The 72,089-nt window shown below is 42.9% G+C and overlaps 2 protein-coding genes across 2 annotated transcripts; both read right to left on the bottom strand.

Moving 5' to 3' along the window:
* Window positions 1-20,584: 20,584 nt before the first annotated feature.
* Window positions 20,585-49,097, bottom strand: LOC111978566 (ubiquitin carboxyl-terminal hydrolase 31). Its single transcript, XM_024008680.2, has 16 exons — window positions 47,598-49,097; window positions 36,546-36,683; window positions 36,034-36,122; window positions 35,683-35,775; window positions 35,297-35,432; window positions 31,769-31,916; window positions 31,144-31,327; window positions 30,848-30,959; window positions 30,664-30,758; window positions 30,332-30,409; window positions 29,902-30,031; window positions 29,696-29,815; window positions 29,172-29,397; window positions 28,349-28,507; window positions 25,805-25,957; window positions 20,585-25,503 (listed from the first exon to the last, which is right to left on the bottom strand). Exons 1-16 carry the CDS (start codon window positions 48,147-48,149, stop codon window positions 23,915-23,917), a joined length of 4,002 nt encoding a protein of 1,333 aa, XP_023864448.1. The 5' UTR covers window positions 48,150-49,097; the 3' UTR covers window positions 20,585-23,914.
* An 884-nt stretch (window positions 49,098-49,981) lies between these two features.
* On the bottom strand, window positions 49,982-69,688 carry LOC111978235 (conserved oligomeric Golgi complex subunit 7). Its single transcript, XM_024008181.2, has 19 exons — window positions 69,409-69,688; window positions 69,098-69,320; window positions 67,782-67,930; window positions 66,155-66,271; window positions 65,405-65,573; window positions 65,198-65,280; window positions 64,964-65,086; window positions 60,664-60,862; window positions 60,026-60,153; window positions 59,540-59,694; window positions 58,925-59,041; window positions 56,256-56,321; window positions 55,872-56,058; window positions 55,459-55,599; window positions 55,291-55,374; window positions 54,936-55,050; window positions 54,404-54,547; window positions 50,426-50,613; window positions 49,982-50,073 (listed from the first exon to the last, which is right to left on the bottom strand). Exons 2-18 carry the CDS (start codon window positions 69,258-69,260, stop codon window positions 50,447-50,449), a joined length of 2,307 nt encoding a protein of 768 aa, XP_023863949.1. The 5' UTR covers window positions 69,261-69,320; window positions 69,409-69,688; the 3' UTR covers window positions 49,982-50,073; window positions 50,426-50,446.
* Between the last annotated feature and the right edge of the window lie 2,401 nt (window positions 69,689-72,089).

The following is a 72,089-nucleotide window of genomic DNA, read 5'->3' as shown; positions in this document are numbered from 1 at the left end:
CATCAACTGTTCAGAGGAAACTGCATGAATCAGCCCTTCGTGGTCGAATTGCTGCAAAGAAACCACTACTAAAGGACYCCAATAAGAAGAAAAGARTTGGACATTAGACCGGTGGAAATCTGTCCTTTGGTCCAAATMTGAGATTTTTGGTTCCAACCTCTGTGTCTTTGTGAGACGCAGAGTAGGTGAACGGATGATCTCTGCATGTGTAGTTCCCACTGTGAATCATGGAGGAGGAGATTTGAMGGTGTGGGGGTGCTTTGTTGGTGACACTGTCTGTGATTTATTTAGAATTCAAGGCACACTTAACCAGCATGACAACCACAGCATTCTGCAGCGATACACCAACCCATCTGGTTTGTGCTTAGTGGGACTATCATTTSTTTTTCAACAGAACAATGACCCAACACACCTCCAGGCTGTGTAAGGGCTATTTGACCAAGAAGYAGAMTGATGGAGTGCTGCATCAGATGACCTGGCCTCCACAATCACTCGACCTCAACCCAATTGAGATGGTTTGYGATGAGTTGGACAGTAGAGTGAAGGAAAAGCAGCCAACAAGTGCTCAGCATACGTGGGAACTCCTTCAAAGCATTTCAGGTGAAGCTGGTTGAGAGAATGCCAAGAGTGTGCAAAGCTGTCATCAAGGCAAAGGGTGGCTACTTTGAAGAATCTGAAATATATTTTGATTTGTTTAACACTTTATTGGTGACTACATGAATCCATATGTGTTATTTCATAGTTTTGATGTCTTCACTATTATTCTACAATGTAGAAAATAGTAGAAATAAAGAAAAACCCTTGAATGAGTAGGTGTGTCCATACGTTTGACTAGTACTGTATAGTATATAAGTCCAAAAATGGATGTAGCAACTACAGATTGCCCATTTAAGTCTATCAAAAGTGTGCGAGTCTGAGCACGTGTCCATTTGGCCTATGGATATATTTTTTTAGCAGCATAAATTTGATTCAGCAATAAAAGCTGCACTTTTATTTCATAGGCTGGGATCCGCACTATGCAGCTGTTGCAAGAGCACATTTTTCACTGGCTGTCCACTGGTTTCAAAAAGTTATTGAATTCAACCATTATTGGGTTCAAAACAAATACACATTTAGATTTGTGAACAGCCATCCACAACAAACACAGTTCGTAAGGCGCAAATAGCTAAATGAGAGAGCAGCAGTGTGATTCACATCAATGCGCTATGTAGATATCAATAATAAGTGATATCCGTATCTCCATAGACTACACCACTGCTGTCATCCTTACCTCCAAGCGTTTATTCAAGTTGGATAATCTTTGGATGCCAACAGTAGTCGCAGCATTGGAAGACATAGCTTGGACTGTAGCCTACAAAAACCTATTCCTGTTCTTTTTCCGCGATCGATCAAACCCATTTGGTGTGTCACTATAGTGGTCTCTGACTTGTGGTCAGACTCGCTCAGGTGGAACAAACTTAAACMTGCACCTTTTTCAATGCTGATTTGAATGTCATTGAGAAAACAGAGAAGTGTKAAAMATWTTTTMAATTTAAAAGTAATCCTTGAAGTAATCATCTAGTTTTTCAAAAGTATCTGTAATCTGATTACAATATTTTTGTTGGTAACATAACGGATTAAAGTTACAGTTTTTTGTAATCCCTTACATAGGAGATGTAATCCCTTACATACCCTGATTGTGTACAGTACGTGTGCTATTTAGAGGGTGAATTGTCAAGACAAAAGATTTAAGTGCCTTTGTATGGGGTATGGTAGTAGGGGCCAGGCGCACCGGTTTGAGTGTCAAGAACTGCAACGCCGCTGGGTTTTTAACGCTCAACAGTTTCCCGTGTGTATAAAGAATGGTCCACCACCCAAAGGACATCCAGCCAACTTGACACAACTGTGGGAAGTATTGGAGTCAACATGGGCCAGCATCCCTGTGGAACGCTTTCGACACCTTGTAGTCCATGCCCGACAAATTGAGGCTGTTCTGAGGGCAAAAGGCGGTGCAACTCAATATTAGGAAGGTGTTCCTAATGTTTTGTACACTCAGTGTAGAAAGGGGTGAGACAAAAATAATGAGYAAATACTGGAACAAAAAATACACATTTTTGGAAGGCAGTGGAGGATTAACAAGCAACAACAATGAACTTTGATTGACAGCTCCAGATCTCTTTAATATTCCTGTGATGTTTGTCAAGACACGCCAGTGCCAGAAACTGACGGCCTTACACGTTGGCTGATGCAGCAATCTGGTGCGCTGCGCTTCTTTGCTTGCCAGCCACCTGGCTCGAAGACGCATAATCAACATCTCTGTCAATCACTTCTCAAACAGCCTATAGACTAGAAGTGTCAGTGGGAGTAGGATAGACACGTGTCGGCTGTATCTTGGACTGAAAACGCTTCACTGCCTTCTCACACCACACAGACTTGCTTATTGACAAGGGGATGTCAGACTTTCAGTGAGTGGGTTGGGATTCGTTGGACACTGCACAACGTAGCCGAGGTCTTATGCAGTGTGTAGGTTTAGTGTGGCTACTCGTCTTGTGTATTTAGTAGTTGCCCATGGCTTTCAACATGCTCCACCTTTTGTGGTGGATTCTGGGGGTACTGTTGTAGTAGAATAAGAAAAAAGACATAATTAGAGTAATTCATATGATAGTGTCCGAACAAGCTGATGACACAGTACACAACATCAATGAACTCAAGCTCTAGAAAGATGAACARGTGGTGTACAGTAAATGGCCAATGAAGACTGGACCTGGCTAGTTCTCGAAAGACCTCAATTACATGGCACAGGTAACAATCCAAGATGGCTCCAGATATGTATAAGCAACATAAGGAACAATTCGAAATGTACTGGGGTTGGGGGGCTGATCCAAAATAGGGGAGGGTTGTCTTAAATTTTTTGGTATTTTGAGGAGGGTTGTGTGCTTTTTRCATTGAGAACAGGGGAGGATAGTGTGTTTTCCCCTGACTTACATTCACCATTTTGCAGGTTTTACTATATAATGTCCTCATCTGCTTGCTTGTACCTCCCCTATCAAGGTGTTCTTCACTTAAGGAGTCCCCATGCTTCCCCAACAGTTTTGAACAYCTATTGCATATATTATGAAGACATTTTGTGACGATTTTGTTTGTTTTGATCTTTGGCTGTTCGTGCACACAACATTTTTTCCTGATGTTTCAAGTTCTTAATGTCACYTGCAGGCCTATAAGGTGACTCTTTCAGTTAGAAGAGGATCAAATATGAATGTTCGGTTGGAAGCATTCGATTTTGCAATGGCATAGACCAACATTATTTTGGATGTGTGCGACCATGAGAACTGTTTTCARGGCGAAACATAATGACATGTTAAGTAGGGATAGTTACACTTGCAGTGCATTTTCCTGAGATTTCCAAGATCCATGATTCGTACAGGGTTTAAGTTCAATGTTCTAATTCAATTGTTAAATGCTTAATAATTACAAATAACACTGTCATAAATGTCATTAATGTAAGGAACGAATGGTAGTGTTTTATTTCACGGAATCTGTGAAGACTGCAAGCATTAACGCATAAATTATGGACAATTCATGAACTAGGGTGTAAAACATGTTTTGATTCAACTCATGTACTATATTGAACGTAGGCTACCTGTTCTGCGTGTGTGTTCATGTGTGCAAAATTGCATCGACTGAGAGGGTAAGCTACCGGCAATGGTGTAGGCCTAGTCGAGGGTAAACACAAGTAAACGCCGTTTATCCACCATTTTCAGAAAAATGCATTGAAGGTATAGGGAGCGTGACTTTTTGTTGTTGCTGTTTACCGCAACGGCTATCAGAGTTTACCCACCTCTTTTTTTTTACCACTACATTACTGGCTACCGGTAAGGCTTATTAGAAGTTCATGGTAATACACATTGTATCCTATTCTAGTAAATTGACCATGTGTGTTAGGGTGACCATCCCCCTTTTCCTGGGACAGTTTTAACCCCATTTCAGGTGTCCCAACTTTTCAGGCTACAAAAAAAGGTTGATTTGTCAGCAAGACGCGTCAATTAATGTAGACCTAATCAATGGCAATCGCTGAATGTCAATAGGTACACTTTTTAGTGTTTTGTAACAGATGTCTATTTCCATTCATCAAATGGCGTGAGTATACGTGCAGTTTCGATGCTGGAATTATTTTGGAGTGGACGAACATGCACAGGTATCCTACTTTTGACAATCAGATCAGAATATCATGCCTGGTTGTGTTCATGCCACATTAAAAGGTCATATATTTTGATGATGTCTTTACTATTAGGCCAATACATTTTTTTAAATATAGATAGACTGCCTATAACCTAACACTTCAATATAGCCTAAATATTTGTAATTTAACTTTAAAATGCATTACCTTTTACGTGTGGCATGAACACAACTAGTCACAATGTTTGAATCTGATTTCTATTAACTATCGTCTATTGTCCTTTGAGAACTATGATAAAATCATTGTGTTGGGCGATTTTAATACTCATGTTGACAAAGAGACTGACTCTGGACCTGATTTTACCAAGGGGCTCTCTATTGACATACCCTCTATTGTTGATGTTGCTTTACCTGATCACCACTGTATATGTTTTACTACCTTGTTACCCATAGCACAGGTTATTACTGAATGCATTATTAAGAAACGCTAACTTACCTCTGAAGTTGCTACAGATTTTATTGAGTGTATGAACAATACCCCATCAACCTTTCTGCCTTCCTCTTGTGATGATTTACTTGATCACTTTTACAGCAAATCAAGGGCAACCATTGATGCCACAGCTCCAGTAAAGTTGAAAAAGGACACATCCAAACAGAAAGCCCCTTGGATGAGTGAGGAAACAAATACATGAAAGAGAAATTGCAGAAAGGTAGAGCGGAAGTGGAGGAAGTCAAAGTTGCAGGTCCATTATGATATTCTGAGAGAGCAACTTGGCAATTATAAAAATGAGCCCGTCTGGCATTTCTAACTTGATCACTATTAATCAGAATAATTCGAGAGTGCTCTTCTCGACCACTGACGGCCTAATAAATCCTACACCCGCAAACCTATGTGAACTTTCCTCCACATCTAAATGTGATCAGTTTGCATCATATTTCAGAGATATGATAACCAACATCAGGCTGGATATCAGTCAAGCAAGACCTGATGAGAAGTTTGATGATATGTYCCRTAGCCTACCACGCAAATGCACTATGGATTTATTTTCCCTGGTTGACACAGACATGCTCAGGAAAGTGATATAACAATTTAAGCCTTCTACCTGCCTTCTCGATCCTATCTCCACCACCTTTTCAAATCAGTTTTGAATTGCATATCTGAAGAAMTGCAAGCTATTGTTAATCTCTCCCTGTTCACAGGCACCTTCCCCACTGCACTGAAAACTGCTATGGTGAAACCTCTTCTGAAGAAAAGTCATCTAGATTCTTCAGCTCTTAGCAATTTTCAGCCAATCTCCAACCTTCCATTCTTAAGCAAAATTCTGGAGAAATTGGTTTTCAAACAGCTAAATTATTTTTTAAGTGCCAACTGTATTTTTGAAAAATTCCAATCTGGTTTTCCGGCCCACCACAGCACAGACACAGCCTTAGTTGAAGTGGTAAATGATCTTAGAGCCAACATAGATGCCGAACAGCTCTCTGTCCTTGTACTCTTGGATTTAAGTGCTGTYTTCYACACTMTTGACCATGATGTCCTTCTGGACAGACTGGAGAGGTGGGTTGGCCTCTCTGGTTCAGTTCTAAATTGGTTTAGGATCTATTTAACGAGTGGTGAAAATAACTCAGAGAAAATACATATCACAAGGTTCAATTTTGGTCTGGTACTGTTCAGTTTATATGTTATATATGTTACTTGGCAGCGTTATCAGAAAGCACATTCATTTTCACTGCTACGCAGACGATACACGACTTTACGTTTCTGTGTCACCAGAGGATTTTAGCTCCACGGATAAATGATTAGACTYTAATAGTGATTTAAATACTWGGATGGCTCAAAACTTCCTCCAGCTAAATCAAGACAAGACCGAGGTACTTATTGTTGGTGCCGCACATTTTAATTCGCGGGAAATAAAGATAAAACAATAGGTAAAAAACCTAGGTGTTATTTTAGATTCTGAACTCAATTTCAAATCACACATTAGGAATGTGACCAAAATACTGTAGCTTTTTACCACCTGAAGAACATTGCCAAGGTMTGTCCGTTTCTCTCTTAGGCTGATACAGAGAGACTCATCCATTGACTACTGTAATYCTCTCCTGTCTGGTCTACCCAAGAAAGCCATTGGTCCACTGCAAAACATACTGAATGCTGCAGCATGGGTAATGACCAAGCCAGACAGAGGGCTCACATTACACCGGTTTTAAGGTCTCTGCACTGGCTGCCTGTGAATTTTTGAATTATTGTTTTTTAAATCAATCTACAATTGTGCACCCAAATACATGACAGACATGCCTTTAAGTTATGTACCCAGTAGGTCCTTCAGGTCCTCTAGCACTGGCCTTTTAACTATCCCAAAGTCTAGGAGCAAGAGGCATGGAGAGGCATCCTTTAGTTACTATGCCCTCAGCCTCTGGAATAGCTTGCCCCTGGGGGGGGGGGGGGCTGAAACTGTGGACATTTTAAAAAGAGATCTTAAAACACACATGTTTAGCTTTGCTTTTCCTTAGGATGCTTTTTTGTCATTCCGTTTTTATTGATATTATTTTGTTTTTGTAGTAAATATTTCCGTTTTATTTTCCTTGCTTTAAGTTTTTTTCCTTCCTGTGAAGCACATTGTGTTGCATTCAATGTCTGAAATMCGCTGTATAAATAAAGCTTGGTTTGGTTTGATATGTTCATCCACTCCACGTTCATCCACTCCACTCTAATACAATTCCAGCATCCAAACTGCGCAAAGGCCATTCGATTAATGGAAAGAGTCATCTGTTACAAAACACCAAAACGTTTAATGACATTTGGAGATTGTCAAACCAAGCCTTTGATMCTGAGTAGGGATGGATGTATTTTCTTTTTTATTGAGATTAACATACTRTACTTGACTGTGGTGTTGAAAATGCAAACCATGATGATAAGCGCACAAAGTCAGGTAATCAGTATGAAGTTATGTGATGCATTGGCACAGAAACCTGATGGTGGAAAWTTTGTTGCATATATTTTATAGAATTATACAGTACCAGTCAAAAGATTGGACACACCTACTCATTCAAGGGTTGTTCTTTATTTTTTACTATTTTCTTATTTGTAGTAACAGACACATTTCAACATCAACTGTTCAGAGGAGACTGTGTGAATCAGGCCTTCATGGTCAAATTGATGCAAAGAAACCGCTACTAAAGGACACCAATAAGAAGAAGAGACTTGCTTGGGCCAAGAAACASGAGCAATGGACATTAGACTGGTGGAAATCTGATCTTTCGTCTGATGAGTCCTAATTTGAGATTTTTGGTTCCAACCGCCGTGTCTTTGTGAGACGCAGAGTGGGTGAATGGATAATCTCTGCATATGTGGTTTCCACCGTGAAGCATGGAGGAGGAGGTGTGATGGTGCTTTGTTGGTGACACGGTCTGTGATTTATTTACAATTAAAGGCACACTTAACCAGCATGTCTACCACAGCATTCTGCAGCGATACACCATCCCATCTGGTTTGCGCTTAGTGAGACTATCATTTGTTTTTCAACAGGACAATGACCCAACACACCTCCAGGCTGTGTAAGGGCTATTTGACCAAGAAGGAGAGTGATGGAGTGCTGCATCAGATGACCTGGCCTCCACAATCACCCGACCTCAACTCAATTGAGATGGTTTGGGATGAGTTGGACCGCAGAGTGAAGGAAAAGCAGCCAACAAGTGCTCAGCATATGTGAGAACTCCTTCAAGACTGTTGGAAAAGCATTTCAGGTGAAGCTGGTTGAGAGAATGCCAAGAGTGTAAAAAGCTGTCKTCAAGGCAAAGGGTGGCTACTTTGAAGAATCAAAAATATAACATATATTTTGATTTGTTTAACACTTTTTTGGTTACTACATGATTCCATATGTGTTATTTCATAGTTTTGATGTCTTCACTATTATTCTACAATGTAGAAAATAGTAGAAATAAAGAAAAACCTTTGAATAGGTGTGTCCATACTTTTGACTGGTACTGTAAATATACCATCAAATTGTTGAAAATCTGATTTCCCCCCTAGCTGATCATTGTCTGCAGCCGGCTCTGAACGTAGTGTAATGAAACAGTCAGGGAGAGTGAGCTCGTCTTTGGTGGTCGGCGAACCCTCAACCATCTAGCCCGTTAGTCCTGTGTGGCATCGACTGTGCCACAAAACCATGCTGAAGTGGTAAAGTCGATATCCATGGACACAGGGTTGCTACAGTTATTGTTATTTATGGTGGTAATCATCATTTTTTTGTACATTTGATGAGGGGGGAGGATGTCAAATGTCTTTACAGTACATGTGAAAACTATAATTAAAAAAWATATATATATGACACAAGTTGGACCAGCCCACCCCCTTATTTGTCCCTAATYAGATGACTCTAAGAAATTGTAGTAACTTCCACATTCCACTGGTCAGTCCGAAATGTGAATAGATGGACAATGCCAGGCCAGTTGTCACTTAGGCCTAAATGGTTAAAAGAACACAGAGACATTGCGGAGGAGCTATCCGTGGTCCTTATCCTGATACACCACTGCTGCTTCTTCAAGTGCTGAAGTTGTTTTCTGAGCATTGCCCACGGCCTCAGGTTATATAATTCAGCTGTGGTTATCCCATTTGGCATCACATCATTCATATTGCATTAGCTAAAAAGCCACTCTAGCAYGGCTACACTCAGACCTGCTAGATTTTTTATCTCCAATTAAAAAGGAATTAAAGTAGTGCATCTTTGGACTCAAGAGAAGAGGAATAATTGACGTACTCTCTCTTTCATCTAAGTGAATTATTGACTGTGTTTTTTCATTCGCTGCAAAAATGCACTCACAACGGAATTCATCTGATCTCTGGAGAAGCTGCAGATGAGTATGTTGGTAAAATCATGAGCACCAACAAAGGAGGGAAGAGGATGAAGGGAAGAGGGATAAAGAAAAGATAAATATATAATTTTGCGATAGCATTCCAACCATATATCCCAAAGTACCATATTTCAGACCGCAGATTTCAGCTTGCACAAACCATGTGATAAGTGTTAGCCAATTTAAAACGGACCACCTCATTGACACAATTCTGCAATAAAGGGCTCTGGAATCTGATGTCCAGGCCCAATGACAAAAACGAATTCACAAACGGTTCACTTTTTTTTTTAAATACTTTCAATTATTAAATCAATTAACGGTGAACTTGACAATGGGTTAATTACTTTAACCATCAATTCATTTTTTTTTGACACATTTATAAACAGTTATGGTGAAAATTGTGAGATAGTCATTCGTGCTAAGCCTATCAAGCTTGGTTGAATAATGGTTTATAAATGCACTTAAAACACTTATTTCATCATGCAAACTTGCAAGGGTTTAACTGTTGAGGAAAATTCTCACTTTTGAATGGGATGCATTGGTGCAATTATTTCTTTATCCCAGGAATTAAGGCATCGTGTCAACATCTACCAATCTGCGCAACATGCTCGAAATAACGACGACCTTGAACGGCTCAAATTTGTTGACCCTGATGTCATGTGGCCGTGCACAAAGAACGGGTCGAGAAAAAGGTCAGTGTGCAAAATCCAGAATGAGAGAATGCAGAGAAAGAAACAAAGGTTACGTACAGTATGTAACAACGGTTATGTGAGCTATATGGATCACTCCAATATATTGGTATCACTCCGCGGCAGAGGGATACATCCGAGGTGAGGATTTACAGATTTACTCCCGTGTACACCTGTGTCACGGCTGGGGTCCGCCCCTATATATAGACCCCATGGCTGCGACACGCGTTCTCTACATCATTTTTGAGGCGCCTCTAGCACCGTAGAGGATTGGAGTGATCCATATAGCTCACATAACGGTGGTTACATACATAACCTTCGTTATGTTTCACTATATTGGATCACTCCAATATATTGGTATACCCGTACCAGATTTAGTCGGTGCTAGAGGGACCTGGCCAGCCAGCGGCGAAGTCCCAGCGCGAGACCGAGACGCAGGAGCCGTCAATATGGAAGGGGGGTCCCGGCACAGTCCCCAGAAGAGGAGGCGATGCCCAGGACTGCTGAACCAACCACAGATGGAGGTGCCACATTTACCCGATAGTACCTGGCGAAGGTGCAAGAGGAAGCCCAACTGGCCGCAGCACAGATATCAGCGAGGGGCACTCCTCTCAGTAGAGCCCAGGACGCAGCCACACCTCGTGTTGAATGTGCCACCACAGATCCCAGCACTGGCCTGCCAGCCAGGCGGTATGCTGTCGTAATTGTCTCCACGAGCCAGTGAGAGAGCCTCTGCTTTGATAGCCRAGCCCCCAGGACTCTCTCACCATAGCAGACAAAGAGCTTGTCTGTTGTTCTCACTGARGTGTCCGCTCCACATAGGCAGGCAGTGCCCTCACAGGGCACAGCATGCCGGAGGGAGGCCCAGACTCGTAAGCAGACAGGATAAAAGGGATGTTCACATGCTTGTCTGACAGAACCTTTGGGAGGAATGAAGGGTTGGGGCGGAGAGATATAAACCTCCCCCTGGGGTCCATCCGGTCGCACTCAAAACTTACTGAAAGAGCATGGAGGTCACCCACCCTCTTCATGGAAGCAATCGCTACRAAGAAAGCCACCTTCATAGAGAGGTGTTTCAGGGAGGCAGACTCCAACGGTTCGAAAGGCGGCTTTGCCAAAGCTGCAAAGACCACATCCAGATCCCAGCTCGCCATTGAGCGGGTCCTAGCTGGACGCAGGCGACGAACCCCCTTCATAAACCTGGAGACCAAGGGATGGCGCCCCACTGGSCTGTCCATCCACCCTACATGGCAGGCAGATACAGCAGCCAAATACCCTCTCAGTGTAGAGGCTGCTAAGCCCTCATCCAAGCGAGACTGCAGGTATTGGAGGACATACTGCANAAGCCCTCATCCAAGCGAGACTGCAGGTATTGGAGGACATACTGCAACCCGCATGACTCGGGCACATCCTCAATACCAGTGCACCAAGAGCAGGACAACCGCCAGCGCAACTGGTATGCCGCGATTGTAGCCGGTCACCTTGCGCTCTGCATGGTGTTCCTTACGCCCTCCTGTAGTCCTAACATGGACCATTGATGCCGTTCAGCAGCCAAGCCCACAGACTGAGGTGGTGCGGTCTCGGATGCCACAMWGTTCCCCKGGCCTGAYACAGCAGGTCGGGTCTCAGGGGCAGTTGCCAAGGTGTCCCAGACAACAGGGACAGGAGAAGGCTGAACCAGGGTCGTCTGGGCCAGTATGGGGCCACCAGCAGCAGAAGATGCTCTGCCATCCTGGTCCTGTCCAGCACAGCTTGGATCAGGGGAAAAGGGGGGGGATGCGTAAGCTCCAGCCCTGGCCAATCGTGAGCCAGAGCATCCAAGCCCAGAGGCCCTGGTGGCTCCGACATGGAGAACCACATGGGGCAGTGTGRATTGCCCAGGGAGGCAAACAGGTCCATCTGCGCCCTCCCGAACTTGGCCCACAGGTGCTGCACCACCTAGGGATGTAGGCTCCAGTCCCAAGATGGTGGGCCCTCCCTCGAGAGCATATCCGCTGCCACATTCAAGATGTCAGGTATGTGCYCTGCGCGTAGTGACGCTAGACGTCCCTGAGCCCAGAGTGACACCAATATATTGGAGTGATCCAATATAGTGAAACATAACAAAATGTTGTAGACAAGACAAAAACGTCAACACAACACACGTTTTCCATGCAATTATTTTTTATTTTTTTTGTATACATGATTTCTGCTGGATGATTTAGCATAGGTTATTTAGTCAGTTAGCTAGTTAACTGTAGCTAGCTAACGTTAGCTTGTCTTGCGGTTTTGTTAGGCATACTAACTAGTTAATTACCATCTGCAGAATAGACTTTCCATGCAATCTGTAGATTTTTGGGGAATTAGCTAGCATGCTAGCAAGCTAGTTTTTGACCTTGATTAGCTAGCTACCTAAAGCTGGCAAATAGCGATGCAATGGTTGCTACATGCTAGTTAACTAGCTAGCTAACATTAGGTGGACTCAATGGTCTTATCTTTCCAGAACCTTGTTCTCAGGGTATCCGTATCCCAAGGATATTACGTAAGACACACCCAGCATGCTAGCCACTTGTGTCAACACGCTGTGAGTAACGTTAGTTCCTTTTCAATGTAGCTAAACACTGGTAAACGTATCAGTGTTAGCAAGCACTATTAATGCTAGCTGGATAACACGACAACTAACTAGGTAGAAGGCCAAGACATGATGATGATAACTAGTATAGGGTAAATGTAAATTGTCATAGGTACATTATTTTTCTTTACCCCAYATTCCAACAAGGTCTCAGACTCCAGGATGGGAAATTGCTTACAACAAAGAAACCGATGAAGACAGAAACAGAGATGTCGATTTCCATTTTTACTTGTAATGTTAAAAAGGAAGAAAAAGACAATCCCATTTTTCTAAATTAGCTATCTACACTACTACTCACCACCACTAGAATAGTTATTTTTATGTTATTGAGTAGGCCTATATATTTGTTTAATCTAATTAATCAAATTATTAWTCTAACAATACAAATCCTTTTTACATGTTGCTTTTTAAAGTTGACGAAAGGAGAAGCTCTTTTGTTTGTAGGTATTTTCACTAGGTAATGAGTAGTAGTTATATAGAAATTGCTCATATGTAACTTTAAAGTTACACTTAAACTTACACTCCGAGACAGGATTGTGTCGAGGCACAGATCTGGGGAAGGGTACCAAAAAATGTCAGCATTGAAGGTCCCCAAGAACACAGTGGTCTCCATCATTCTTAAATGGAAGAAGTTTGGAACCACCAAGACTCTTCCCAGAGCTGGCTGCCCGGGCTAAACTGAGCAATCAGGGGAGAAGGGCCTTAATCAGGGAGTTGACCAAGAACCCAATGGTCACTCTAACAGAGGTCCAGAGTTCCTCTGTGGAGATGGGAGAACCTTCCAGAAGGACAACCATCTCTGCAGCACTCCACCACTCCTCAGTAAAGGGTACATGACAGGACTGTTAGACAATGGAGAAACAAGATTTTCTGGTCTGARGAAATCAAGATTGAACTCTTTGGCCTCTTTGGCCAAGCATCACGTCTGGAGGAAACCTGGCACCATCCCTACYGTGAATCATGGTGGTGGCAGCATCATGCTGTGGGTATGTTTTTCAGGGGCAGGGACTGGGAGACTAGTCAGGATRGAGGYAAAGATGAACGGAGCAAAGTAKAGAYAGATCCTTGATGAAAACCTGTTCCAGAGCYCTCAGGAACTCAGACTGGGGCAAKGGTTCACCTTCCAACAGGACAACGACCCTAAGCACACAGCCAAGACAACGCAGGAGTGGTTTTGGGACAAGTCTCTGAATGTCCTTGAGTGGCCCAGCCAGAGCCCGGCATGAACCCGATCAAACATCTCTGAAGAGACCTAAAAATAGCTGTGCAGCGACGCTTCCCATCCAACCTACAGAGCTTGAGAGGATCTGCAGAGAAGAATTGGAGAAACTCCCAAATACAGGTGTGCCAATTGTAGCGTCATACCCAAGAAGACGCAAGGCTGTAATTGCTGCCAAAGGCCTTCAACAAAGTACTGAGTAACGGGTTTGAATACTTATGCAAATGTGATATTTCAGTTGTTAAAAAATTATATATATCTTAAATTATTACAATGAACTACAGTGCTTGTTACAGTATAATTACACTGTAATAAGGACCCCTTAAAATGAAGTGTTACCAAAAAACTTTTTCAGAACACAAATGTATTTATGATGGCACAAATTACATTGATCTTAGAGTTTCCCTCTCTCAAATCAAATTTTTTTGTCACATGCGCCGAATACAACAGGTGTAGACCAGGGCGAAAATCTGAGATCAACCTTGGAGGGACAATTACATTAATTTTCTCAAGAGCAATTCCTGAGGGGGACACCAAAAGTAGTGCTGTAACACATAGCATACGTTGTTAAATGTATATTGAGGACCATAATTCTACAACTGGATAATTGATAGGTACAGTAGTTAACTGAAGGTTTTCCCACTTGTTCAAATGTTTAAATCATTATAATTCTACTACTAATAATAGTTATAGCAGTGCTCCTTACAAGTCCAGTATGTATGCCAGGTATTCGTACTTACAACCAGCAATATCAAGAAAGGTCAGTAGGACAATGGTACTGTACACTGTATGGGTGTAGTTTCATAAATACAATGAACATGGTGTGATCACATCTAAAAGAATCTCCATTGAGAACCATCACAAAGTTGGTCTCCGTATTGAATTGACCTTTTAATTTGACTTTTTCTGATACATTTATATAGTCATTAAATATGTGCACCTGGCCTGAGTTTTACAATATCTTTGCAAGACACAAAAGCTTAAAATAAGTACAGTTCTAAAAGCAAAATAACTACTTCAAGAAAAACCCAAATAAATCAAACAAAATATCCTTCAGTCAGTGTCTCAACTCTTCAAACAGCAGCTATGGACAAGTATGTCGCCACAAGTAGCAATTTTAAATAAATAACATGAAATAAATCATTTGTAAGTGTACTGAAAACTACTAAACAAAAGAACAACTATCAATTCACCATGGGTTCTCAAACAGGGGTCCATGGACTAATTGCAAGGGGTCCGTGAAATAAAAAAGTGGAATGAATGTAGTCAGTACCACAAGGTTTCCAGTAAGTTTAACATATATATAGAGGGGGTGGAGGTCCCTGAGGACCGCTCAAAACCTTGCCTGCCTTGCCTCAAAATATGCAGGGGTTCCAGTACCCCAAAAAGGTTGAGAAACTGCTATACACACTACTGACACAAAGACCCGAGCATATGTTTGCGGGTTTCCTCAAAACACATCAGTTGGCACTTTCGCAATGCCCTCGCCCTGTTGTCTCCGCACCCTGTATAGCCCAATAAACTCCTTGTGAGGACATGGTCATGGTCAACATAACGCAGACAGACATTCTCCTGTTCAGCACCAGAGACATCTTGAGTACCATCAACATTAATGAAAATTGTACAATCGGAAGAGACCTAATCTCAGCTGCAATGCCTCGAATGACTATTGCCATGATGTTTCAGATTTCATTCTGTGCTTGGGGCCTGTGTACATTGTGGTACGCTCTGTTAACCACTTCATAAAAGGGATATCCTCTTCTGCCTAAGTTTCAAAATCTGGTATAAATTTCCCACTGTCATCCGTGTGGCCTCTAAAGGCTTTGTCCCTGTCTTACTACATGCCGCACCGAACTAACAATTTTCATCAAGCAATGCCTTGCGTCATCCTGCTGTTTACCCCACGCGCTGACATAACTGGACACTGATTGGATTTAAGCTGGTGTGCTGTTACAATGTACAAAGTGGGGTGGGTTTGGCAATTTTGATGTGCTGTGAATTTTTCAATGGCTTTCTCCAGTTCCTAAATCCTGCACTAATGAAGGCAGCACAGCTCTTTGGCCAAAAGATGGCTGGCTTGAAAACCCTTGGCTACAGTGAAAACACAACACTCCTTTTATTGATGGATTATAATGTAGCCAGGGGAATCGCGAAACCATCTCTCTTGAAAACGTCAACACTCTGTGAAGAGTTTGCGGTTCTATAAATTGTGGGTGTGGCTGATATGGTTTTGTGGCCATCACTGTGGTAACTGGACAATGCTGTGCCACTGTCCCCTATACTGTGCTGCTGGCAACAAGGGACGCTTGGTCCTGCCGTGGCTGTGACACTGTCCTGAAGTCTCTCTCCTGGCTCTTTTTCCCTTTCACACCCTAACTGACTCAGTCTGTCTCCTAGAAAATAAATAAGGTGTTGCCGTACTCCTAACTACCGGTACCCAAAACTACACAATTAATCACAACAGCAATACCATTGCCGTAAACAAATCTTAGTTTAGTCACCAGTTTAAGTTGAGAGTGGGGGTATCCATGGCATTTTCCAATTATGTCCCTATTTTACAAGTCAAAAAAATTGAGAACCTTTCATAATGTTGCCAAACAAAGACTCAACAAACTTCCCTGAGACTCCCTGTCTGCCAGTCTGTCCCTGCATATCTGTCCCCAGCTCTGACTGTCTGTGTGCCATCTGTTGCCTGCTCTGCCTAATGGCATCATTGTGAAACATTTCCATTAGCATTTCACTTTCTTCTTATGAACATTTTATCAACTAGTCTTTGAGATATTAGGATACTAGAGTCTTACTATGCGTTTTGGTGTAGCTGACAAAATCTCTTGATGTCCGTCCTTTCTTCTAAATGTTCGCCATTTTTTCTACCTGGCTGGCTGGCTGGCTAGCTGCACACACGCACATTTACACAACACATGCTGCAACCTTTTGTATTTTTAAATAGTTTGTTTCATATTGGGCTGGCTTCCAACCAATAGCTGAATTTTAGAGCTAGCGAGCACCAATTCCATTTCTGTGTGTTTGCTATAACTTTGCTACCTGGTTAAATAAAGGTTAAATAAATAAAATAAAAAAAGGTTCACTAGCGACAATTTATCTTTTGCAACGAGACCATTATATATATTTAAGACAATGGTAGAAGAGAGTGTAGTTCTGTTTCTGTTTAGTTTGGACTTCAGTTTATCGCTAACCTTATCACAGGGACGTCGAAGCACTACAGCTGCATGCTGATCTTGGAATAAACTGATGATAGCAAAGATCCATCTTTTGACGACGCACATAAATGGAATAGGTACTGCTAGCTTGATAGTTAATGTTTGCTTTAGTTTGCGCGCTAGTCTCTGCAAATTCAGCTAGTGTGTGAACCCTGCCAACATAAAAATAATAATAACATTGCTATGGACCTGCTATGGATTGACTGGATTAACCTCACGTCAGTTACTACATGTCCTTTTGGACAGTAGTTACGAACCTCTATTACCTTGCCAGCTAAAGAACTGGCAGTGGATCAACATGTTGTGAGGCAAAGGGCGGGGGGGGTCGCCTCTTTTGAAACTTAACGCGCTATTAAGTGTCTAATACGCACAAGTGCTTTTCATTGCGTATTATTAATATATTGAAATTAACATAGTTATGTTTACAGCGATATATTGGGGGGACAAATCATATTTTTCCCAAGATGGGGGGGTCGTGTCCCCCCCGTCCCCCCGGGATTTCCGCCTATGGTGTAGACCTTACAGTGAAATGCTTACTTACAAGCCCTTAACCAAAATGCAGTTAAGATAATACCTAAAAAAATATAAAAATATAAAAGTAACGAATACTAAAGAGCATCAGTAAAATAACAATAGCGAGGCTATATACAGGGCGTACCGGTACAGAGTCAATGTGCGGGGGCACCGCTTAGTCTAGGTAATCGAAGCTAATATGTACATGTAGGTAACGTTATTAAAGTGACTATGCATAGATAATAACAGAGAGTAGCAGCAGCGTAGAAGACGGGGGTGGCAATCATAATAGTCTGGGTAGCCATTTGATTAGAAGTTCAGGAGTCTTATGGCTTGGGGGTAGAAGCTTTTTAGAAGCCTCTTGGACCTAGATCTTGGCGCTCCGGTACGGCTTGCCGTGCGGTAGCAGAGAGAACAGTCTATGACTAGGGTGGCTGGAGTCTTGACAATCTTTAGGGGCTTCCTCTGACACCGTCTGGTATAGAGGTCCTGGATGGTAGGATGCTTGGCCCCGGTGATGTACTGGGCCTTACGCACCTACCCTCTGTAGTGCCTCGCGGTCGGAGGCCGAGCAGTTGCCATACCATGGCAGTGATGCAACCGTCAGGATGCTATCGATTGTGCATCTGTAGAACCTTTTGAGGATCCATGCCAAAATCTTTTCAGTCTCCTGAGGGGGAATAGGTATTGTTGTGCGCTTCTTCACAACTGAATTGGTGTGCTTGGACCATGTTAGTTTGTTGGTGATGTGGACGCCAAGGAACTTGAAGTTCCAACCTGCTCCTCTACAGCCCCATCGATGAGAATGGGGGCGTGCTCGGTCCTTTTCCTTAGTCCACAATCATGCTCCTTTGTCTTGAATCACTGTTGAGGGAGAGGTTGTTGTCCTTGACACCACACGGTCAGGTCTCTGATCTCCTCCCTATAGGCTGTCTCGTCGTTGTCGGTGATCAGGCCTACCGCTMTTGTGTCACAGTTGATAATATAGTATGTGTGTGTGCTGTGTTATATAGGCTAGGGATGGGCAACTTTGATGGGCGTGGGGGCCACAAAAAAACAGAACTCATCATGAGGGGCCACCGTAAAAGAAAAATGGACCTCACAATGGGCCTCAGGATCTCGTCACGATATTTTTGTGCATTCAAATTGCCATCGATAAAATGCAATTGTGTTCGTTGTCCGTAGKAAATGCCTGCCCATACCATAACCCACCGCCACRATGGGGAACTCTGTTCACAACATTGACGTCAGAAAACCGCTTGCCTCCATGACGCCATACACGTGGTCTGCGGAATTGAGGCCAGTTGGACGTACTACCAAATTCTCTAAAATGACATTAGAGGCGGCTTATGGTAGAGAAATGAACATAAAATMTTATGGCAACAGCTCTAGTGGACATTCCTGCAGTCAGAATGCCAATTGCATGCTCCCTCAACTTGAGACATCTGTGGCATTGTGTTGTGTGACAAAACTTCACATTTTAGAGTGGCCTTTTATTGTCCCTAGCACAACGATCATGCTGTTTAATCAGCTTCTTGATATGCCACACCTATCAGGTGGATGCATTATCTTGGCAAAGGAGAAATGCTCACTCGGAATGTAAACAAATATGTGCACAAAATTACAGAGAAATAAGCRTTTTGTGCATCTGGAAAATGTCTATGGTCTTTTATTTCTGCTCATGAAACATGGATCCAACACTTTACATGTTGCGGTTATATTTTTGTTCTGTGTACAAGTTTAGATAGCTGGCCCCTAGACMAATTGACCAATCTAAAACAAATTAGCTGACATGGACTAATTGAGTGACAGCTGATGCACAATCAAATTTCGAAATTGCACCTTGTGTATTCTATTATTCTAACTCTCAACAGTAAATTGAGAACCCGAGTTGAACATCCCTGACATAGGCCTACTGTTACAACGGTATGCACAATATCCTGTTGCCAGTAGATGTACGCTTGATCAATGACCTAGAGAGAGAGGCATAAGGATAAATGTAAAGAGGAAAGGCTTCCTGCATACTTACATACATACATACATACATACATACATACATACATACATACATACATACATACATACATACATACATACATACATACATACATACATACATACATACATACATACATACATACATACATGTAGGACCAAATAAACCTTATTTTACAAATTCACCAGCATCCAGGCAGCCTCCTTACAAACTCATGCCTTTCTCACAAGAGAGTGAAATGCATCTTGGTACAAGTGCGTAGGCGCTAATCAAGAGCCTGTTCCACCTCTAGCCGTCTTTATTCCCCACCCTAATAACGTTCCAGGAGTTATATCCATCGAGAGTGTCTTAAAATGGAGTCTCTCAACAGCAGTATCAAGGATTAAAGTCGGCCCCAGGGGACACCCGGAGAAGACTGATCAATAAAATGAGATTGCCTGTCTAGAATTTGCGGGCCAATAACCCAGGGAAAGCATTCCTAGACRTCAATCAACACACTAAACGCATTATGTTCAGAAGACAAGCGAGATATTGTCATTGTTCAGGTGTTACATCAAGATAAAAAGTCGACAACTCTTCTCCTTAGGTATCGCTAATAGGGTTCCCTTAGATCTCACACAATTGGCAACAGATTACTGATTCGGCATTAGAAGAACTTGGCTGCTGTGGCTCATATTTCTGATTTCAGAGYAAACATCTGGTTTGCTTTTTAAGCTTGCTGGTTTTACTGTCACCGCCCCACCAAAGAATATTATCTGTGTAGAGAGATAACAGAGACGTGGTTATATGTATACTACTCATTATTTATTTGTTTATTCATCTTATTTATTTGCATATTTTTCCCATATATATTTATCTATTTTTTTTTTCTTTCTTATTTAGTTATTTGTTTCGCTATTCCAATTTGGTAGATCAGCAATGATATTGATAGAGTATAATGATATTTGATGTTTCCTAGGCAGCGAGACTGTGGTGGAAAAATAGACCTAGTTGTAGCCCCGATAAGCAATTTKATCTGAAGGTTGGATTTCATCACCTTTCTCCCTCCGAGAGAGGAATAAGTGGAAACAGAGAGCACAAAAAASATTCCTGAAATAGATGAAAATTACAGGGGAAAAGAGACAAAGAGGGTGTATTAACTCCTAATAACCCCCCAGCCTTGGGCAAAACTAATATATCCATAATTCAATCAGCTATAAATAAATGATGCCTCTGTAGTTTAATACACCAACTGTCATCCCCCTCAGTGACAACATTAGATTGGACAGAATGATATGTCATGATAAAGGGAGATTCACTCAAAGTTAGATTTTAAGGGCAAATTCGGTTTTGTGGTTACTTTATTTCCAAGTCATCAACTGGCATGCAGTAGAATTTGGAGTAATGGAAAATGTTTGCTCCACCAAGTGGATGAAACCAGAACTGTAATGATAAACAAACAAACAAAACTAAATCCATTCAAAGCAATATAAAATGAACAATTATTTTTATTATATGACATCTTTTTGTTGTTGCATTGCTAAACCAATGGCATATACAAACATTGCTTTCTCCCTTTGAAGTAATGAATCCTTAAAAAATATGAAGAATTGAGTCATTAAAAGTGCATACTTAAAAAAATGTTAGTAAAAAAAAAAATGTGACACTCATGCGCTTGCCGAAAATAAATAATGACTTACATTTGACCTTTTACTCTATTGAAGTCCCATTCCACTTGAACATAATCATGATATGATTTGAAGCTTTTCTGTTGTTTTCTGTTGTACTGTATGTAGACCACCAAGGCTAGTGCTCCAGAGCAAAACAGCCTCCCTACTTAAAATCACCATTACCATTGTACTCAAGGATGGGAAGGGGAAGATATCAGAATTTCAACAGCTAATCGCGAGGTTGAAAAAAAAGATACGTCTTACAATAGTTGAAATCTGCAGATATTKAATTTAATATAATCTATCAAATATATCAAAACATTAGGAGCACCTGCTCTTTCAGTGATATAGACTGATCAGGTGAAKGCTATGATCCCTTATTGATGTCACCTGTTAAATCCACTTAAATCAGTGTCGATGAAGGGGAGGCGACAGGTTAAAGAAGGATTTTTAAGTGTTGAGACAATTGAGACATGGATTGTGTATGTGTGCCATTCAGAGGGTGAARGGGTAAGACAAAAGATTGAAGTGCCTTTGAACGGAGTATGGTAGTAGGTGCCAGGCACAACAGTTTGAGTGTGTCAAGAACCGCAACTCTGCTAGGGTTTTCACTCTCAACAGTTTCCTGTGTGTATCAAGAATGGTCCACCCCCCAATGGACATTCCACCAACTTGACACAACTGTTGGAAGCATTGGAGTCAACATGGGCCAGCATCCCTGTGGGACACTTTCGAAACCTTGTAGAGTCCATGCCCCGACGAATTGAGGCTGTTCTGAAGGCAAAGGGAGGTGCAACTCAATATTAGGAAGGTGTTCCTAATGTTCTGTACACTCAGTGTATATGTGATATTTTAAGGGTATTCCTTGGGATGGGCGATTTTGAACAAGGCAACAGAAGGCAGTGTGGTTGCAGAGGTAATGCTGATAAAGGTCACCCCTGTATCGCCCTTTACTGTATCATCTCACTTTGAAAAACATCTGGGAGATTATAGTTACAGCCAGAATTTAGACAGCAGGTTCATAAAGTATTCCACTGAAAATAATCTTGTGTATTGTCTTTGGCTATTTGAATGAATGAATTATATAAACTAGTTGGGGATTCAGTCACTAAAACCATCTGAAAAGTACCTACTTTCAAACCATGACAAAGTGGCATTTCACAATCATACTAGTTGTRTCCAAATGTATTTCTTATATTTAGTTATTAGATGTTTGGTTGCAGAGGTCTATGGGGTAGCGTGTCCCTTAAATTGTTTGGAATCAAACATGAGTCAAATGAATACAATACAGAAATCATTAATTCGCAAGTGAGTTGGTTTACTTTAAGGTGAAGGAGCAATACCTACAATTCATAAAAATAAAATAAAAAGTATTATACTCTGAAGAAAATGTGCAAATAAAGCATTGAATGATGCCTAAACATGCTCTCTGATGCAGGCATTTGGAAAAATATACAGTTAGAAATATATACACATCCAAAAGTAGCAGTATTACTTGTGTGGACATTAGCAAGTGTTGCTTGCATAGTTTAATGCATGCATAAGCAATTTCATGCAAAGATTGCTGTCATACATTTCATCATGACGATCACTTTTCTGAATCTAAGTCAGTGCATTCTACGCGGGAAATCTGCTTGGTAGCGCATAAGCCAAAATGTGCACAGGCACAAGCTGTGATGACACGGAGAAAAACAGAAAAAGGATAGAGCGGATCCAAACGCACCATATATGGTGATCTTATAAAGACGTCCCCATGTATTGTCTTTAGCAATGTCTTTGATGGCCTTGAGTGTGTCTTTTTTTCTCTCACATCGACCCTGTGTTCGTCTTAAGGAATGTTTCGAGATGTCTGGCAGTCTGAATGTGGTCCCCTGTAAGGCCTTGACCACCCGCAGTGACACTGGTCACCAGTCGGGGGCAGAGGTGAGTGGAGTTGTTCGGGCACTCTGGGGGGCTATTATGTCACACTATGATGTCACTACTATTCCAAATCAGGAACGCCAAAGGGAGAGTGAAGAACCACAGTCCCAACCTTCCAAAATCATTGAGCGATGTCACCTTCCTTGTATATTTCTAATGGGTCCCTTTAATGCTATTGGCAGGTATACACACACCTCTAGTCCTGGATACATGTAATGTCCTACATAGGCTGGCAAAATGTTGTTGCACAATCACTAATGTTAAATTGGGATTATGTTATCATACTGGGAGTTTAAGTAAAATGAAAACCAAGAGTTGTTAGACTGGGATTATTCATTATGTATATCTGGAATTAGAGTTGCTCAAACTGGGATTATCAGTACTGGACAACTAATACCAGTGAATTTGGGATTACAAATGTACCTGCATTGATAGCTCTTAATATGAGATTTGACATACATTACCACTGACCTATACTGTATCTAATTAGCTATTAACTGGGATTATGATAGGTATTGGCGTTTGTTTCATAACTCCATATATTTAGATGCTCTGCCTGGTGTGGAATGTTTTGAACTATTTGAAAGTGGACCCAGAAGTTTTAAAAGTACAAAGAAGTCAGAGATGTAAAACACTGCTCGTTAACTACATCTGGTGACTGAGTAGTATTCCATGTGTGATCTATTGTGTGATTTACAGGGTTTCTCATCCTTACACTGCTTAGCAAATGTACTTGCTCGCTACACAAGTTCCTTTCGACGTCTGCCCAAGACGAACCTTGTCAAAGTATGCTAAAGAACCAGGTAAAAATGTCATTACATGTGCAGTTCATATAATAATCCATTTGATTAAAATCATTTTTCAAAAAAAGAATTAACAACGCAATCCATACAAAGTGCTTTGTTTCAATCCATTACTATATAATAAAGTGGACAGGGACAGATTGTCATGTATGGCAGCTTGCAATCATCTGGGGCCAATGAAAAGCCAGAGGTGCTTTTCTGAAAGTCGCTCCCAAAGAGGAGATGTAGTTCAATCTTTGAGACACCTTGGAGCTTCACTTCAACGATTATTCTGGGTCCCCAAAGATATTTCACTTGGACTTCTGGGTGGTTCGTGAAGAATTGATGGGGATCTTTCGGGATGGCGGCAACCTCTTTTCAGGAGGTTTTTTCCCGTTGGCAGAGGCTTTCTCCACTCCACCTGTCTCTGCTCCGGAGGACTTGGACTTGGCGGAGGACAGTATAGAGTGCTTGGCTGGGTTGGACGTCTTGGAGGATTCCTTGTCTTTGACCGAGGGTGTGTTCATCTGGGCCTCTGGGTTCCCCTGCTGGGCCCTCTTGGCTGCTCCATTCCCCGCCACTTCTCCAGTCTCCTCCCCAGCCCCTTCTTCTGAGTTGCCTTTAGCCTCGCCTGTCCCTGCTTTGGCCGTCGTGGTTGGCTTTCCCCCGTCCGTGGACCTGCGTGTCTCTTTCTGCCTCAGGGCACTCTTGAAGAAGTTGAGTCCCTTTTCCTCTGTCTTGCTGTTCCTACGAGGTCCCCTGGGCGGCGCTGCTGAGGCCGCTGCCGGTGCCACGCTCACACTGGACGATCGCAGGCTGGTCATGGAGGAGCTGCTGCTGGTGCTCCTCCCCCCAGCCCTGCTCTCCGCCCCTCGCCCCGCCCTACCTTCGCCCCGGCCAGTGGCACACACTTCTCCTCCCCGGGACACACCACTGGCCCTGGAGGAGGGACCACCGTGGTTCACCCCCCTCTCTGACACTGAGGTGGTCCGCGACGTCTCCCGACTGGCGCTCCTCTCAGCTGCTCTGGTTCTCGCTGATGCGGAGCTCCTCTCCACCGTTCCTCTGGGCGACGTCTTCCTCGGTGGGTGTGCCGAGGAACTCTGGGACCTGGGGGAGCCTCCCTTCCTTTGCTTTGCTGTTTCAGGGTGAAGTGTTTCTGGAGTCTGCAACGGCTCCTTTTTCGTGGGGGTGGCTGTTTTGGCTAAGGAGGTCTTGCTGGTTTTTTTGACAGCACCCTCGCTTTTTTCTTTGGGGTTGGACACTGTGGCCGCCACGCTCTTGGCTTGGGTTCGAGAAGGTGAAAATCCGTGGGTCACAGAGGAGGTGTGGGAAGGGGACGGTGAGGGGGTGGTTGGGTGCTTCTTGGGGCTCTTCTCGGACTCAACAGTCTTTGCAGAGTTTCTCCTCGCCCCAGCGCCCTCCTCTCCCCCTGCTCCTCGTTGTTTAGGCTCCTTAGCGATTGCTCCTTGACCCGGGCTGCCTGGCTCCACGACTGTAGCCACGTTACTTTTACCCCCTGCCGGGCTGGAGCTCCTCAGCTCAGCCTGGGGAATGGCCTTGGAGTGCACCTGCTCCAAGAGCCTTTTAGCACCTGCATTACCCTCCACCACCAGGGGCGTCTTACCTCCAGCCCTTACCTCGGGTTTCGCCGAGCCGCTAAAGCAGGAGGTGGAGACCTTGTCATCAACCGCCTCGCCTATCCTCTCAAGGGTGGGCGAGGAGGAGTGGGACTCCAGGGAGAAGCGCGAGGGAGAGTTGGAGCGCAGATGGAGCTTGGTGGAGAGGGACCAGGAGGGCTTTGAGCCGTTCTCGCTGAGGGCCAGAGGGCTGGCCATGTTGGAGCGCGAGGAGAAGGTCTGCCTCTGGATACTCCGCACCGCCGGGCGGGTAGAGAAGCCTTCTCAACAGAAGGGGACAGAGATGTACAACTAAAGCGTTGGTGTGGAGTGAAATAGACTGAGTGCATGTTCATCACCTCTTTTATCAGTGGGTTTCAAGCTAGTAAAGTCTGATATTATATCATTATATTACAGAATGATACAGATTGTTCAGCTTTGCAAAACCAACTGAAAGTAGGCTAATATATATACAGTATAAGGCAATTTTAGGTTAGTTCCAAGTACTATCATCGTGCAAACATATTTGATATAGCGGAAATACAACATCTTGACAAATATGCATGAGAGGCTGTTTCTCACCATCGTCTTCGCTGCGTTCCCCAGTGAACTCGGCCGACTCCGAGAGGGAGGCCAGCGAAGTGCGTCTGGAGGAGCCAGATGAGGCCTGGCTGGGAGGACGACTCCCTATCAACCTGCTGATCCAGTGTTCACACAGAGACGAGCTGGTCGAACCTGGGACGGGTAAACAAAGGACATATACTGTATGTATACAGTTGAAGTCGCAAGTTTACATACACCTTAGCCAAATACATTTAAACTTAGTTTTTCACAATTCCTGACATTTAATCTTAGTAAAAATTCCCTGTCTTAGGTCAGTTAGAATCACCACTTTATTTTAAGAATGTGAAATGTCAGAATAATAGTGGAGAGAATGATTTATTTCAGCTTTTATTTATTTCATCACATTCCCAGTGGGTCAGAAGTTTACATACACTCAATTAGTATTTGGTAGAATTGCCTTTAAATTGTTAAACTTGGGTCAAACGTTTCGGGTAGCATTCCACAAGCTTCCCACAATAAGTTGGGTGAATTTTGGCCCATTTCTCCTGACAGAGCTGGTGTAACTGAGTCAGGTTTGTAGGCCTCCTTGCTCGCACATGATTTTTCAGTTCTGCCCACAAATGTTCTATAGGATTGAGGTCAGGGCTTTGTGCTAGCCACTCTAACAGCTTGACTTTGTTGTCCTTAAGCCATTTTGCCACAACTTTGGAAGTATGCTTGGAGTCATTGTCCATTTGGAAGACCCATTTGCGACCAAGCTTTAACTTCCTGACTGATGTCTTGAGATGTTGCTTCAATATATCCACATAATTCTCCTGCCTCATGATGCCATCTGTTTTGTGAAGTGCACCGTGTCTCCTGCAGCAAAGCACTCCCACAACATGATGCTGCCACCCCCATGCTTCACGGATGGGATGGTGTTCTTCGGCTTGCAAGCGTTCCAATTTTTCCTCCGAACATAACGATGGTCATTATGGCCAAACAGTTCTACTTTTGTTTCATCAGACCAGAGGACATTTCTCCAAAAAGTACGATCTTTGTCCCCATGTGCAGTTGCAAACCGTAGTCTGGCTTTTTATGGCGGTTTTGTAGCAGTGGCTTCTTCCTTGCTGAGCGGACTTTCAGGTTATGTCGATATAGGACTCGTTTTACTGTGGATATAGATACTTTGTACCTGTTTCCTCCAGCATCTTCACAAGGTCCTTTGCTGTTGTTCTGGGATTGATTTGCACTTTTCGCACCAAGGTATGTTCATCTCTAGGAGACAGAACGCGTCTCCTTCCTGAGCGGTATGACGTCTGTGTGGTCCCATGGTGTTTATACTTGTGTACTATTATTCGTACAGATGAACGTGGTACCTTCAGGCATTTGGAAATTGCTCCCAAGGATGAATCAGACTTGTGGAGGTTTACTTTGCTTGATGTCAAGCAAAGAGGCACTGAGTTTGAAGGTAGGCCTTGAAATACATCCACAGGTACACCTCCAATTGACTCAAATAATGTCAATTAGCCTTTCAGAAGCTTCTAAAGCCATGACATCATTTTCGGGAATTTTCCAAGCTGTTTAAAGGCACAGTCAACTTAGTGTATGTAAACTTCTGACCCACTGGAATTGTGACAAAGTCTATGTCCTTAAGTGAAATAATCTTGTGTCATGCACTTGTGTCATGCACAAAGTAGATGTCCTAACCGACTTGCCAAAACTATAGTGTGTTAACAAGAAATGTGTGGAGTGTTTGAAAAACAGGTTTTAACGACTCCAACCTAAGTGTATGTAAACTTCCGACTTCAACTGTATATACACATCATAAATGTATATATTAGACATACAGTATAAAAACATTTATATGTGCACATATGTATATGTCTATGATTTTAAATCACGTGTCTCAGTCGGGGAGGACATGACATCTACAGGGAGATTGGATGTGAGGCAAAAACTAAATAAGACCCAGGTATTCTACTACATGGCTCCAGACTACAGCCGTTTAGCCGCATTTAGCGTCCCTTTAACTTGGCTGTGGGAGTTACATTTTTTCTGTAGTTTAATACACTTATTAATAAAGCACTATAAATGAACATGATGATTACTCATTTTGCTATTGCGTGACGCCATTCATTGTTTTTGATGCGACCAAATCAAGGGTTGTTGCAAACATGTGAAAAAGTTAGTGGCACCAGTGCCACCAGGGGGAAAAGTTAGTTCAGGGCTCCAGACTATCTATGACATTGTTGCATCTTGTTGTTTGAAAAACGTTGCATCCCATAGAATTATGGAATGGTGCCCCCGCACATTGACTCTGTACCGGTACCCCCTGTATATAGCCGCATTGTTGTTATTTTACTGTTGCTCTTGAATTATTTGTTACTTTTATTTCTTATGTAATTTTTTTTATTAGGTGATTTTTTGGTAATTTATTTTTAAACGGCATTGTTGGTTAGGGCTTGTAAGTAAGCATTTCACTGTAAGGTCTACACTTGTTGTATTCGTGACAAATACAATTTGATTTGATTTGAATTATGAATTAAATCGTTTTTAAATAACAAATGCATATATTCTTACCTGCAACGGAGCTGTTAGCAGACCATGACGGGATGGTGGCCCGTCTTTGATAAAACAGTATGTAGGCGTTCTGCTTGCAGACTTCATCGTCAGATATGGCTTGGACATCGCTGTCGTCAAAGCAGTACCACATGCCATCGATGGAGTTTTTACAGTGAGCTGCAGAAGAGGACATAATACGGATGGGATAAAGAGTCAATTATCATGTTAACTGGATAATTCAGTGGATTTGAATTATTTGAGTTTCTAAAAAAAGAGCAGGGAAATGGATGCCAGTCAAAGGTTTGGACACACCTACTCATTCAAGGGCTTTTCTTTATTCTTACCATTTTCTACATTGTAGAATAAAAACTATAAAATAACACATATGGAATCATGTAGTAACCAAAAAAATGTTAAACAAATCAAGATATATTATATATTTCAGATTCTTCTAAGAAGCTGGTTGAGAGAATGCCAAGAGTGTGCAAAGCTGTCATCAATGCAAAGGGTGGCTACTTTGAATAATCTAAAATCTAAAATGTATTTTGATTTGTTTAACACTTTTTTGATTACCACATGATTCCATATGTGTTATTTCATAGTTTTGATGTCTTCAATATTATTCCACAATGTAGAAAATAGTCAAAACATAGAAAAACCCTTGAATGAGTAAGTGTGTCCAAACTTTTGACTGGTACTGTACATGGAGTAAGTGGCTTTCTCAAAGGCAGACCAGCATTGTAAACCCATTGGGATTTGAGCCAGCAACCCTGTCAATTTATAGCCCTACTGCTGCAGGAACATATTAGAGTGTGTGTCCATACGTGTGTTGTTCGCTAACCTGTGTAATGACCTCCCGCCATTGTCCCGTGGTGGTTACACACAGCGTACAGGTCATACAGGTAGTCCTCGGGGTCGCGGCCCATCCCGTAAGGTCGTCTCCATGGTGACCAGTGCGAGGGCAGACTCCAGCTGCTCTGGCTCCGCTTGACCATATGGGGCGCCATGTCCATCCCGATCAGAGGAAACTTCACCATGTTCTGCATCTTCATCCTTCGGTCTCCGTCCTAAGAAGACACCATACACACACGCACAACAGCAACAAATTTGATGATGTTAGTTGAGGGTGGAATGCTTACTATGCAGATTGGTTGAGTGTACAATGCTGACTGAGCTTGTAAAAATTAACATAATATTAGTGTTGACATACACTAGTAATACGATCGATACACATGTACTTGGAATTAAATACTGTTTTGAGTTTATTCCTGGGGTAATATAATGCTAACTGAGCTTATACACTTTGATTATGTAGTTGTATGAATGATGTTGATGTATAGTGTAGTGGTCTGTAGTGTACTGTACTTGTCTGAAGCGTTTGAGGTGCAGTATGAGGATGTCAGGCAGGGTCCAGAGGCTCAACTTGATGCTGCCCTGCTGTAGCTGCTTGCAATGTGGGCAGCGCCAGGCATCGTCTGGAGCAAGCTGAAACACACAGAGCAGAGCTCTCAAACACACAAACACAAACACACACACACACACACACACACAGGCACGGGTACACACGGTACCTGTTCCTCTTTGGTGTAGAGCTGAAAGCACTGGGCGAGGGAGCACATCTGAGGCTGCAGATGTCCGTCTTTCTGTTGACGTACACTCTCAGCATCTGGGATGTACTCGTCCTCGGTGCGTTTGAACAGACTGCAGCCAGACACAACAAAATGCACAGTTCACACCGAGGTCGCACAACAAGCTTCAAAGGAAACCATGAACAGTTCTATTCGAAATGTGTTGACAAACAGAAACTAGGGAAACGTCTGACACCTCAGTCACAACAATTGCTTTGAATTCACATTCACATTCTCTTCAAAGAGCAAAACTATTTTTCTCACCGTATGAGTGACTGCCAGTCAATGCTAAATGTGTGCACTGGATCATGATGAGAGGTGAGTGTCTTTCCCTCTCAGCATTTTTTTTTTTTGTGTGTCTCATTACACTTACTAGTCTTTTGTCTCTTTGTCCCATTCCACCACAATCTTGACATGTGGGGGACCTCCTGGCCCACAAGATTTGTACGCTCTGCAGACAAACGTTGGATAAATAGGAAATCAACGCAACGTTATCTCTGAGACCTATGACAGCTCGATGTGGAAAACAGGGTACGCTACATATCGAACAACAACGCAGACGGTTTAACACGTGTGAAAAACCACGGAAGGGTTCAACAAAAGGCTAAACACGCTGAAAGGTTGAACACTTGCTAAACTAACTCTTGCTACCTGTCCTCTATCAGTGAGAGACAAGCGCCCTCTGGTGGCGCTGGGTGACATTACCTCTCCACAGAGGGGTGGCACAGTGGTTGCTCCTCTTGAGGTAAGAGATACGTGATTCCAACCACCCCCACTACACGCAAACTGAAGGGCCCAACCTGAGGGACGGCAAATACGTTTAGTTACACCGTGTACATGTGTGTGTGCCTGTGTTGAATGAGTGTCTGTGTGGATAACCTGCACCTACCTGGACAAAGACCCCAGGACGCAAAAGGTGACGCATCTTCTCCAGGATCTCCTTCTGCAGAATGTCCCAGGTGACAGTCCGCTCCAGATACAGCACAAACGGATGACCGAACCTAGAATCGTCATAGACAAGGTGAAGAACAAGATTTTCCACATCCATCATAACTATATCAAATTAGTTTTCATCTCCACTGTATGAACATGTTCCTTGAGATCATATTTTCCTGGTGCTACTTTGCTTCACCACATTAAACTGGAATGTTTCATGTTGAAATCTTGAGGAGTTGCTTTGTGTACCTGCGTCCCTGCTGTCCAGCACAGGCTCTGTTACACACCAGCAGAATGATCTTGTCAGCCCCGCTGATCTTATTGGGGCTCGGAGGGGGAGTCACTGACTCTTCCATTTTTGTTGACACCTGTAGCCTGTTGTTGTCTGTCCCATACTTCAAGTTGTTCTGATTCAGATTAGCATGGGGACTTCCTGCAACACATTGCAGTATATACTGTAAATGTATTCACAGCACTATATGAACAAACTTTTGAGTTCTAAATCGAAACTACCCAAGCTGCGGTTGCGGTCACATTATCGTAAGGTTTAATGAAACAAAGATCAAAGCCTGCTACAGGTCAGTGAGATGCAAGTTTGTTGAATAAGGCTGTTAACCTGCGCCATATCTTGGATTCTGGCATAGGGAGGCATATCTGTATACCCAGTTCTTATTGGGATACATTTCCTGGGTCCAAAAGATACTGTACACGCATATGCAGTGAGGGTGAACATAGGTAATCACATCCAGATGAAACATGATTTCCTATTAAATCCAATTGCTAAATCCATTTGTAATCTAATCTAGACTCATACCGCCCTAATACGGCCCAGAGCTAAACTGATTTACGGGGGAATCATAACATGAAGTCAAACCTCGCTGAGACCGGATCTGCTCTGGTCTAAACAACTCAGGTGTTTCAAAGGCAAATACGGAGTCGCTCTCTTGAATGATCTCAAGGTCGTCATCATCGTCACAGAAGGAGCGGTGAAAGCCATCGGAGTACATTTCGGTAAGGACAATCTGCACACACACACACACGGATCATTAACAGAGATAGGGTTAATCTCATTCAATTAAGTTCTATTTAAGATTTAAGCCTCCAGTAACATTTTGGCCTCCATCGAGGAAGGTCTCACAAAGGTTTAAACCTTTACACTTGTGGGAACTGGCCTATATGGATAGGTCTAAATTGAAATGTTTCTTACAGAAGAAATATGAAAAGCATGTGCGTAACCATGGTAGCAATTGAAAGGGAACATTGTAGGTGATTATGGGACAATTATTAGACCAAAGGTGAGGACACAACAGTTCACCTGACAAGACGAAATCCAAACATTACACTGTTGATTTTATGTGCATTTTACATTTACTGTACTTTTCGCCGCATTTGCTCATTATGAAATCTGAAAATATTCTGGATATATTCAGTAACATGCTACAAATTTTGGGTAGGTGGAACATAAGAAAAAAAACTAAAAGGGTTTGAGTGAGAGGACTAACTGGTGTCTCCAGTTACTACATTGAACAAAAATATAAACGCAACATGCAACAATTTCAAAGATTTTACTGAGTTACAGTTCATATAAGGAAATCAGTCAATTGAAATAAATTCATTAGGCCCTAATCTATGGATTTCACATGACTGGGAATACAGATATGCATGCATCTGTTGGTCACAGATACCTTAAAAAAAGGTAGGGGTGTGGATCAGAAAAACAGTCTGTATCTGCTGTGACCACCATTTGCCTCATGCAGCGAGAAATCTCCTTCGCATAGTTGATCAGGCTGTTGATTGTGGCCTGTGGAATGTTGTCCCACTCCCCTTCAATGGCTGTACGAAGTTGTTGGATATTGGCAGGAACTGGAACATGCTGTTGTACACGTCGATCCAGAGCATTCTAAACATGCTCAACGGGTGACATGTCTGGTGAGTATGCAGGCCATAAAAGAACTGGGACATTTTCAGCTTCCAGGAATTATGTACAGATCCTTGCGACATGGGGCCGTGACTTTATCATGCGGAAACATGAGGTGATGGTGGCGGATGAATGGCACGACAATGAGCCTCAGGATCTCGTCACTGTATCTCTGTGCATTCAATTTGCCATCGATAAAATGCAATTATGTTCATTGTTGAAACCGGGATTCATCCATGAAGATCACACGTCTCCAGCATGCCAGTGGCCATCGAAGGTGAGCATTTGCCCACTGACGTTGATTACGACACTGAACTAACTGCATTCAGGTCAAGACCCTGGTGAGAACGACAAGCACCCAGATGAGCTTCCCTGAGACGGTTTCTGAGTTTGTGCAGAAATGATTTGGTTGTGCAAACCCCCAGTTTCATCAGTTGTCCGGGTCTCTGGTCTCAGACGATCCCGCAGGTGAAGAAGCCAGATTAGGAGGTCCTGGGCTGGCGTGGTTACACGTGCTCTGCGGTTGTGAGGCCGCTTTGACGTATTGCCAAATTCTCTAAAATGACGTTGGAGGTTGCTTATGGTAGAGAAATGAACATTACATTCTCTGGCAACAGCTCTGGTGGACATTCCTGCAGTCAGCATGCCAATTCCACACTCCCTCAAAACTTGAGATATCTGTGGCATTGTGCTGTGTGACAAAACTGCACATTTTAGAGTGGCCTTTTATTGTCCCCAGCACAAGCCGTTTGATCAGTTTCTTGATATGCCACACCTGTCAGGTGGATGGATTATCCTGGATAAGGAGAAATGCTCACTAACAGGGACGTAAACTAATTTGTGCGCAAAATTTGAGAGAAATAAGCTTTTTGTTCACACGGAACATTTCTGGGATCTTTTATTTCAGCTCAAGAAACATGGGACCAACACTTTACATGTTGCGTTTATATTTTTGTTCAGTATATAAGGTGCTGTTTTGAGCTATCCTAGCTGTGCCGTTGAGGAACTAGAGCAAGCCCACTTGTAGCCGTTTTGTTTGGAACACAACCCTGCAATCACACAATTAACGATCCATTATAAATCGCAATCTGGGTCTGGTGGGCATCATTTGAAAGCTTGTTCTATTGCGAACATGACGAGCTAGGTTTTAAACAACGACATTAAAGTGTTCGTTTTTCACGATGCAATTCGGGGAAACAGATCATCATTTTGGTGAGCTTAGAAAGGAGTCGAGTGCATTCAGGTGCGTGTGCCGCGCAACTTTTCTTCACAATAGACAAACAGACTCATTCTGTTCAGAACAACCCAAGGTATGACGCCATTTCATCTTGTAACTGTACATCAAACATAGTGATCATAAACGCTGACACTGTATATTGTGTATTTTATTCCTCGTGTTCATTTTTTTGTTGTTAAATAACTCTGCATTGTTGGGAAGGGCTCGTAAGCAAGCATTTCATGGTTATGTCTACACCCTTTGTATTCGGAGCATGTGACAAATAAAATTGCACTTGATCCGATTTTGACATGACTCTTATGATTTGAAAATGCGAAGTGCACATTTAGACTCACAGGTATTTGGCATGCTTGTATGACATCAAAGCGCTATTTATTATAATCCTCAAGGTCTCATCTTTCAAAAAACATAGAGTCCTTTTCATTTACAGCATTTCCCTCACTTTTCCCAGACAACAAAACATTTACAAAAGTTGCCCAATTAGCAGGAGGGATGAGGGCAACTTTTTGACGCGCGAGGTGCTCGAGTTCAGAACATCTGTCAGTCAAAACCCATGCAGCACTGTGAAGCGCAGAGCCAGAGCTCTGACGTCATGTGTAGCATGTTACTGCGTTTATCAGTGCCCAAATCTGCCATTTTTCAACTCGTATATGGGCACGAGTGTAAAGGGCTACAAAATCTCAAAAGGGGATCAATTTCATACTGAAGAGCCAACATAGGTACGCTAGGCATGAGGTGTGTGGTTTATTCATATGAAATTCATATAAGATTCATAAGATTGATTAACACACATGAATTATTACACAGTAACTCAGGATTTATACAGAGTAGTGGACCATTTAAAATAGGATGAGCAAACAATATCACATGATCTGAGCCTCCAATCATGACTCTAGGAGACACATCAAACACAAACAGTGGATTGTTGAAGGCTGAGACAATAGATTTCTCTGTAACGAAGATGCTCACAAGGGCCTCGAGTCCCCACCATTGGCTGAACCTAAAAAACAAACACCTACTTTGATCATGAATGAGCATGACTACCACTTAAATACCTACTCAACGCCTCAAGTTTTGAATTGACTAGTGTTGACATTTTATGTTTCAGTTTGAATAGTGCTGAAGATGGCTTTTTTGTAGGGTGGGCATTTTCAATCACTGCTGACCGTTTCACTCGTCTCCTATCCGTTCATCTGTATACATGTTGACACTTTGAAGCTCGATTTGAAAGGTATTGGACTTGGTACCTGTTCAGAGGGTATTTTGGTCTCCTGGGCCACAGCGTTTCTCAGTCTGGACACAGTGCTGGAGAGAGGCACAGCCACACCCACTCTCATACAGTGGGAACACTTTCCCTGGTACACCACCGTCACATACAGGGGCCTGGGAGGGACACACAGGACAATTGAGTTATCTTACCCATGCTTCAAGGAAAACCATCATCTCATCATGCTTCTACATTGTTTGTGGTTTGTCTCTGGCATCCTTCCGTGTATCACTGCCAAGATAGACACTCAGTTGTAAGTTGAGATCAAATACAGCAGAACAAGACCCAGTCTTTCTGTAATTTGTAGTGGGGTATACTGTTTGTGTGTCAGATATTGCCTTTTTAAGATATTAGATATTGTCTTACCGAGTGTGCGGTACCGGGATGGGCAGTGAGATGCAGAGGAAAGGGTCAAAGGTGTTGCTCTGTTTCTGGCAGTGAGGGCAAGTCAGGGAGGACCTATTTGTGTGGAGACAAAAAAAAAAAAAAATGTTCACCTCAAACCGCTGTAACGTTTGACAGTGCACTGCCTGTGTCAATGTGAAAGCCACAATCACAACGAGCCAAACGTTAGTCGTCAAATTAGCATTAGAAAACTGGCTAGCTCACTTGTGTTAGGATCTCCTCTATCTACAGTACGTGCCGATCTATCGCAACGATATTCTGTAAGAGTGCGGTGGGGTGTCAATCAGGGGATTACTTTGAGGTGTGACTCACCTGTATTGAGCCTGAAATAGCTCTTGTACGAAAGAGCCAGCTGCTGGTAATGAGGATCCTTCAGGGACATTTTCTTCCTCCAACGGAGGCTACAGAGACAGCGAGCAGACAGATGACAGTCGGGAGAGACGACATATAGTAACACAGCAGTTAGTCAGGAGATAGATACTTAACAGCCCACATTAACGCCCGAAATAGAGTAACAAGAGATAAAAAAAGAATAAAACAAAGTAAACACAATCAGGTAATTGACAGTTAAGGGAGATACAACAATGGAAATGCAGTAAAGATGATACAGCCTAGACGATACAGTTGGAGGAAATACAATGCTGTCTGTTCAGTACAGAAAGGTACCAATCCACAGTCTAGAAGCTTCCGAACCAGCACAGTTGGCAGCGATGCTACCAGACATGGCTCTAGGCTATATCTAATATCATTCAACGGTCTGAGATACAATCCCCAACTTGTAACTGATGTGATGAACGTAAGCATGCCCAAGTAAAGTTGGTTACCTTCCTGGGGGGTCTGCTGCTGGGCAGGACGATGTTGTTGAGGTCCTCGTGAACTCTGTCCAAGAGCCACAGCAGGAACTCCTGGGCATCGTGCTGGGCGTTGCCCCGGAACTGCAGGGCACTCTTCGACACAACGTTCTGGGAAAAAAAACAAATTCAAAGATGAATAGTAAAAGGCAGGTCACAAGTTAATGTGAGGCATTAAACATATCATTTTTGTTTTTGTTTTTATTGGTCCGTCTTCAAATTGAGACATGGCTGTAGAGCAGTAGTCGAGGCAAACCGAAACGTTGGTTGGACAAGGCCTTAACGTAACAACATGCTCCTTTCTCTATGTTGGACAGTACATGCCTTTCTACTGTAACATCGTGACGAGAAACCCTGAAGAAATAACACTTTAATACCGCTTTAATAGCCCGGTGAGTGACCGATTCAGTTATTTGAGGGTCACCTCCGTGCGTGGCGACAGAGCCATCCTTCCAGGCCAGGTGTAGTCACCTCTGGTCACTGGCTATCAAATGTCACACAAGGGCAACGATGCAATCAGAACGCCGAGCGCTGTTCCTCCCAGTAAACCCCATAGGGAAACCCTTCTCCTTTTGAAACCATTAGCACTGCAGCCCCAGCACTTTATGCAAAGCACGACGCAATGAAAGACCAAGCACTCAACCCGAAGCCTCTGTGTGCATACTAAAGGAGAAATGTAGAGTAGGTGTAGGATGTTTACTGTACGTATACTGTAGCATTGTACGCCACGGTAAAATATCTAACCAGAAAAACGACAAGGTAAAATGGAGGTTGAGTGTTGTTGAGTCCTGGAAAGGCATCTGCATAATCTGCCTATGGGACTTGCAGTATAATACAGCCAGGTGAACTACCGATGATATGTATTTAAACAATTACATTTGTATAATGGCCTAATTAGTCAATGACAGTGGAGATAGACAATTTATCACTCGATCCAGCAGTCGATGTACAGGAAAATGGATAGGGCTATCCCCTTGTGTATCTGTCGTTCATGTCTCGTTAATGTCTTCGTTAATGAGTTGTAAGTGCTCTCAAGTTTTGTTCTCAAGGATGTGGCCTCAGACAGCAGCTGTTCTGTCTGCTCAGCCTCGTGTTCGATTCAACATGGTCGTGATTTGAAAAAGGTCTATACCTTCTACTGTCAATGGGGGAAACTCAAGTATGCTCCAATACAATACGGCTATTTGGTTACCAAGAAACTTGATGACGCAAACTGGGAAAATCATGAAGAAATTAGGTGTACGAGGAGCTCAGTATACGGTACTTTTTAGCGCTTTACTCAACAACCCAGCTCAGAGATATTGTGACAATGCCGGCCATCGCCTTGTCCACTTAAAAAGTACACGGATTATAAAACTGTGTAAAATACTTAATTTATTGTGCAAAATAAGCCAGACGAAACGACAAAACAGCTTGGCAGTTCAAAGGTGCTAAAACCAACCTCTCGCCTTTCCGACATGGCTCTATCGAACATTCTGAACACAACTGTTTTCTACTGTGGCTTACGCAATGAACTAACCAGGCAGACCTGTGAAGTGACCTGCCATGAAAAACTGAGCCAATGCCAATTAAAGCACAATTAACCAAACATTTAACTGATGAAGGTTGGGACTGATAGTAAGTGCTGAGTTATGGAGATCAAATGTAGCTGAATCAATCAATACAAAACATATAAACACACGTTCTCTTTATAAATAACTTGCATGTTTTAAAAGAGTCCAATGTATCTCGTGAAGGAGCCTCAATGGCTGCGTCTACAAATGCAGCCATTCAGATCAGATCTTTTCACATCAGATCTTTTTCAGAGCTGATCTGATTTGTCAAAAGGCAAATTAGTGGAAAATATATCAGAATTGGGCTGCCTGTGTAAACACAGCCAACTTCATAAATATGACCGTGGCTCTACACTCCAGAGTGAATAATCTATATAGAATAAGACAGTTTGTTCTCTGGCTGACAACCAAGGGAGAAAAAGGGACCGAAATAGAAACATTGTCAGGAATAAGCAGTGTGCTGCTGGATGGACCTGTTCAATTCAATTCCCCTCCAATATTTACTTTGAACCGGTAAAGCAGGACATGTAGTTATAAGACCCGAAATAGACAAAAAGAAAATCCATGGTGCAAAGAAATGGAGGTTCACAGAGAAATCTTTAGTGAGTGACTTTGAAAGGAATTCTGGTGCTGGTGATGGGAGGGTAACCTGAGCTTTCTAAGGGGAAACAACAGTAGACAGCTGACCAGGCTAATCTGCTGGGACACAAGCTGCTAGAGTCAGATGCTGCTACACATTTCAATGTCCATCGAAAACTCTACAGGAACACAACATCTCTGCTCTTCAGAAAGTCTGAAATCTGTCGAACCCGACTTGATTTCACCGGGTGTGTTACCTTGGCGTGCTACTTTGTTCCGAATCTGCTGTTCTCACTGACCCTGGTTCCTCTCTAGGTTTCTTCCTAGATTCCTGCCTTCTAGGGAGTTTTTCCTAGCTACTGTGCTTCTGCATCTGCATTGCTTGCACTTTGGAATTGTAGGCTGGGTATCTGGTAAAGCACTTTGTGACAACTGCTGATGTGAAAAGGGCTTTATAAAAGAAATGTGATTGGTTGAGTGGCAAAAGCGTTTATGCCATTCTCAACTAAACCCTGTAAATCTGTCGGATTAGGGAGATCCAACGGATAGGTGAGATTCACTGCTCCTGAATCCATCACGTCTGCCACTGCTAGTCTACTTGGAGGTTGTTGCTAATTGATTTGATTAATCAAGAGAACGGTACAGTAGGCTCTAATTGAAATTGGCACGTTAGTACATGAGCGATCGATAGTTAAATGTAAGCCTATATCAAAATAATGAATCTGTTCACAGATATCTATATAGCAACTAAATTCATGAAAAGCCAATCATAAAAAAAAGTGTACGCTTTGGTTCCCGGTGATATAATATAAACGTGTTGTGTGTCAATTTTAACTGGAGCCTACTGTACCATTCATCACCAGGAAACAAAGTGTGCACTTTTTATGATTGGCTTATAGACTTATATACAGTGGGGCAAAAAAGTATTTAGTCAGCCACCAACTGTGCAAGTTCTCCCACTTAAAAAGATGAGAGAGGCCTGTAATTTCCATCATAGGTACACTTCAACTATGACAGACAAAATTTGAAAAAAAATCCAGAAAATCACATTGTAGGATTTTTAATGAATTTATTAGCAAATTATGGTGGAAAATAAGTATTTGGTCAATAACAAAAGTTTATCTCAATACTTTGTTATATATCCTTTGTTGGCAATGACAGAGGTCAAATGTTTTCTGTAAGTCTTCACAAGGTTTTCACACACTGTTGCTGGTATTTTGGCCCATTCCTCCATGCAGATCTCCTCTAGAGCAGTGATGTTTTGGGGCTGATGCTGGGCAACACGAACTTTCAACTCCCTCCAAAGATTTTCTATGGGGTTGAGATCTGGAGACTGGCTAGGCCACTCCAGGATCTTGAAATGCTTCTTACGAAGCCACTCCTTCGTTGCCCGGGCGGTGTGTTTGGGATCATTGTCATACTGAAAGACCCAGCCATGTTTCATCTTCAATGCCCTTGCTGATGGAAGGAGGTTTTCACTCAAAATCTCACGATACGTGGCCCCATTCATTCTTTCTTTTACACGGATCAGTCGTCCTGGTCCCTTTGCAGAAAAACAGCCCCAAAGCATGATGTTTCCACCCCCATGCTTCACAGTAGGTATGGTGTTCTTTGGATGCAACTCAGCATTCTTTGTCCTCCAAACATGACGAGTTGAGTTTTTACCAAAAAGTTATATTTTGGTTTCATCTGACCATATGACATTCTCCCAATCTTCTTCTGGATCATCCAAATGCTCTCTAGCAAACTTCAGACGGGCCTGGACATGTACTGGCTTAAGCAGCGGGACACGTCTGGCACTGCAGGATTTGAGTCCCTGGCGGCGTAGTGTGTTACTGATGGTAGGCTTTGTTACTTTGGTCCCAGCTCTCTGCAGGTCATTCACTAGGTCCCCCCGTGTGGTTCTGGGATTTTTGCTCACCGGGATTTTTGCTCACCTTMRSKWCAMTTMATTTCTTCAAACCAAGCTGCTTACCTATTGCAGATTCAGTCTTCCCAGCCTGGTGCAGGTCTACAATTTTGTTTCTGGTGTCCTTTGACAGCTCTTTGGTCTTGGCCATAGTGGAGTTTGGAGTGTGACTGTTTGAGGTTGTGGACAGGTGTCTTTTATACTGATAACAAGTTCAAACAGGTGCCATTAATACAGGTAACGAGTGGAGGACAGAGGAGCCTCTTAAAGAAGAAGTTACAGGTCTGTGAGAGCCAGAAATCTTGCCTGTTTGTAGGTGACCAAATACTTATTTTCCACCATAATTTGCAAATAAATTCATTAAAAATCCTACAATGTGTTGTCTGGATTTTTTTTCTAATTTTGTCTGTCATAGTTGAAGTGTACCTATGATGAAAATTACAGGCCTCTCTCATATTTTTAAGTGGGAGAACTTGCACAATTGGTGGCTGACTAAATACTTTTTTGCCCCACTGTAGATATCTGCGAACATATTCATAATTTTGATATAGGCTTACATATAGGGGCGGCAGGGTGGCCTAGTGGTTAGAGCGGTGGACTAGCAACCGAAAGGTTGCAAGATCAAATCCCCGAGCTGACAAGGTAAAAATCTGTCGTTCTGAACAAGGGAGTTAACCCACTGTTCCTAGGCCGTCATTGAAAATAAGAATTTGTTCTTAACTGACTTGTCTAGTTAAATAAAATAAAACATGTAACTATTGATCATTAATGTTTTGGGTGGTTCATTCATCTTTCATTAATCTTGTTTGTTTGACCCTGTGGCTCTGACGGACATGTACAGTGCCTTCAGAAAGTATTCATACCCCTTGACTTATTCCACATTTTGTTCTGTTACTGTCACTCCCTGACCAAAGAGATCTTTTTATTCTCTATGTTTGGTTGGTCAGGGTGTGACTCGGGTGGGAAACTCTATGTTCTTTGTTTCTATGTTTTGGCCGGGTATGGTTCTCAATCAGGGACAGCTGTCTATCGTTGTCTCTGATTGGGAATCATACTTAGGCAGCCTTTTTTCCTTTTGGATTGGTGGGTAGTTGTCTTTGTTAGTGGCATTATAGCCGAAGTAAGCTTCACGGTTGTTTCCTTGTTCTTTGTTTTGTTGGCGACATTTATCAATAAAAGAAATGTACGCTCACCATGCTGAACCTTGGTCCGGTCATTTCCCTGACGACGATCGTGACAGTTACAGCCTGAATTCATATATTTTTTTCCACTCACACATCTACACACAATACCCCATAATGACAAAGTGAACACATGCTGAGAAATTTTTGCAAATGTGTTGAAAATGAAATACAGAAATATCTAATTTACATAATTATTAACACCTCTTTGCTGTGAGTAAATACTTTGTAGAAGCACCTTTGAGTCGTCTTGGGTATGCCTGTATCAGCTTTGAGTCGTCTTGGGTATGCCTGTATCAGCTTTGCACATCTGGATTTGGGGATGTTCTCCCATTCTTCCTTGCAGATTTTCTCAAGCTCTATTACAAGTCTTTCCACAAACTTTCAATGGGATTAGAGTCTGCGTTTTGACTGGGCCATTCAAAGACTTTCACATTCTTGTTCTGAAGCCATTCCAGCATTGCTTTGGCTTTATGCTTGGAGTCATTGTCCTGTTGGAACGTAAATCTTCTCCCCAGTCTGAGGTCATTTGCACTCCGAAGCAGGTTCTCATCAAGGATTTGCCTGTATTTGGCTTCATTCATTGTTCCTTCTATCCTTACCAGTCTCCCAGTCCCTGCCGCTGTAAAGCATCCCCATAGCATGATGCTATAACCACCATGTGTCATGGCAGGTAGGGATGGTAGAGAGAATAAAGTAGATGTCACACGTCAAAATGTTGATTTATGACCCTATGTCCTGCTGACATGAGCATGCCCATATTTGGGCTTCCGGTCCGGACATCCTGGTGGGGAAGTGACCATGTGTTTGTGCATCCTGTTCCTGTTCTCACGGCTTAGAGTGCGAAAAGAGTTTTATGATGTCTTTGAAGTTGTCATGATGCTTGATGTCTAGGTACCTGGTTGAACGGGGTGGGGGGGATGAACATTTCAAAGAGTAAGCATTTCAAAGAGTAAGGCCCCCCCCTATTTTATTGCCCTCAGGGTTGTTGTCTATGAAACACGAATGTCCTGGGGTATTGGGCTTTGCAGACGCCTTATAAAGCCCCAGAACAATACATGCGTAAGACTGTACATGATTTTAAAAATCACCATGGATTTTGTGATCAGTGGCAAAGCAGTGATGACTGTAGCAACGGAAGCAGGACCTCGGAAGCAGGACCTCGGGTGGCACATAGAGCAAGGGCAAAATATCAAGCCGCAATATATGATGCGCCAAAAAAGCGTTTTTTAAATGTGTATAGAACCCAAATACCTCCCGCAGCTGCTCTGAAAGATCAAGTGTTGATGTCTAATGGACAGCAATGGGGGTATCGGTTTGATTACCTGGCCTGTAGAGTGAACCTCTATACGGTAGCTGAAGGAGAAGAATATACAGATCAGACTTTAGGAGTGGATTATGGTGTTGAAGACTGGTCGGTTTTTCGCAAGGTTGTGTGTCCTGAACTGGGCCTTATCACCAAGGGGTATAGTGTGTTCACGGGCTACGAGACCCGTTGGGAAGGTACCCCTGACTCCTCAGGAAGAATATTTCACAGGGTGAAAATACAAAGAAAGAATGGACTTCCGTGCGGCTGCGTGGAGTTCTATATCGGCACCGAGGAAATCCGCAACCAAAACATTCGGGAGGGTGGCCTGACTGGGGATTCCAGGCTGCGTATGCTTATTCCTTTTAAAAGTTGGGATGTAATGGAATTGAACATGTTGCAGGTGTTGGATGCTCTCTTTGTACAGAGCCAACAGCGGCAGAGCCTTGTTCATTTAAGGAAGTGCATAATATATACGAATCGTGAAGATTACGATTCAAAAGAGTCTCAAGAAAATACATCGTCAGGAGAAAACTAAGTACGCGGCTGCGTTAACCACGCCCAGATACCCAAAGGCCTGGTTCCACAATAAAAGGGAAAAAAGCAGCCAGTTGTTCATTTCATCATATACCATGGATATCCATACCACCTACGAGGACTCAGATACGTCATGGGGGCCCGACACTAAGGACTCTATGCCTCGCAGCCCGACACTCTACTCCCCCCTGGCAAGACCCTCGACACCACCTACATTTACACAGCCTGAGGATGTGTTTGATGGGGTGGCCAGTACTATTTTTGTTGACACCATCAAGGCCTCTGTAGCTACACTTTTAGACGTGGTGATTGGAGAATATATACGAGAAAAATGCATCGGCTGTGAGATCAATCATCCCAGCCAGCGTCGTCATCCGTGCCTATACGACCCGCCTAGATACTACTTTTTCAATCATTTTGAGGAGCTGGTGAAAAGACTGTGGTCCTGCAGGTTTATACCAGCGCTGGTCAGAGCCCTGGAGTCTATGGGTCTTGTGCCGTCTATCCCTAGAGTTTACGGGGTAACCGAGGCCTTCCTACATGAACTGAAGGAGGCATCCATGGTAATTTTTTTAATCATGTACAGTCTTACGCATGTATTGTTCTGGGGCTTTACAAGGCGTCTGCAAAGCCCAATACCCCAGGACATTCGTGTTTCATAGACAACAACCCTGAGGGCAATAAAATAGGGGGGGCCTTACTCTTTGAAATGCTTACTCCCCCCATCCCCCCACCCCGTTCAACCAGGTACCTAGACATCAAGCATCATGACAACTTCAAAGACATCATAAAACTCTTTTCGCACTCTAAGCCGTGAGAACAGGAACAGGATGCACAAACACATGGTCACTTCCCCACCAGGATGTCCGGACCGGAAGCCCAAATATGGGCATGCACACGTCAGCAGGACATAGGGTCATAAATCAACATTTTGACGTGTGACATCTACTTTATTCTCTCTGATGGTGTTAGATGGGTGATAAGCTGTGTCTGGTTTTCTCCAGACATAGCACTTTGCATTCAAGCCAAAGAGTTCCATTTTTGTCTCATCAGACCAGATATTCTTTTGCCTTATGATCTCAGAGTCGTTCACGTGTCATTTTGCAAACTCCAGGCGTGCACCTTTTTCTCAGGAGTTGCTTCCGTCTGGCCACTCTCCCATAAAGCCCAGATTGGTGAAGTTCTGTAGAGACTGTCGTCCTTCTAGCAAGTTCTCCCATCTCAGCCAAGGAACTCTGCAGTTCTGTCAGAGCGGTCATTGGGTTCTTGGTCACCTCCCTGACCAAGATCCTTCTTGCCCGGTTGCTCAGTTTTGTCGGACGGCCAGCTCTAGGCAGAGTCTGGGTAGTTCCATATTTTTCCATTTACCAATGATGGAGATCACTGTGCACTTGAAAACTTTCAACACTCTAGAAATGGTTTTATACCCTATATGCCTCATAACAATTCTATCTCGGAGCTCTATGGACAGTTCCTTGGACTTCATGGTATAGTTTCTGCTCTGACATGCACTGTTAACTGTGTGACCTTACAGTGCATTCGGAAAGTGTTCCCTTGACTTTTCCCACATTTTGTTACATTACAGCCTTATTCTAAAATGGATTAAATAAAAAACAGATCCTCATCAATCTACACACAACACCCTATAATGACTAAGCGAAAACATGTTTTTAGAAATGTTTGCAAATGTATTAAAAATAAAAAGCAGATACCTTATTTACATAAGTATTCACCCCCTTTGCTATGACACTCGAAATTGAAATTCCTGTTTCCATTGATCATCCTGGAGATTGGAGTCCACTCGTGGTAAATTCAGTTGACAGTGCATGTCAGAGAAAAACCAAGACATGAGGTCGAAAGAATTGTCCGTAGAGCTCCGAGACAGGATTGTGTCGAGGCACAGATCTGGGGAAGGGTACCAAAAAATGTTCTGCACATTGAAGGTCCCCAGGAACACAGTGGCCTCTATCCTTCTTAAATGGAAGAACTTTGGAACCACCATGACTCTTTCTAGAGCTGGCCGCCCGGCAAAACTGATGGTCAATCTGACAGAGCTCCAGAGTTCCTCTGTGGAGATGGGAGAAACTTCCAGTAGGACAACCATCTCTGCAGCACTCCACCAATCAGGTCTTTATGGTAGAGTGGCCAGACAGAAGCCACTCCTCAGTAAAAGACACATGACAGTCCGCTTGGAGTTTGCCAAAAGGCACCTGAAGGACTCTTAGACCATTAGAAACAAGATTTTCTGGTCTGATGAAACCAAGTTTTAACTCTTTGGCCTGAATGCCAAGCGTCACATCTGGAGGAAACCTGGCACCATCCCTACAGTGAAGCATGGTGGTGGCAGAGTCATGCTGTGGGGATGTTTCTCAGCGGCAGGGACTAGGAGACTAGTCAGGATCGAGGGAAAGATTAACCGAGCAAAGTACAGAGATCCTTGATGAAAACCTGCTCCAGGGTGTTCAGGACCTCAGACTGGGGGCGAAGGTTCACTTTCTAACAGAACAACGACCCTAAGCACACAGCCAAAACAATGCAGGAGTGGCTTTGGGATAGGTCTCTGAACGTCCTTGAGTGTCCCAGCCAGAGCCCGGACTTGGAACCTAATCAAACATCTCTAGAAAGACCTGAAAACAGCCGTGCAGCGAAGCCCCCCATCCAATCTGGTAGAGCTTGAGAGGATCTACAGAGAAGGATGGGAGAAACTCCCCAACCACAGGTGTGCCAAGCTTGTAGCGTCATACCTAAGAAGATTTGAGACTGTAATCGCTGCCAAAGGTGCTTCAACAAAGTACTGAGTAAAGGGTCTGAATACTTATGTAATGTGATATTTCAGTATATACAGTACCAGTCAAAAGTTTGGACAGACCTACTCATTCAGGGGTTTTTCTTTATTTTTACTATTTTCTACATTGTAGAATATAACAAAACTATGAAATAACACATATGGAATCGTATAGTAACCAAAAAAGTGTTAAACAAATCAAAATATATTTTAGATTCTTCAAAGTAGCCACCCTTTGCCTTGACAGCTTTGCACACTCTTGGCATTCTCTTTGCATCGCAAATGGGTGTAAATAGTTATGTAAATGTCATATTTCTGTATTTCATTTTCAATAAATGTTTTTAAAAATTAAAAAAACATATTTTGACTGTCATTATAGGGTACTGTGTGTAGATGGGTGAGACATTAGGCTGTAACACAACAAAATGTCGAATAAGTCAAGAGGTGCGAAGGCACTGTATCTTCTTGACTCCTGTCATACTGTATGCAACGGCTCAGGACTGCCCTGAGTGTGCTCTCAACATTCAGATATCCGTCGGAAGTAAATCGTGTGTATATCATATCTCCTGAACTGCAAAGCACCCGAGGCCTATGCACTAATACAGGATTGGCCAACCATTCTACAAGTCTGGTTGACACCGGCTCTGCAAGTATTCCTCACTGGGTAGTCACGTGGGTCACAGGCTACCATTCTGCTGGACTGAGTGTGCAGCTTTTTGTATCCAGCCCTTCTCAAACACACCTAGCCTACCTGCTCTAACACACACATACTCATCAACTGCTCATTATATGTTTCTGCTAATGACAGTCACTTTGAATGAATCAATAGTAGGCCTACAGTAGTTTGGCTTGATACGTTCAATCCCCACAGGCACCCAGAAGATTTGGGTTTACTGTACATGAAACTGGCGCGAGTTTCTGCAACAAAGTAACACCATGACAGAACGAACCAATGAAACAATCAGTTGCATTTGTGCGGTTACATTGTAACGGTTGGCAGGTGCATGTTAGTCACGTACTGCATTGTAACAACCCATGCCAACAATTTGAATGACTTTCAAGTGCGCGCCCTTCGCAGTTTATAATCCATAGGATTAATCCCATTTCCATCAAACAATAGACAACGATCAAAAACAAGGCACACGATTCAGTTGCCAGGGCATTCATCCACATACCTTGAATTCGCGACTGTGTTGTGGGGTGTACTCAAACGTCCACAGAGCGCGGACGAGACCAGAAAGTTGCTCGGTGACTTCACCTGACTCCTGCTGCTGGTGTCCCTTTCTTTGGATACAGACACCGTTTGTTGACTTCGGTTTATTCGATTCAGTCGATTTGTCATTAGTACCGTGACTGTTGTCCTCTCCACGGTATTGTTCCAATGCTAGATACTCAGCAAATAGCTCCGTGTTGCTCAGACATTGCAAGATAGCGTTCATGAAACAGGTGTTGCCATGGTTCTTGAGTCCGGCAACTCCGGGGACCTTGTCCCCAAACAGGAACCCGCCACAGTCACTGTCGTCGGAGGGGACAGAGCCGCCAGTGGTGGTCGGGATGGAACTTGCATCGTCTTTGTCGTCGTCTTGATGCTCCTCGTTGCCGAAATGGGACAAAGTCGACAGAGTCCTGAGAACTCTGTTCATAAAGCTCCCCACGGAGCGCACCGAGCCCCTTCGGAAGAGCTTCTTGCTGAATGATTTTTTCTCTTTAGTGGCAGCTTTCGACATGGTCACAGTCGGGCTGGGGTTTCTCAATATGTAAATCTTACTAGAGAGAGAGAGCACCTCTGGACAATAATTGGATCAGTCTGTCATTCCCAATGACAAAAGCCAACCACAGTGATAATAATTATTGATGTTATTTATGTTCCTCACTGACGATGACAGTAGTAGGCTATAAAACACTATTTTGGAGGAAACGTGGAGCATTTGAGGGTCTTATCACCAGCAGCCTATAGCCTGAACAAAAGACCCATGACATGTCTCGTATCTCAATTAAAACACTGCGTCGGGTTGCATAAATATTCTCCATGGGGAGATGCTATCATGCCACTCTAAATTAGGTAGCCTAGAGGGTCTCCACGCACGAGCAAATGTTAATATTCTCGTAGTCTATCAATTTAGGGTCATGCCATGCAGGTGTAACATTTAGGATGCCCAACATGATCCGCGTTCATTAGAAAATCAGCGACTCACAATACTCGAACATCAACAGCAATAAATCAACCCATAAATTGGGACCACAGTGTACCGAGCGGGGCTCATGTTTTATTAAATAAACCGCAGCTCCACCTATATAATCCTATTCCAGAATCTTTAAGAAAATAAATATTCCACGATATTGCCCAAAACGATTGTATTGCTGATGTTTATAGACTCGTGGATGTCTTCACTAAATCGCCCATACCGTGGCAGCGCTTGCAGAAGCGCTCTTAAACTGAAAAGCCCCCAGAAAGAAGCCCGGAGGGAAGCATAGTCCACCGCTCCCTCCATTCGGTATAATACTATCCATCGTATAAGCGCCGTAAAATGAACATCGTTCGATACCTCCGTCGCCAAGTTTAAAGCAGTATCTCATCCTGTGATGGCTTATTTCCCTCTTAATTCTGATTCATCGCAAGGCCGCTTCTCCTGTCTTCATCATCTGGAGTCACCGATACTGCAGGCAGGCAGGGCGGTGACGGCTGACGTCACGGCCAAACACTGATCCATGTTGGAGGAGAGCAGGTAGCGGCATGTGATGCTGGCGAATTCTGCTCACTATGCTGACTGGGGTCTGTCTCATTCTACTTTCCTGCTGTAGGCCAGAATGCTCCACTAAAAACCAGACATTGACACATACACAGCTAGCCTAAAATATATATAACACATTTTTTTACACTGGGAAAGATACTCCGATAATTTGGTACCCAGAGAATTCAGATCCTCATTGCAGTTAGCCTATCCTACAACTGTTTTACGGCAGGCCAGGGGTAGGCAACTAAATTCCGGACGACTTTAGTCCGACGGATGATCGGGACGGGAACATCATTCTAATCACTGAGCTCCAAAAGAGATTGTATTTCAAAATAACAATTTCAGACATGATCACATCTTTTATTTTTTCGGGAAAATATTTCCTAAATTAAACAAATCCTTAGTTGAATTCATGGAGATTTTAGTCTATTTTTTTTAACCAAAAACAAAACGCTTTGGGCCTGTTGCCAACCCCAGCATTACAGTATGTTAATTAATTATTTTCTGAGATGAACCTTCATACTGTTAAACATAGCCTATGTGAACAATACTACCTTTGCTATGGCAACAGCATCCTCAGTTAATCAGACATTTAACTTGAATCTTCAATTAATTTCATTATCAAAGAGTTGAAGACAACAAGGCCACACGTTTATTAAATTAGTGGACAGATTCCAGTACATTACAAATAAGAAAAACCAATTCTACCTTGATTTACCCCAATATAAGTGCAAATGAATAAAAATGTACCATAATAGAAAACAATGTATTTCTTTCTAACAGAGTAGCCAATAGTATGATGCCAAAGCAGTTTAAATATTTGATTTGAAGATGTTGCATGATGGGAATATTCCCAAATGGATACTTCTCAGTTTGTCATACCAGGGGTGCAGACTCCAGATTGTAGTTATCATATCTATAGAGAGAGGAAAAACAGTGAGGAACAAGCGATTTGAGTAGGATCATAATTTTTACATGACATACTCTCATATTTACAATGCGTATAAAAAAAAGTGTATTTTGATATTTTTTTCTCTACATTCTAAGACTGGATTTGTTTTTTGGTCAGGTGTAAACAAATTCGAGATCAGACTGACCAACACAGGAGGTGAAGGACACAATGTATGTGTGTTGGGATGAGAAAAAAAACTGGGCCCTATACTTTTAACGTTGGACTTATGTGAGAGACAGTGCACATTCATCAACATTTTAGTGTCATTGTCCCAGAGTTAGCGAAAGAGCTTATTTTTTTGTCCATAGTCCATTACCGGTTTAGAGTGTGACCGTGGTCAGTGGTCCAGCCCTCTCAGGGCAGCGATGGTGGACACCAATCTGCGAGGCAGCAGTTTGGCCGTCTGTCTGTACTCCTCTGGCTTGGCCCTCAGCAGGGTCACTATCTGCTGAAGGGTCCTGGAGGGCTGCAGGCCCAACGCGTCCATCACGTTGCTCAGGTAGTCTGTGGGGAGTTAGGAGACAGATGTTGAAGACAAAACACTGTGTGGCACTAACACACTGAAAACATAGTATGGACATTATTATTATTACCTATTAATGCCTATATTATGTGGCAGGGTCTACAGACAATCACAGATTACAAAGGGAAAAACCAGCCACCGACGTTTTGCTCCCGGACAAGCTAAAAAACGCCCGCTTTGAGGGCTTGTCACCGACACTGCCCGCTCCCAAGGCTCTCGTTCTCCGTGGCCTACGTGAATAATATGTTTAAGCGTGTTAACCCTCGCAAGGCTGCAGGCCCAGGCGGCATCCCTAGCCGTGTCCTCAGAGCATGCGCAGACCAGCTGGCTGGAGTGTTTACGGACATATTCAATATCCCCCTATCCCAGTCTGCTGTCCCCACTTGCTTCAAGATGTTTGAGTCCAGGCTCTTGTTCCTGTACCAACTGCTTCTTGACACAATGCCCACTTAACCCGGAAGCCAGCCGCACCAATGTGTCGGAGGAAACACAGTACACCTGGCGACCGTGTCAGCGTGCATTGTGCCCGGGGCGCCACAGGAGTCGCTAGAGCGCGATGGGACATGGACATCCCTGCCGGCCAAACCCTCCCATAACCCGGACGACGCTGGGCCAATTGTGCGCCGCCCCATGGGTCTCCCGGTCGCGGCCGTCTGCGACAGAGCCTGGACTCGAACCCAGGATCTCGTGGACTGATCGTGGACTTCAGGAAACAGCAGAGGGAGCACAACCCTATTCGCATTGACGGGACCGCAGTGTAGGTGAAAAGCTTCATACATCACTGACAATCTGAAATGGTCCACCCACACAGACAGTGTGGTGTTGATGGCGCAACAGCGCCTCTTCAACCTCAGGATGCAGAAGAAATTCGTCTTGGCCCCTAAGACCCTCAAACTTTTACAAATGCACAATTGAGAGCATCCTGTCAGGCTGCATCACCGCCTGGTACGGCAACTGCACCACCCCCTCAACGGCATGGCTCTCCAGAGGGTGGTGCAGTCTGACCAACGCATCACCGGGGGCACACTGCCTGCCCTCCAGGACACCTACAGCACCTGATGTCACAGGAAGGCCAAAAAGATCAGAGGACAACAATCACCCGAGCCACAGCCTGTTCACCCTACTATCATCCAGAAGGAGAGGTCAGTACAGCTGCATCAAAACTGGGACAGAGAGACTGAAAAACAGCTTCTATCTCAAGGCCATCAAACTGTTAAATAGCCATCTCTAGCCGGCTACCACGCGGTTACTCAACCCTGCACCTTAGAGGCTGCTGCCCTATATACATAGACATGGAATCACTTGTCACTTTAATAATGTTTACATACTGCTTTACTCATTTCATATGTATATACTGTATTCTATTCTACTGTATTTTAGTCAATGCCACTCCGACATTGCGTGTCCTAACATTTATATATTTTTTCATTCCATTATTTTACTTTAGATTTGTGTGTATTGTTAGATACTACTTACTGCACTGTTGGAGCTAGGAACACAAGCATTTCGCTACACCCCCAATAGCATCTGCTAAATATGTGTATGTGACCGATACAATTTGATTATTACTATATTATTACCAATTCATATCTTATGGATAGACGCACTTAACATAAATGGTATCGTTGCGTCTGTCAACAGTCTGTGGGATGCAACGACTAACGAGGAACTCTGTTCTGGTACGCTGATTTTTCACCAGTGAACATTTGGACAAATTGCAATTTTGCAGGTGCTCGCATATTTCAAATTTCAGAAGGGGACATTTGGCCAATAGACTTGCCTGAAACTTGTAGAGTTTCCAATTAAGGGAGGGAGGGGGGATACTTTGCAAGTCAAGTTCACATCTCCCCCTGAAGTTAATCGAGCATCAACATTTTAGTTCTGGGTTTCCGATATTAATTACAAATAGATGTAGAGAGTACCTGCCAAGCCGAATGATACACTTTATTGATGCTTTGGCAAGAAGGCCTTTGAAAAACGCATACTTGATGATGCTCTATTACTATCAACATCAACGTAGTTACATATAACTTTATAATTACAACACGTGTGTAAGTACGTATTGCTTCTTGGTTTACGTTTTAAAAAATCATCTGAAAATGTAACGAGTCTGTAGTTTTACATCATTTTTTTACTAAACAACCAACTCCAGATGATCATACAGCACCCAGGAAGCAATGACATTCAGTACTTATAACCACGTTGGCTCCATGTACAAAATTGATCTAGAGCTATCTAACAAATATTTCATGAACGATTCAATATGACTCTAAATACATGGGCCCCAATACCATACACAATGCAGATAGTCCGAGTAGCCATTTGATTACCTGTTCAGGAGTCTTACGGCTTGGGGGTAAAAACTGTTGAGAAGCCTTTTTGTCCTAGACTTGGCACTCCGGTACCGCTTGCCATGTGGTAGTAGAGAGAACAGTCTATTACTGGGGTGGTTGGGGTCTTTGACAATTTTTAGGGCCTTTCTCTGACACCGCCTGGTGTAGAGGTCCTGGATGGCAGGCAGTTTAGCCACAGTGATGTACTGGGCCGTACGCACTACCCTCCGTAGTGCCTTGCGGTCGGAAGCCGAGCAATTGCCTTATCAGGTAGTGATGCAACAAGTCAGGATGCTCTCGATGTTGGAGCTGTAGAACCTTTTGAGGATCTCAGGACCCATGCCAAATCTTTTTAGATTCCTGAGGGGGAATAGGCTTTGTCGTGCCCTCTTCACGACTGTCTTGGTGTGTTTGGACCATTCTAGTTTGTTGGTGATGTGGACACCAAGGAATTTGAAGCTCAACCTGCTCCACTACAGCCCCGTCGATGAGAATGGGGGCGTGCTCGGTCCTCTTTTTCCTGTAGTCCACAATCATCTCCTTAGCCTTGGTTACGTTGAGGGATAGGTTGTTATTCTGGCACCACCCGGCCAGGTCTCTGACCTCCTCCCTATAGGCTGTCTCGTCGTTGTCGGTGATCAGGCTGACACTTATGTCGTCTGCAAACTTAATGATGGTGTTGGAGTCGTGCCTGGCCATGCAGTCGTGGGTGAACAGGGAGTACAGGAGGGGACCATTGAATGCACCCTTGCACAGCTCGCAAAAATGATTGCTGTCCTCTACAAACATTGACATTGACTGTTTAAAGCAAAACGACCAAAACTATTTCTTATGGTGAACCTGAACAATCTAAATAAAATCTGAATGATTGAAAACCTTAAAATCAGCAGTTGGATGTGAGTTGCGTCCACTCTGGTAGGCTACACAACTCCGGTAAAACACCATTTTCTACAGCACATTTGGTAACAATGAGCCAGCAAATTACATTGGTTGTCACTCAACTAATAAAGCCTATAATTTGACATTGCGAAAGCCATTTGACAGGCCTCAATGCTGAAAGTGCCGCACAGATGTACGAATATCCTATTAGAACAGGGATAGGCCGACCTCTCGTTGGCACCAGCAGCTGTATCTCCCAGCTGTGCGCACAGTTGTTATTTGACAGTCATATGCCGTTAGTCACAAAAGTTCGACAGGCTACTGAACTGAAGGAGAGGACACATCAATTCAGTCACATCAGATGAGGTATTTTCGGGATAAAACAATACGATTAAAAAACATTAGTGAACCGGCAATTCGTAACATTTGAACATCGGTGCGGTTTGGGCTCCCGCAGAGCGATGCACTCATATCTTAAACATTTGAACCGGGGACCAATGCGTATTGGTGAATCGTTACATCCCTACTATTTTGGAGGTAAGTGACGGAGGTACAGTACCGATGTCGGTGGCCAGCTGTTTGGTGGAGTGGGCCGTGAGCTCTGGGATGAGCAGGATGGCGTCACAGTACGTCTGCATGGTCGCCCTGGCGATGGAGCCCAGCCAGTAGTCTGCTGTGTTGTCCAGCTCCGGAAGGTCATCACCTGAGGTTGAAACAATGTCAGACAAACAATGTCAGGCATGGCCAGTCACACACAGAAAATGGCAAGGGCAGCTATTGAAATTAGGACAAAGAGAGGGAGACTGGAGGAGAGATGGAATGTGCAAGGAGAGAAAGAAAGAAAGAAGAGACCGGGAGTTTAGGGCAATAGGTAAAGTGGGGGGAAGACTGAGAAGAGAGGGGAGAGGTATGGGGAGATGGAAGAGGACTGGGGAAGAGAGGAAAAAGGTGGAAAACCTGAAGAGAGATGAGGAGCAAAAGAACAAGGGAGACGGGTACCAGACAAGAGGGGCAAACATCTAAAAGGAGGGAAGAGTAGAGAGACAGATGGAGGGATAGACCGAATGAAAGAGGGGGGTGGGGGGGGTCACCTTGCTCAGGAGGGAAAGGCAGTTTGCCTGCGTGCAGGGCCAACTCCAGCGCCGGGTCTTCTTGCGTCACAAAGGGCTCCAAGTGGAGCGGCAGAGACATGATGTACTGTCCTATCTTTCAAGGAGAAACACAGGCAGTAAGCCACCTCAACACAACCTGACGAACCTGAACATTCATAGTACTTTAGTAACACTAACAGTGAACATTTACAGCAGAAAAACCACCACAATGTTTTTTCCAAAGACAGCTTGCAAGGCCAGGTTATATTACATAATACATATACAATAACACTTGAATCTCTGACTTGAATTATATAACCTGTAGATGTTGTGCCCATAGTTAGGCCAGACATACATTGGTGATGTACTCCTGTGGGGACAAGCTGAAGGTAGGCAGGTCTTCAGCATAGCTCTCTCCAAAACCTCCTGCATCTCGGCTCTGATAACAGCCATGGTACAAGACGGAACATATGTAAGTATTACATTTACACACAGAAACAAGAGTCACTGACTGCACACCCACCTCCATTTTGGAGACCAAGCAGAGTTGATGTTTGATCTGCAGGAAGACCGAGTCGAAGGCCAGCTGGTTGGCCTGCTGGTTGAGACGGGTCAGAGCCACTCGGGTCTCAGCCAGAAGACTGGAGTTACCTGTCCCCTTCTCCTACAAAACAACGGCAACTTGAACATGTCAGACCTCACGCTCCGAAAACATAGCGACACTTAATTGCGTTACAAGCCTTTATTGAAGCAAAAATGACAGTCATTGATCACAAGACTCTCTGTATTTTCACTCTGAAAATAGTTACAATTGGACATTTGACCATTTATAGGCTACATTCCCAACCGACAACTACCGTAACATCCCACCCAAAGCTAAAACCTTAAACCCAAATGAAAATGCCAAGTCATCCCCCCCAGTATGACCATCCATACCTTGAGGGAGTAGAGCAGCCCCATCAGGCCGTTGTACTCTGCCATGTTGCCCCTCTGCAGGTAGTTATACTCCTGCCAGGGGTTCCTGCCGCTTGCCTTCCTCTCCGTGGAGCTGGCCTCCTGGATGCCCGCCAGGCTCCGAGGGCTGTACGACTCAGACAGGTACTTCCCCGCCGTGGCCAGGATCCTATAGGATCATAAAGTGTGTTGAGGCCCATGTACAATGCACTTTGAAATAAAACGTACTTAAATAAAATGGACCTATAGGACATGGCAAGAGAACGGGGGAAGTATGAATGGATATAAGTAGGGGAGTCAGGTAGCTAGGGAGTAGGGTCTGGGGGTTGATTTGGAACTCGGCTAGAGCGATGGCGTTGGTCTTACTTGTTTGACAGCTGCAGCTCATAGGCTCCACACTGTCTCAGCAACTCCCCACAGGTGGCAATGATCCTGCAATGCAGAGGATACACGGGGTATCAAAAATAATACACAGTTCATGCACAATTACCCTTTTCATACTACTGAGCCAAGACCAGCCGAGCTGTACTGCATTGGCCTGGTTGAACGTTATGAGGGTGGGGGAAATGTAGATTTTTGCCTAAATAGATCCAAAAGTAATTTTTTATGAAATTACCATAAACAATATCTAGTAATGCTGCATAGTTCTAGAAAGGTCTGAAACGGACCTAACTGGTAAAAAAAACATTTTTATACAATTGCTGAGGTGTACTCACTTTTGAGGACACAGGCTCAAGTATATAGTACAAATATTATGAAAATATAAAAAAACAATATCAGACTTTTGTCCTATTCAACAAAAGTGGGGGAATAGGGCTTGAAATTACTGAAATGCTTTCTAAATATAGTAACAATCAAATTCTAAACAATTTACTATAATATTCAACCTTATAACAAACTGTAAAATAAATATGATCATATTTAGTGACAGTACAAGTTTGGATCCATTTCAACTGACGACACAGCATGTTCTACAAAGCGTCCTCTCAGCAAAGCAGAAATAGCATGCGAATGTGTACAGACTCGTTACAACTTCAGCTTTGCGCATTCAGTCATTCTGTCCCTCTGTGACCAAGAGAAAGTGGTCGTGTTTCAATTCTACAAAATTATTTAGCATTTAGTCATGTCGAGAGCTCCCAATCTGGCTCAGAATATCACAGCGAGACGAAACCACAATGGACGGAGTCCCTAGACTGTCCCCTTTAATATGGCATTTATTGTCATGAACCTTGCCCTGGAGGCAGCTCTGCAGAGTGGTCACTAGCTGGCACAGCCAGAAAGTCATAAAATCTGATTTTAAACCTAACCTTAACCACACTGCTAACCCTAATGCCTCACCCTCACCTTAAATGAAGACCAAAAATGTTGACTTTGCATCTGGCCCATCTAGCAGAAATCGCTCAATTCTGCCTCCAGAGCAAGATTCATGACAATAAACGTCAATCTGCCTTTAACATGCCATCTGGCAGGCTGGGCACCGTCGCTCAGAGGCAAATTAAATAGATTCTTTGTCTAGATAGGGCACAAAATGTGATACGTCACTCCCTATGCAATTCGGGGTGTAAAACCTGACACTTAAAGTCAGCTCTGCTGACAGAGTGGTAGCAGAAATATGGGGCTTTGTAACACACTATATATACAAAAGCATGTGAACACCCCTTCTGATTAGTGGATTTGGCCATTTCAGTCACAGCCGTTGTTGACAGATGTATAAAATCGAGCACAGCCATGCAATCTCCATAGACAAACATTGGCAGTAGAATGGCCTTACCGAAGAGCTCAGTGACTTTCAACATGGTACCGTCATAGGATGCCACATTTCCAACAAGTCAGTTCGTCAAATTTCTGCCCTGCTAGAGCTGCCCCAGTCAACTGTAAGTGCTGTTATTGTGAAATGGAAACGTCTAGGAGCAACAACGGCGCAACAGGGAAGTGGTATGCCACACAAGCTCACAGAAAACAGAAAGGGACCGCCGACCGCAAAAATTGTCTGTCCTCGGTTGCAACACTCCCTACAGAGTTCCAAACTGCCTCTAGAAGCAACGTCAGCACCAGAACTGTTCGTCGGGAGCTTCATGAAATGGGTTTCCATGGCCGAGCAGCTGTACACAAGCCTAAGATCGCCATGTGCAATGCCAAGCGACGGCTGAAGTGGTGTAAAGCTCGTCGCCATTGGACTCTGGAGCAGTGGAAACGCGTTCTCTGGAGTGATGAATCACGCTTCACCATCTGGCAGTCTGACAGACACATCTGGGTTTGGAGGATGCCAGGAGAACCATGTTTGCCCGAATGCATAGTGCCAACTGTTACGTTTGGTGGAGGAGGAATAATGGTCTGGGGCTGTTTTTTATGGTTTGGGCTAGGCCCTTTAGCTCCAGTGAAGGGAAATCTTAACACTACAGCATACAATGACATTCTAGACTTTGTGGCAACAGTTTAGGGAAGGCCCTTTCCTGTTTCAGCATGACAATGCCCCCCGTGCACAAAGCGAGGTCCATACAGAAATGGTTTGTCGAGATATTTGAGGAAGAACTTGACTGGCCTGCACAGAGCACTGACCTCAACCCCATCAAACACCTTTGGGATGAATTGAATGGAATGGGAACGCCAACTGTGAACCAGGCATCAGTGCCCAACCTCACTATTGCTCTTGTGGCTGAATGGAAGCAAGTACCAGCAGCAATATTCCAACATCTAGTGGAAAGCCTTCCCAGAAGAGTGGAGCCTGTTATAGCAGCAAAGGGGGGGACCAAATCCATATTAAGTCCCATGATTTTGCAATGAGATGTTGGACGAGCAGGTGCACACTTACTTTTGGTCATGTAGTGTACAATAAGACACTGGATCCTGTGACATTAACAGAGTGCTTTGTACACCAAAATGTCAGTCAGAACCGGTCCAAAACCACTCAGTCCCCTAAATATGGGACTTAACATCTAATTAACCATGGTTGTTGGAAGCATCCTGAAAATGACAATGTGCAAAGGAAAATATCAGAGCCAGCAGAGTTTGATTTGGGTTCACACAAAACCCACCTGACCGAGTTCTGGAAGGCAGTCCAATCCTCTTGGAACACAGCAGCACTGGGCATGTCCTCCAACCTGCACTTCTTCCTGACTGACTGCAGAGTGGTGGAGAAGTCTGACACATACCTGTAGAAAAATTGGCCAAGACACATATATGTGAGAGCAATGGACAAAAGTCAACCAGAATATTCATACAAATATTGAAATGTCCATGTACTGTGTAGTATGTGTATGAACTGTCAGTGTTTCCCCTAGGATTTTTTTCAGCAGTGGTGTCATAGTTAGGGTTGGAGGAGTAGTGGGCGTCCTCTTGGCCGCAGAGACAAAACTGTTATGTTTTAAAGCTAATTTCCTACAATTCTACACATTTTACCATGGCTTATGCCGTGTTCTTATGCGATCTGAGTGACTCAAACATAACAAAATCAATTGAGGCCCCATGCGATGACATTTTTGGAATGGCGATTGTTAGTTCTCAAAGATGATCTTATTTTTTTTTTTATATATACTGTACAGCTCTATTATCTTTTCTACATGCCGTTTAAGTTTACACTGAAAAGTTGAAACATTCCACCCCCAAAAAAATTATCAATAAAAACAAAGTGTACAGTCGTGTATAATTACTTGGCGAAGAGGGCTTTGAGGGCCTTGAGGAGGCCACACAAGGCCAGGCCGTCAGTCAGTTTGACACAGCGGTCAACAGCAGCACCGGCCAGGCCAAACAGCTTCCCCACTGAGTGACTCAGCTCCTCTACACAGTCTATCACCTCACCACGCTCCTGACAGAAGGAGGGGGAAAAGGAAGGGAATAAAGAGAGAGAGAGAGAAAGAGGGGCGGGAGAGAGAAGAAAAAGTACGATGAAGAGAGAAGGAAAGAGGTACATGGTCAATGGTCGCAAGGTCCTTTCCACTCGCCTGCCCCAAAAAATGAAATTACCATTGAATAAGGTTTGGTATGTGCGTGTGTTTGTATGTGTGCGGTGGTATCCTAGCAGATAAGTAATCAAAAGGAAGCCGATTCGAATCCCCGAGCCGACTAGGTGAGCAAGGCACTTTACCCTAATTGCTCCTGTAAGTCTCTTAAATGACTAAAAGGTAAATGTGCCTCACCAGGGGCATGGCGCTGATCTGGATGAGGAGGTGGGACTCCTCCAGGTCTCCATACTGCAGCTGGTAGGGTTTGTAGGGGTCATACAGGGCACTGACCAGCTCATTCACCTTCAGCAGGTTGTTCTCGCCTGAGAGGTACAACCACAACATAAGTCTACCTTGTGAGCACTGAACTTTCCCCCCCCCAAAAACACTCAGATGTCAACCCTAAGGAAAAGTTTGAATTACCTGGGTGGAGCTCAAGTTAGGATTCAGTGTTATGTATATCAATACAATTAATTAGCGTCACTATCAAGACTACCATAAACATGTCATAGGCAGATCTTTCAAATACTTCAGTTTCCCTACTGTAATTATGTTACCTATGGAATAGTCCCAAAAGTGCAAACTCCAAGCCAAATCAAGGCCACCTTCCAAGTACTTGACAAGTATTTTGACGCAGGGCTGATATCATTACAATCTTATAATGTATATCATCAATCTCACTGCTGATTAACAAGGGACTACGGATGAAAATAAACTGTGCAGCTAAAGCCGAAACTATTTTACACCTCAGCATTGACAGACTTGTCGATTAACGTGCAAATGATAGGCCTATAAATAAATAAATACATAGGCGCAGTAGCAGGCGAACAGACCCAGGTGTGGCAACATGGCCTGCGCCAGGCTCCTGCCGAAGGTGGCAGCGGTGTGGTGGAGCTCCAGCAGGGTGTCCAGCTGCTGCTCCTGGGGGGCGCGCTCCATGGCCGTGCTCAGACACACAGGGATGGAGGGCACCATGGCCCCCAGGGTCTGGATCAGCAGCACCGTCACCACCTCGTATGGATTCTTAAACACCTGGTGGTGGAGGGTAGATAGATTCATATACAGTCATATGGGGACATGGGGTTAGGTTGGAGATGACATGTTGTAGATGGAAGATTGTGGACCCTCTGCGGACATGTTTTTTTACAGCAAGAATATATATTTTTTTATTGTACAGTCTATTAGTGTAAGTCATGGTGTGTAAATGTATGGTAGTGTGAGTAAGGATGCCTAGGGCAGGGCTGCACGATATGGGTGAAAAAATATAATAGCTTTTTTCTTTTAAATCATATTGTGATATAAATCAAAACGCTTGGGTGAACGGTCGGAATCATATAAAAACTTATATTAAGAAGCAAAGTGGAAAGCAGCATCGTTTGTGTTTGGAACAATCTGTGGACTGCACGACGGTGTCATGACGTTGCCTGCGTGGGTATAGCAAACCCCACCCCCCTCTCCCTGCCTCCCCCTTTCCTCCTTCAACCCATGCTGTGATCACAGAGAGACGTTGTAAATTCCTGAGGATCTCCTCATGGCTAAACAGTATTAAGAGAGAGGGTAAACTTTCAGGACAAAGGAATTCTCTTCCACCTCACAGAACTTGAGGTARGAACATATTTCATATTCCTGCACAAGTAGGAATGATCGGTGGACAGTCCAGCTATTAACATGTCCATTGGTCACCACGTGGGAAAATCACGTGAGACTGTGGGACCACATTACCGTACCGTGTTTATATAATAACCTCAGATATGAGGTTTACATCTGTTTGTTGTATAAAATGAATGAGTGAGTATGATCTGTTTGTATAATTGTGTAATATGATTTTGAACTGTTTAATGAAGGAAAATACAACTCCCGATTGTATTTGAACTAAATCCAAGGACCGCCCCTGAGCCAGTTGGGTCAGAGACCATGGGACCACCCCTCTCTGCTATCTGAATAAAAGCCAACTCTTAAGAAATTACCATTAAGACCATGTTTCTCTCAATCACGAGAGGACAAAGGTTTGAGACCAGACTGCTGAATTTTTTAACCATCCCACGTGGTTAAACTCTTAGACTATCGATACCGACAGAATAAGAACAAGTCTTTGATATTGACTTCTAGTCTGCAGCTAGGAATTCGGTATCATTGAACGCGAAGAAGACAACCGCCGAAACATCATTCTAAAAACGAATGTCCTCTGAACAATCCACAACCGAGACAGAACTCACTCCAACCAAAACGAACTTCTCTCCAACGACCAAGGCGACACACACACTGGACGTAACTATATACAGTGGGAGAACAAGTATTTGATACACTGCGATTTTTGCAGGTTTTCCTACTTACAAAGCATGTAGAGGTCTGTCATTTTTATCATAGATACACTTCAACTGTGAGAGACGGAATCTAAAACAAAAATCCAGAAAATCACATTGTTATGATTTTAAAGTAATTAATTTGCATTTATTGCATGACTTAAGTATTTGATCACCTACAACTCAGTAAGAATTCCGGCTCTCACAGACCTGTTAGTTTTTCTTTAAGAAGCGCCCTCCTGTTTCTCCACTCATTACCTGTATTAACTGCACTGTTTGAACTCGTTACCTGTATAAAAGACACCTGTCCACCACTCAATCAAACAGACTCCAACCTCTCCACAATGGCCAAGACCAGAGAGCTGTGTAAGGACATCAGGGATAAAATTGTAGACCTGCACACGGCTGGGATGGGCTACAGGACAATAGGCAAAGCAGCTTGGTGAGAAGGCAACAACGTGTATAGCAATTATTAGAAAATGGAAGAAGTTCAAGATGACGGTCAATCACCCTCGGTCTGGGGCTCCATGCAAGATCTCACCTCGTGGGGCATCAATGATCATGAGAAAGGTGAGGATCAGCCCAGAACTACACGGCAGGACCTGGTCAATGACCTGAAGAGAGCTGAGACCACAGTCTCAAAGAAAACATTAGTAAAACACTACGCCTCTCATGGATTAAAATCCTGCAGCGCACACAAGGTCCCTTTGATCAAGCCAGCGCATGTCCAGGCCCGTCTGAAGTTTGCCAATGACCATCTGGATGATCCAGAGGAGGAATGGGAGAAGGTCATGTGGTCTGATGAGACAAAAATAGAGCTTTTTGGTCTAAACTCCACTCGCTGTGTTTGGAGGAAGAAGAAGGATGAGTACAACCCAAGAACACCATACCAACCGTGAAGCATGGAGGTGGAAACATCATTTTTGGGATACTTTTCTGCAAAGGGGACAGGACGACTGCACCGTATTGAGGGAGGATGGATGGGGCCATGTATCGCAAGATCTTGGCCAACAACCTCCTTCCTCAATAAGAGCATTGAAGATGGGTCGTGGCTGGGTCTTCCAGCATGACAACGACCCAAAAACACAGCCAGGGCAACTAAGGAGTGGTCTGTAAGAAGCATCTCAAGGTCCTGGAGTGGTCTAGCCAGTCTCCAGACCTGAACCCAATAGAAAATCTTGGAGGAGCTGAAAGTCCGTATTGCCCAGCGACAGCCCCGAAACCTGAGGACCTGGAGAAGGTCTGTATGGAGGAGTGGGCCAAAATCCTTGCTGCAGTGTGTAAACCTGGTCAAGAACTACAGGAAATGTATGATCTCGTAATGCAAACAAAGGTTTCTGTACCAAATATTAAGTTCTGCTTTTCTGATGTATCAAATACTTATGTCATGCAATAAAATGCAAATTAATTACTTAAAAATCATACAATGTGATTTTCTGGATTTTTGTTTTAGATTCCGTCTCTCATACATGTTGAAGTGTACCTATGATAAAAATTACAGACCTCTACATGCTTTGTAAGTAGGAAAACCTGCAAAATCGGCAGTGTATCAAATACTTGTTCTCCCCACTGTATATATTGATTGCAATTGTTCCCGAATGAGTGAGCGTTCATGTGTAAGGATTAGCATGTCAATTGTTATAGTTATGGACTCTGTAGTGAATTCTTAGTCGAACGCAACTTTCCCTTTGTCTAACAGCCGCCATGCCGGTTTAGCCCACTAGGGCATATTTTCTCCCATCATTTCATGTAACTATTTTAAGTTTGTTGGTTTTGCATTTCTGTGAATTAATTAGTTAGTAATAAATAAATGATTTAAGACAATTGATGTATGGATGACTCATAGTGAAGACTGGGTTCGTGCAGATCAGCGATTTACGACGTTTGGAATGAGACTGACGTAAGGTAGAGTAAATCAATCATTAATTAGAAGACCATTGATCAGATATGAAAATATCTGAAAGGTTATATTGGGAAATGATAACTTTGTAATCTAATAACTTTCCCTGGTGCCCTCGAATTCATAGTTAATTAGTTACGTTATTACTAAAGTGATCGCGTAATCCCTAATTACAGGAATCTATGATAAAACTAAAAGTCTTCAATTTAACGATACCAAAGACACGACAACGGGAACTGCATGCAAACTTATAGTGGATCGAACAGTGAGGAGGCGGAACTGCGCTGCTTTGAGTGACATGGGGCAAGGCTTGTGGAAAGCAGCCGCAAGAGATGAGACATGACAAACAAAGTACATTTTAAAAACTGACGCGGCCGAGTGGCGTTTTAAAATATTGCATACGATCTGGATCTCTTGAGATATGGACACTGCAAATGTCAATATTGCAATTTCGATGTGAATTGAATCACTTGTGCAGCCCTAACCTGAGGGTTTCTGCCTCTACCTGCGTTGCTGTATGATACAGTGTGGGAAGGATACTTAGTTGTGTGTGTGTTATGCTACGATGGAGCGCGTGTGTTATGGTATGATACAGAGCAGTGGTACTCAAAGTCGGGGTCGAGTGAGAATCGCAGTGTTTTGCCAGCTTTTCACATAATGAAATACATCATTGGGGTGAATTACAGATCATTGTATGGGACAATATACTAACTTTTTTGAAAGATAATTAGAAAAATACAATTTTATTGAGTAAAACAAAGTATTTATTGGTTATTTTAATTGTGAAGAGAAAAGTCTAAATCTAAATCTAAATTTATTTGAAGGATAGATTTGGGGTGGGGGGGTGCCAGAAATTTTGCTGAAAGAAATGGGATCCCCCTGAAAAAGTTTAAAAACCACTAGACTGTGTGTGTGTGTGTGTGAGTATACCTGGCTGCTCCACTGTAGCTGTGAGTGCCAGGTGGAGAGCAGGGTGTCGTAGAACTCAGCCAGCTGCTGATTTAGACTCAGCTCACTCTGAGACAGGTCCTGCCACACACTCACCAGCTGACCCTGGAAACACACACAGGAGAATTCAAGTCAACAATTGGAAAACACATACCTACAAAATAAACCATGTAAGCAATTACACTAAATTAAAATCAGTGACAATGTAACACCTACCTTATGACACTTGTAGTAGTAGGCAAGAAGCTGTGGCATTCTGTCGATCTCTGTGAAGACTTTCACAAAGAGCTTGGCTTGGTCTGCAGAAGAAAAGAAAACCATAAGCCTAGTCAGAATCAGGTTTCAGAAAGACCGGTCTAAACTAATACGGATTGAGTATTCCATCTCAACCCAATCATAAGTTATTTGCAGACCGTCTCTTACCTACAGACATGGAGTTGAAGGTGGCTACTATCTGGGGGCTGGCCAAGGCCTCCAGCCTGTTCTTCAGAGCCTCCAGGTGCACACATTTCTCAGAGTAGTCTGGTGTGTCCACCAGCATAGCCAGGCTGTTCTGCATGGCGGTCAGTTTAGAAGAGATTACAGCCATGTCCTGGGGGAACGAGGTAGTGGCAGAAAGTTCCGGTTAAATGGAAATCACTAGAGCTTGTGTGTTCCTGTTAACGTGGGATGTCTTCTGCCTTTGAGGAGTTGGTCACTTGTTATAAAGTCGACTCAGCAAAATGACGTTGTCACGATGCAGCATCGCAGATATTGAAATGAGCGAGATGCAAGACTTTGCTCTCTCACAGTATCTGCGCATGTGCATGGGTTCTCTTCACACTGTTCACAGCATGGTAGCCAGGGCACCAAAACAGCAGAGAAGTTGAGCCTCACGCTTCAACGCTCTTAGCTGTTGCGGAAATCAACCCACTATGCTGTTTACTTTCTGCATCTACGTCATAATAGTCTACCTTTACGACATCCCGAAAATAGTATCTCCGAATATTACAAAGAACCAAGAGACTTCAACATTGGCTATATGTACTACATTTTTGAACAAGAAGAATATTTGGTCACCTGTGCCACCTAAAATATCAAATCACTGAATCCTTAAATCAGTGCAGAGAGATATTACATATTACAGTATACTAAGGGGAGTGGAGCAGGGTTTTAGAGGTAGTTTGACGCCACCTGTGTCTTGAAGGTCTCCTCGATGTCTGCACTGAGCGTGCTCCATTTGTCTGCCTCCTGTAGTGCATCGGAGGCTAAGTGCATCCGAGACTTGACCTGATCGAGCTCCACCAAGACCTGTAACACAGAATCCACACGCCAAAGACTTAGTGCTGTATAACTGACAACAAATACAGTTGAAGTCAGAAGTTTACACACACTTAGGTTAGTCATTAAAACTCGTTTTTCAACCACTCCACAAATTTCTTGTTAACAAACTATAGTTTTGGCAAGTCGGTTAGGACATCTACTTTGCTGCAATTTTCCAACAATTGTTTACAGACAGATTATTTCACTATATCATAATTCCAGTGGGTCAGAAGTTTACATACACTAAGTTGACTGTGCCTTTAAACAGCTTGGAAAATTCCAGAAAATGATGTTATGGCTTTAGAAGCTTCTGATAGGCTAATTGACATCATTTGAGTCAATTGGAGGTGTACCTGTGGATGTATTTCAAGGCCTACCTCAAACTCAGTGCTCTTTGCTTGACATCATGGAAAATCAAAGAAATCAGCCAAGACCTCAGAAAAAAATTTGTAGACCTCCACAAGTCTGTTCATCCTTGGGAGCAATTTCCAAACGCCTGAAGGTACCACGTTCATCGTACAAACAATAGTTCGCAAGTATAATCACCATGGGACCACGGCAGCCGTACAGCGCTCAGGAAGGAGACGCGTTCTGTCTCCTGGAGATTAACGTACTTGGTGAGAAAAGTGCAAATCAATCCCAGAACTCCAGCAACGGACCTTGTGAAGATGCTGGAGGAAACAGGTACAAAAGTATCTATATCCACAGTAAAACGAGTCCTACATTGACATAACCTGAAAGGACGCTCAGCAGGAAGAAGCCACTGCTACAAAACTGCCATAAAAAGCCAGACTACGTTTGCAACTGCACATGGGGACAAAGATCGTACTTTTTGGAGAAATGTCCTCTGGTCTGATGAAACAAAAAATAGAACTGTTTGGCCATAATGACATCGTTATGTTTGGAGGAAAAAGGGGGACGCTTGCAGCCGAAGAACAACACCCAACCGTGAAGCACGGGGGTGGTAGCATCATGTTGTGGGGGTGGTTTGCTGCAAAAGGTACTGGTGCACTTCACAAAATAGATGGCATCATGAGGCAGGAGAATTATGTGGAATATATTGAAGCAAACATCTCAAGACATCAGTCAGGAAGATAAAGCTTGGTCGCAAATGGGTCTTCCAAATGACAATGACCCCAAGCATACTTCCAAAGTTGTGGCAAAATGCTTAAAGGACAACAAAGTCAAGGTATTGGAGTGGCCATCACAATTTTTACTAGGATTAAATGTCAGGAATTGTGAAAAACTGAGTTGAAATGTATTTGGCTAAGGTGTATGTAAACTTCAACTGTATTTGCCACACTGGGAGCTTCTTATCCTATTTGAATAGGACAATATCCTGCCCATAGTACTATAGTTTTATGCGACTGTGTGTATGTCGCTGTATCTACATGGGCTGACTGTGCTGCTTATTTGCACTGTGTGTTTGCTTAGTCGCAAGTCAATTCCTATGAGGTATCCGTCTGATGTGTGTTTATAACGCAAATGGCTCCCATACCTGCATGGACTGAACAGTGTCCTGCTCAAATTTCCTGATGTCCTCTTTGACAAGGACCATCTGCTCCTTCAGGAATGACGCTTCCTGCTTCAGGGCCTCTACGTCCCGCAGCACTCTGGGCATGTTCTGCAGGGCTTGGTTACTGCTCTCTGAACAAGGAGAAATACAATTCAAATGTTTCCCATCGTGTACGTCAATGGTCAAAGAAGCTGGAGACATCAAATCATGCTTCGTAAACAACAGGTGTAGGCTAACAGTGAAATGCTTACTTACGGGCCCTTCCCAACAATGCAGAGAGAGAAAATATAGAAAATAATAATCAATACACAATGAGTAACAATAACTTGGCTTTATACACTGGGTACCAGTGCCCGAGTCAATGTGCAGGGGTACGAGGTAATCGAGGTAGATATGTACATAACTATGAATAAAGTAACTAGGCAACAAGATAGATGATAAACAGTAGCAGCAGCATATGGCATGAGTCAAAAACGTTTGTGCATTAAGGATCAATGCAGATAGTCCGGGTAGCTATTCGGTTAACTATTTAGTGTTCCCACACGGCCATATCTCCAGGTTACAGCGCGTGTTTACGGAAGACAGAGGTGACCACCTGTTCTAATTAGCGATCTAGCATGCTCCGAACACCTGTGTGTAATGGAAGAAAGCCACCAGAACGTGTTGTAACTGGAAAATAATCAGCTGCAACTGTCTGTTAAAACAGTGTACAGTAAGCGTATAATTATTTTTGATGTGATATGAAATTAAAGGGCTTTATGTTTCTAAACCCGTATCACAATTGAGAATCGACTCACGTTTAAATTGAATATTTGGCTGTTTTGGCTGCCAGAGCCAGTCTTCCTCTGAAAATAACAAGGTCCTTGGACAATTATTGGGTTACTGTAGCCTATGAATCTTGGTTGTTCCAGTTCAGTTAACTGAACCTGGAATAGTTATGTTTCTTGATAGTTTCGGGGAACAGGCAGCAATAAAATAACATGCGACACAAAATTGACAGTATGTCACAGTTACCCTAGCCTTGGGACAACATTGGGATACCGCAGCAGGGATATGGTGCAGTTCGGACAAAAGTTGGAATCAGACGTTTATTTGATAGCGAGGGACACGTTTCACTTTGTCTGGTAAATAGTTCCTAGAGATTACAAAAAAAACTATCTATTTGTAATCTCTGGCGGGGGGGGGGGGTGAAGCGGCTACATTGTGGTAAGGTTATTTTTCGTCGCCAACCACCAGATCGTTCACAATTTAGGGAGTCCAACCAATAGATTCCCGATGTTGTCCCAAAGTTTAGTTACCCTCAATTGCATTGTTGACTTCCTGGATGAACAACTGCAGTTTCATGACCAGCGTTGCCGCGTGCGCATCTGCTTTCCCGGGCACATCCTTCTGCATCTTGAAGGCCCCATTCACCCAGTCCTTCACGTCGAAATCATCGTCCAGAAATTTGGAAAAGTCCATTTTGCTGTGCGACAAACTTCAGGTAGCTAGCGATGAGTGTTGTCAAGACAACCCAAAATTCTGCGCGGGGATTAAAACCAGTTGGACAACATTGAAGACAGCTTTGTTAGCTACCAATAACATTCACTATATTAAAAGTAATACTTACCATTTCACTTCTGAATGTGACATGAACATAGACTGGCCATACAGGCTAGCTAGCTGCTTCTCATAATTTGAAATCTAAGTTCTCCCAGTTACAGGTTTAGAAACGAACAGAAAATATACAGCCCATGAACATGAAATGACCATAATAACTAAATAGAGTTCGAGCAAAATAATTGCCTCCAGAGTTGATTTGAATGGACTAAAACATATAAACGTAATCAGAGTTTCAGCTTTGTTGACAGATGACAACAATATCCTGTTTGTGCTCACTTAATGATCTTCCCCAAGAAACAAATTACTATAAATTGTTCCGATGTCGCGTCCCCATTACAATGATCTATGCTCGAAAATGGGTCAAGATGAGAACATTAAAAATACAATTATTTTAAAGCATCCATGAGGTTAACTTTCAAGATCAATTATTGTATTTGTAGATTAAAGTACGAAAACGAGTTGTGTTACACTTGAAGTCTCTCGTTGAAACCAAATCCTGCCTCCTGATGGTCAATTTGCAAAACAACTAGTGACAAGTTATGTAAAACATGTGAATACAAACCTATACAGTGGATTTTAACGTCTGAAATTGTCAGATTACTGGATTGGCTAAATTATTTCACATAAACGCAATTGTTTTAGCTGGATATGGGGCCCAGGGGTGAATTAATTACACCGATTGTGTTGCAAAACGTTTTGCAACAGAAACCATTTTGCAACGAAAACAAGTTCCTATTGGACAAATTAAGGGAGGTCCATTCCCGGTTCGTTCAGTTTGCAGTTTACTTCCGTTTGGTTCTTAAACGGTAAGATGCAATGAATACACCCCAGATAGATACTACATGGACTCATTTTTAAATTATATTTTATTATGAACACAAATACAAAAAAACAGAAATATATAAACAAGAGTACATAAACCTAACAGACAGGGGTATTACATATCAAGATTCATTTTCAATTTGTTAAATACTTTTATGGTGCGTATTGCTTTTTAAAAAACATTTACTGATCATTTCAAAATAATATTTAAATTCTCTCTTAAATAATGTGAAAAGGGCTTTGTTCTCTGCCCACTTCATTTTATGGATAAATAATCTTCCATGAAAGATAAACAAATGATCAATGAAAGTTAAGTCAGGGTCCATATCGGTTGGATCAAAATAAAACATAATATCAGAATCTCTCAGATTAACATTAATAGTCGTTTCTTTTCAAATAAAATCTTCTAACTCACTCCAAAATCTTCTGACATAAGAGCAGTCCCAAAATAAATGGTCAAGAGTTTCTGGGTCACAACCACAAAATACACATTTGTTATCAACAGCTATTTTAAATCTGTGTATAATAAAGGTCTTTACAGGGTAGATTCTATGAATGAGTTTGTATGATACTTCTTTCACCTTATTAGATATACAATATTTACCAGACAACAACGAAACTTTGTTCCAGTTCACTTGTCCTAGGGCTGCATTCCAGTACATTTTAGCAGAGGGAATAGTAACATATTGACACAGTTTCCTTATATTCATGTTATTACATTTATAGTTTAAAATGTCGATTCCTTCTAATTGTATTGAGGCTACAAAATCCTCAACAGTTGCACTTGGAGTATTGTTATATTCTCCTAAAAGAAGAATAGCACCTTTGGGGATAGCTCTAACAACAATTTGATACTCCTCAGGAGTGAATGTAACATTGTGTGTTCTCATAAATTCTGGATAATCATATAGTTGTTCATCATTATTCAATAATTGTTTAACCCAAATAATGTTGTCATACCAGTTCTTGAAAAATAAAGACCTATTATTCCAGATTGTATACCTATGTGGGGAAGAATTGTGTTTGTACATCAGGTTCCAAGTTAGAAGTACTTGTTTATGAAAGTTTGCAAGCTTAATAGGGAATTTACCCATATCAAAGTTGCATTTGAGTAAGAATTCTAGACTACCAATCTGTTGGAATATTAAATCAGGGATGATATTCCAAATGCGATCCTTATTTCTTAAATAGTTTTGTATCCATTTAATCTTAAATATTATATTAGAGGTTTTAAAATCCAGAGCATTCAACCCTCCCTCACTTTGGGTGCTACATATTACCGCTTTTCTTAAATAATGAGGTTTATTCCTCCATATGACGTTAAATAATTTAGTATCAACCATTTTAGTTACTGACAGAGGAACAACCAAGGCAAGGGAGGTATAAACTAATTGGCACAGACCTTCAGATTTTGATAAAAGTACACGTCCAGATAAAGAAAGATCTCTTAATAACCAGGAGTTAAATCTCTTTCCAATTTTCTCTACAATAAGAGAGACATTTAAGTTGGCCCTTTCTTTCTGATCTTTGCTAACTTTAATACCAAGATATGTGATCATATCTTTTACAGGGATATTACATACTGAGTTTAAGTCACATCTTTTCAACGCAAATATTCACATTTCCTAACATTCAGAGATAAACCTGATACATGTGAGAAGGCTTTAATACACTCAATAGCTTCCCTGACTTCATTATGATCTTTAAAAAAAACAGTGGTGTCGTCAGCCAATTGTAAACATTTTATCTCTTTGTCTTGTATCTGAATACCCCTAAAACTATCCTTATTTATATGAAGTGCCAAGTGCCAAAAAATAAGAAAGGAGAAATTGGGCATCCTTGTTTAATTCCACGTCTAATGTCGAA

The sequence above is a fragment of the Salvelinus sp. IW2-2015 genome, linkage group LG18, assembly GCF_002910315.2.
Source record: "Salvelinus sp. IW2-2015 linkage group LG18, ASM291031v2, whole genome shotgun sequence".
Lineage (NCBI taxonomy): Eukaryota > Metazoa > Chordata > Actinopteri > Salmoniformes > Salmonidae > Salvelinus > Salvelinus sp. IW2-2015.
This window is presented reverse-complemented; position numbering and strand designations above follow the sequence as displayed.

Bases quoted from the DNA above. Each gene is read 5' to 3' on its own strand.
- LOC111978566 (XM_024008680.2), bottom strand. From the start codon at position 48,149: ATGTCGAAAGCTGCCACTAAAGAGAAAAAATCATTCAGCAAGAAGCTC. The intron at 36,123-36,545 runs GTAACCAACTTT...CTGTCTCTGTAG, and splicing joins GCAGCAGACCCCCCAGGAAG to CCTCCGTTGGAGGAAGAAAA. The intron at 28,508-29,171 runs GTTAGCGAACAA...CCTCTTCTGCAG, and splicing joins GGCGGGAGGTCATTACACAG to CTCACTGTAAAAACTCCATC.
- LOC111978235 (XM_024008181.2), bottom strand. From the start codon at position 69,260: ATGGACTTTTCCAAATTTCTGGACGATGATTTCGACGTGAAGGACTGG. The intron at 59,042-59,539 runs GTAATTATACAC...ATTTTTCTACAG, and splicing joins CTCAAAGCCCTCTTCGCCAA to GTATGTGTCAGACTTCTCCA. The intron at 56,322-58,924 runs GTGGGTTTTGTG...TCTGCATTGCAG, and splicing joins GCCTTCCAGAACTCGGTCAG to GATCATTGCCACCTGTGGGG.